This window comes from Rattus rattus, chromosome 1 (assembly GCF_011064425.1).
Source record: "Rattus rattus isolate New Zealand chromosome 1, Rrattus_CSIRO_v1, whole genome shotgun sequence".
Classification (NCBI taxonomy): domain Eukaryota; kingdom Metazoa; phylum Chordata; class Mammalia; order Rodentia; family Muridae; genus Rattus; species Rattus rattus.
In genome coordinates this window covers 219,090,588-219,151,535 of record NC_046154.1, presented here as the reverse complement: position 1 = coordinate 219,151,535, position 60,948 = coordinate 219,090,588, and the positions used below count along the sequence as shown (strand labels likewise).

At 38.5% G+C, this 60,948-nt stretch overlaps 2 protein-coding genes across 3 annotated transcripts in view; both read right to left on the bottom strand.

The window, feature by feature from the left end:
- Nucleotides 1-1,296: 1,296 nt before the first annotated feature.
- Ebag9 (estrogen receptor binding site associated antigen 9) lies at nt 1,297-19,583 on the bottom strand. Of its 2 annotated transcripts, none has more exons than XM_032915064.1 (7): nt 19,381-19,583; nt 14,585-14,682; nt 11,565-11,643; nt 10,716-10,874; nt 8,794-8,901; nt 5,411-5,502; nt 1,297-2,496 (listed from the first exon to the last, which is right to left on the bottom strand). In XM_032915064.1, the coding sequence occupies exons 2-7, from the start codon at nt 14,665-14,667 to the stop codon at nt 2,376-2,378; spliced, it is 642 nt and encodes a 213-aa protein (XP_032770955.1). In that variant the 5' UTR covers nt 14,668-14,682; nt 19,381-19,583; the 3' UTR covers nt 1,297-2,375. The 2 variants fall into 2 exon arrangements, with proteins under 2 accessions (XP_032770955.1, XP_032770947.1); XM_032915056.1 differs by lacking the exon at nt 19,381-19,583 and adding an exon at nt 18,811-19,163.
- Nucleotides 19,584-39,623: 20,040 nt separating this feature from the next.
- The window catches only part of Pkhd1l1 (PKHD1 like 1), a 149,335-nt gene continuing 128,010 nt past the window's right edge, over nt 39,624-60,948 (bottom strand). The window contains 11 exon segments of the mRNA XM_032888552.1: nt 39,624-39,826; nt 40,952-40,990; nt 40,993-41,208; nt 42,989-43,142; nt 43,434-43,580; nt 46,058-46,209; nt 48,362-48,703; nt 51,541-51,676; nt 53,108-53,265; nt 55,806-55,973; nt 56,165-56,397. Of these exon segments, the coding sequence (XP_032744443.1) occupies nt 39,624-39,826; nt 40,952-40,990; nt 40,993-41,208; nt 42,989-43,142; nt 43,434-43,580; nt 46,058-46,209; nt 48,362-48,703; nt 51,541-51,676; nt 53,108-53,265; nt 55,806-55,973; nt 56,165-56,397 (1,948 nt within the window).

Here is a 60,948-nt window from a genome sequence, read left to right as displayed (position 1 = left end):
CAAGAAAGGATACTTTAGCTAAAACTTAATAAGAAATGGTTAGAAATTAAACATTTCTATTAAACACATGAAATAAGTTTTACATTCTTTGATTATTTACCTCAAACATAAAATTCATAATATGAGTAAAACTTCACAAACTATTTAGATCTACCACGGTTCTTCTGTTCTAGTAATAAGCATCTAAAACACATTATGCCATGTCAGGGAGTGGTAGCATGTACCTTTAATCCCAGAATTCAGGAAGCAAAATCAGGCAAATCTCTGAGTCTGAGGCCAGCCTGGTCTACAAAGTATGTTTTAGAACAGCCAGGGCTACACAGAGAAACCCTGTCCTGAAAAAACAAAAGTACAATAAAACAAACCATTATTCCTTATTAAAAGAACTAAAAGAATTTCTCAAACTAGATTTAGAAACTAAAGATATCAGTTTGCCTCCATATGGATTTAACTCCAAGAATTTTGTGGGGATCACATATCACCAATTTAACATAGAAATTTAGGTAAAAGTATTGCAAAGTTGATAGAGGAAAAAAATCTGTTTCTTCCTAATCATATAAACTATAGTTTCTAACTGGTTTTATTTCTCAAAAGCTAAAGAGAGAAACATGAAAAAAAAAATACTTCTCCTCCTCGTAAAGCATGACTAAAGCAGACCTCAGTACTTTACACATACTAAAAGCAGTAAAACTGACCTCACTAAAGAAAATTACTGTTTATAAATCCTATATCCATAGATATCATTTAATATCCTCATAATGAGTAAAATAAATAATTGGAAGAGAATAATTAAAATTCTAAAGAATTCTACTTAATTGAGAGTACTGAAGATACAATAAACAGAGGAACTGGGGCTGGAGAGATGATTTGGAGGTTAAAAGCACTGGCTGCTCTTCTAGGGGTCCTGAGTTCAATTCCCAGCAACCGCATGATGGCTCCTAACTATTTATAATGAGATCTTGTGCCCGCTTCTAGCCTGCAGATATACATGCAGTAAGAACATTGTATACATAATAAAAAATAAACACAGTAACTGACAGTGTGGTCTGGTGTTCAAAAACTCCTTCTACCATAGTTAAATTCAACTTAGTCTGAACGCATAAGCTAAATTTTTAAAGGTAACAATGCAAAGCCATTGATTTTGCTATGACATATTGCCTTAATTCAAATGTATTATGTATAGCCTATTCATTGCCTGAGACATCTTAAAGCCTCACCAAATGTTAATCCTAAGCACTAATTCTGAAGAAAACAAAACAGCTTTAAAAATCCCAAAGCCACAGAAAATCAGGTCAGTTATATTTCAATGGTGGAAAAAATTTAATGTATTTTAAACTGTGAGATGTTGTTTTCCCCATAAAATACAATATGCAATTATTTCTTTAAACAAATCAACCAATATCACAAACAAAAATATGTATATCTTGGTTTGTAATCAATCAGTAATGTTATCTAGCTGAAAGAATGGGTACCCTGCATTATATTATGTAAGATTAAAAACAAAACAAAAACAAAACAGAGAAATTTTAAAGAATCACTTAAAAAATCCATTAAAACTGAAGGCTTTCTGCATTTGAAAATGGCTTTTAAGGATGAACACTGTTAACATCTTGACATCTGTAATGAAAGGGAAAAGCTACTAATCCTAGTTCTTGTCACACGAAGTTGTCATTGCAGCTGATTTTCAACATTTATACATGCAATATATAAATTACAGCTCTGTATAACATTATAATACTGTTCAAAGGAAAATAAGGATATACAAAGTATTTGATAAATAAAATTATTGCATTTAATGTTATTTTCTTAAAAACCCAAATCATAATATTCCTTAATGTTGTACCAAACAATGCCAGTTCAAATTATAGAAAATGTATGTCAACAGTACCTGAAAACAAAATTAAGAAGGGTATAAAGCCCTACCTACAGTTTATCTAATTTACATCAAGTGATCATGGAAACAAAGATTATTAAAATTATTTTATAATTATGCACAATGAACAAAAGCATAATAGATAGCAGAGTACTTTTCCACCATAAAATTATTTACACCCATTTATTCAGCTAGAAAAACTAGCTTGAGAGGTACTCGTCAGGTATATTCCTCGTGAAATAACTTCTCTACAGCAAACAATTGTCTTATATTTGGAACACTTTGAAGAAAATAATTGTCTCATTAATTTTATGTTTTGAGTCTTGATTACTAATAGTTCAAGGTATTATGGGAGAATCCTGGTGTCCTGGATAGCTCAATAAACACATTGAGATCAAGCAGAGTGTTTGTATTCTGAAAATACTGTCCCGTCCATAGGAATGCTCGTGTGTAGGCTGTGGCCCGACTTCTCCTGCTGGCCCGGGGCACGACGAGGCGTGTGTTAGGAAAGCTTCACACCGATTTTGTTTTGTTCCTTCTTCATCAGACGTTGTGCTTCCTTCTCCAGTTTCTTCCTTTGTTGTTCTGCTGCTCTCTTCTCTCTGTCTGCAATTTTCTGCTGCCTAAAAAGAAAGATATTCATATCTTAACTTTTATAAAATATACACAGATAATTACAGGAAGGGTGCCTTCTTAAAAATCAAGGAATAAATACTCAATGTCTTAATTTTCTCATTTCCTTGACAATTTCAAGGATTTCTCAAAAGGAGTATTTGTTTTCATCCTTAGAAGATATTTAACTTTATAAAGCAGAAATATTATCTTTACTGTACAAATGGGCAAAACGAGGTATGAAGCTAAGAGATTTGCCTAGCCATAGTATTAATATGTACAGGGAGTAGGAACCCACATTTTTTTCTTCATATTATTTCCACAAAACTGTCTACGCTTCAATTCAGCCTCAATTTCTGTTTATGTCAGGGGAAAATTATATAAAAAGTTTGATATTAGAATGAATTATGTTATTATAATAGATTTGTTTAATCAGCTAAAAGATATTAAGAACACACTACAAGAAAAAATGGAATTTCAGACATATCTTCTACTCGGAACCAAGAAATTTAAAGAGTAACATCTGAGCAGTTCCATAAAGCATACTAGTAGGTATTTATCAATTTCATACTATACCTGTCGCTGGTTTCTCCACAGACTAGAAATAAGAAAAACACTCTACCTTTACCAATTGGCTTGAATAGGGAGACTGGGCCTGGAATAATGACATAGGAGAAAGGGAAGAACCCCTATATTGGGGGCGAAAAAGTAACTCAAGAAGTAGGCAGGAAAGCATGAGTTAGCACTGAGCATGGAATGGCAACATCTAGTCTACACAGAACAATCCAGGCTGGACACCTAAATGAACATATGTTCAACTTAAAATTCATGAAAGTGATGTGTTAATGCATGATTATATATACAAATACACACACACACAGATATATATATATATATATATATATATATATATATATATATATATATATATACTGGTTTTCAATAACAATTATGAATGCAAGGAGGTAGAGTTACAGATGACTAAAATCCCACAAAGAAGAAAAGTTTCTTTGTGGCAATACTCCAACTTTCACTATTAATTAATCAAGCTTAAGGAATGAAAGAAAACTTATTTTATACTAGTTATGCTCGAATTATTAGAAAATCTGAAATCTTTTACTGAAGCTTGAAAGAAACATTTAAAATGTAGGAGGAAAAATAATTATAAAGCAATTATATTTTGCCCATTCAGATTCAAGTCTTCAGTACTAGAATCTTACTCCTTTGACTGATCACAGAACTAGAGTACAGAAAAACTTCTAAACTTAGAGAATTTGGAACACAAATGCACTTTCACGAGACTCAGTGTCTTCCTAGAGGCAGTAATGAAACAAGTCTCCATGACTATACTTGTGCAGCAAACAGCATGAAGCTTGTATATTATTAACTAATAATTTCATTTAAATATACTGTCATAAAACATTGCTTTTATTTTTCTCTTATTAAGGTAACAAGAAATAGGATGGAAAAGGGAAGGCTTTAGAGTAACATTAAAATACTCTGCTCACAGCTAAAAATTCCATAATACTATCATTAAGATTATTAGATTCTAATGAGCAACTCTTTCCTTTACTCTTGTGCTTCATAAAATTAATAATTACAGTCCTCTAAATTTTCTAAAACATTCTCATTTTTGGACCAATTATTTATTAAAAATCAGAATATAACTGTCATTTTTGGTGACCCTTGCAACAGTGTTATTTAGTTCACAATTTAAAAAAAATACTCTTTATTCCTGACTAAAGGGAGGCTAAATATGAAAAGTTCTTACAACTTCATTTTAAAAATGTGATTCCTCTCCTATTTAAAAAGAAAAAAAAAAAAAAAGATATGCCAAAAACAAAATTTAAAGGAAAAAAAAACAAAAGTTCTACATATTTAACTGCACCCTCTGCTGGTTATTCAAGGTTACTATAAATTTGCCATCAAAGATGAGAAAAAAATATAAAAGTCAGTTCCATTGTTAAGATAGCCAAAAAAAAGGTAATTCATAGGGAAAAACCAATAAACTTCTATCACCGTATTTTGCTAGTTTTTTACATTTTATGTGTATATCTGTGCACCTACATGTACATTATGTGTATCATGTCTGTACAAGTGCCCACTGGGTCCAGAAGGGGACATTGGATCCCCTGAAGCTGATACAGCTCCTGGGAACAGAACCTGGGTCTTCTAGAAAAGAAGTGCTCTTACCCACTAAGCCTCCTCCCAGCCCCTTGCTATGTGACCTAAATGTATAAAGAGGCTAGGTACATTCACGTGTGAGCTTGCATCAAAGATAAGTCCCAGTTCTGCTCTTCAATCATTCTTCCTTTCCTTTTTTGACCAAACAGAGAAGTGCAAGAACTAAGTTAACTACTCATATAAACATAGAACGAACATCCAACAAACATGACTTTAAAACTACAGAATAACATTTACTTTTCTGTACAATGGGTTGTTAAGATGATCTACCTGTTTTATGGGACTTTTGTGGACACTAAAATTAAGATACATGTAGAAATTAAGGGTGCTTTATTAGCTACTTTCACTCAAATGTGAGGTTCTGACACTATTTTAAATTGTGAAACAATAAAAACAAAACTATCCCTTCTCACCTAGAATAGGATAAAATAGTGGCTCACATTTCACAGTAGGGTATTATGACTACTGTGTGGGATGTGTATGCAAATAAGTTTTGCCATTAAGATTATTTCTTTGATTCAAACAATATTTTAAATTCATAGTATCATAAAACAAGATATAAATCTGAAATTCCAAGGGAGTTTAAAGAGAACCAAGTTCAATAAGGTTAGTACAGGTATATGGGGACAGACAGGATATTTGGCAGAGGAGACCTTCTTGACCGTAAATATAACAGGAAAGAATCCTGTTCTTTCTCACAAGATTTTTCACAAGGTGTGAAAGGATAAAATCATTCAATACCTCAGAACTTCTTCTGCTTGCCAGGCTGCATCTTCTTCCTCTTCCCATGCATTGCTATTTTCTTGCCATGTATCTAAGTCACCTAATTCTGACTACATTGAAAAATAAAGAAAAGTTAAGATAGTAAGAGCCATCATTTCTTTATATATATATATATATATATATATATATATATATATATATATATATATATATATATATAAAAAAGAGGAACTTTAAATATCGAACTCAGAAATACCTGTTCCTTTCCTCTGGTTCCCTAGCTTCCATACCAATCCCTACCCTCGGGCACAAAGGCTCTAGCCTCTTGTTTGCCTAGGACGGCAAGTTTCACAACAATGCTATGATGTGTGACTTTCCCCAAGGGCTACAAAGGTTCTGTGTGATGTGCCATAGTGGCATGGCTCATGTGCCAACCAACTGCTGACTAGATTTGAGGCTGAGTTCCCAACAGAGACTGCATGCTTGGTACAGCAAACCTGAACAAATGTTCACGGCTAGGAAGGCTATAGACACTAGAAGGGAACAGTTACTGCTGCTGTTCTAAATAGACCTGCTGTGCTCATTAAAATACCTTTTAAAGATTTATGGTTATGCCTATAATTTGGTGCTGCTGTCAGCTTTGGTCAGAGAAGCTTTTTTCAATTGGCTGTGGTTACCGTAGACTTTAAGTGGTCAAAATGACCAGAATCAGTGACTGCTGAATGCCTAACACTAAGAGGATATCTTTTTCAATATTTCCTGCTTCTACTGCCAAGGCTCAGAAAACACTACAGATGAAACAGAAGTAATATAAGAGACTGAGGAATGGTTAAAGTATTGTGGAATGCAGTCTTCCCAGAATGGCATAGCAACTGCCCTTAAGAACTCACAACAGCTATGATTAGCTGCACAAGACAGACTTGAACATGAATAATAGTTCCCAACATTGGAAGTCGCTTATGAGGCCTCTTCAACCCCTAGAGACCTACAGGCAATTAATGATAGCCAAATGGGAGTGGGGCAAGAAGACATTTTGTTCAGTGATGCAGGCACAGTGCAAATTACCCAGGCGCCTATAAAAATCCCAATTAAAACTCATTTACACACACAACACCACACACACACACACACACACACACACACACACACACACACACATGCACAAACAGACACACAGAAGGGGAAAAGAGTGGGGGGGGGAGGAAGAGAAAGAGACTGTGTACTGAGGAAGGACAGCTTTCTTCACATATCCTATGTTTTTGGTTTCCGATAACTTAGTTTGGACTAAACAAGAATAAATACTTTGTTTATTTCTGTCTCTTTTCAGTATGACAAATAGGAGCAAAAAGGAAAGAAAGACTAGGGATTGATCTCAGAATTAATGCTAATGTCTGACTGGAGTAGTCTGTTCTGCCCTAAGTTAAAAGTAGCACAGCACACTCCAGGTAAGCATATGAAATGTAAGGGTATTCTTAATGGCACTTTCTGTTTTCATTCTATACAGACATAATAAACCAGGCAAAACTCATGAAAATGGTACTGTATTTTTAACTAAACTTCTAAAAAAAGAGAAAAAAGTTCACAAGATATTATTAGGCTCTATGTTTCTTGTTGGGAGTCTTCCACTTAAATTACTTGCCCATGTTCCTACTAAAATTTGACATAAGACATTAGAGATTTAAGATTACATACATACACACACACACACACACACACACACACACACACACACACACACACACCACCATTAAATACAGTAATTTCTTTAGTAAAAACGGCTTTCCAAGGATAAGAACACAAACCGAAGACAAGATCGGTAGGTGCGCATACATAAACACTGACTACATCTGCACATGCGGAGGCAGTGTCAGTAGGTGAAGTGCTCGCTGTGCAAGCATGAGAACCTGAGTTTGAAACTTCAGCATCCAGGTACAACCCTGGGCACGGTGCACTTGCGTGTAATTCCAGTGCTACCGAGTAAGATAGGAAGATCTGAGGTGCGCTGTCCATCCAGTCTAACAGCGTTGAGTTCTAAGTTCAGAGATAGACTCATTCTCAAAAATAAAGTGGAAAGTCACAGCATTAATACTCAGCATTAATTTCACCTCTACATACATGCATTTATGTATATATGCACACACACACACACACACACACACACACACACACACATACACACACCCCTCAATACATCAAAAACATCCAAACCAAGCCAACAACAAATTGTAAAGGTATAAAAGATGTCACAAAAAAGTTGATATTTGTAGTATAAAGAATTTTCACAATACAAATAATGACCTTCAGGATAAAAGTAGAATATTCAATTTGAAAAACACTGAAAACCTATAGGCACTGGTTAATGGTAATTGGGGGAGAAACATTTTCTTCAGTAGTGCAGCCACTGGTAATATGTTAATGCTCCCATAAATTGCCACTATAAATAACCCTTAGTCAAGCCCTCCATAATAAAATGTACTAGGTCATTTAAAAAAAAAAAACCATGAACATGGAATTTCTATAATGTTATATTTTCACAGCACCATGTGTTACTAATGTTTCTAATTGTGCACAATAACTTAATGCTGTCTCAACACTATGGTCAATCCCTTCCTCTTCCCATACCTTGGAAAGTCAGTACTGCCATAAGAAAATCCACACACGAGTGCATGGTAAGGAACATGGAGTTCCTGCAAACCGTTCAAGGTGAACACACAAGTCCTACTGAACCTACAAGTCTGCACCTCACTCCGGCCTCAATGCCGGACTGTTTATAAACTCAACAGAAACCTGACAGAGAACAGCCCAGTTCAGTCACCCTTAGAGTCACCTTAGACACAGAAACTCTGAGATAATAAATGTTCCTTGCTATCTCAACCCATTTTATTTAGGGTTTATAACTGTTAGCGAGTGTAATCAATTACTCAAAGCACTCGGAGGCCTGAAAAGGCATCTGGGTGACTGTGGGAGCTTTGTTTTCCTTTTGGTTGACCAAGCTTCCTGGCCCCTTCTGATATACTCCCTTGGTGTTGGGAACCACAGCTTTCTGTTCTCTTCACCACTTTTGCCTTTATAGTTTCAGTTAAGTCTAATAAATCTTAAATTACATCACGCTTTAAATGTAAACTTACTCCATAATGAAAACAATTCATAAGTCAAAACTTAGCTTAATCATTTTGGAGGTAAATCCTCAAAATTCTAATTTCTAAATGTCGTCAACTTTCTGTCTCTATCTTGTCTGTGTACAATAGTGCCCTGACTGTAAGTGTCCAACAGTTTTTAATCTTTAAGGCATTAGGTTGGTAAAGCTATAGATCAACTACTCATGATCTTTTAAATCTGTTCCTTGATTTTTCTCTTCTTAAGAAAAAAAATCTTTCTCTAGATCTCATTAACACACTTACAGATTGATGAATAAAAGGCATATCTTGTGTAGCTGCCAATCTACTGGAAAAACCTGTGCTACCATCTGGGACACCAAAATTCAATGGTTCTCTCTTCTTAATGACAATCTGAAAGATAAATTACAACAGGATTAAAAGGATACTTACACAAAACTATATGAAAATATTTGATTGAGGTTATCTGGTAATGGCTTAAATTGTGATTTTTTCTTTAAAATGTACAATGTAGTTAAGAATTAAAATTCCTGGACTCTGACCTCAGGTAGCAATGAATATCCTAGTAAGAGCACCAGTGGAAGGGGGAAGCCCTGGGTCCTGCTAAGACTGAACCCCCAGTGAACTAGACTGTTGGGGGGGAGGGCGGCAATGGGGGAGGTGGGGAGGGAACACCCATAAGGAAGGGAGGGGAGGGGATGTTTGTTCGGAAACCGGAAAGGAATAACACTGAAATGTATATAAGAAATATTCAAGTTAATAAAAAAAAAATTCTTTTATGCATTTGTAAATAAATCCTCCAAATTCTAATTTCTAAATATCATCACCTTTCTGTCTCTGTGTTTTGTGTATAATGGTACATAAACTGTATCACATTTTAAAAATTCTTCTTTCTATTTTACAAAGGTTCCTAAAATATAATGAGGTGCCTTTAGTTACTAAATACTATAACATGGATAAAATGTCCTATCAGAAGCATATCTAGCATCTTTACCTTGTAGGATTTATCTATAAATGCTAAGTCTTTCTGGCTAATAGTATTAAAATACATTTACTTGATATATTATAAATTTCACAAAAACCACCATCAACCTAAATTAATGCAATAAGGCACCATGTAATATATTAAATTCCAGAAATATGTTATTATAACATAATATATACGTCAACTGAGAAACTTATGAGTTCCCTTCCTTTTCAGTACTTACATATTTGAACAACATAATTTTAAAAAGAATGAAAGTATAGATGTAGCTGAAACTAAGAAAAAAGTGCCAAGTAAATACATCAGGCATGTGAAAAAAATAATACCTCATGTTATATAAAATATGTGTATCTATATGGACATGTATATACAAATACACATAGAATGTTTTCTGTGTTTGAATAATTAATGTAATGCTCAGTATGATTTTATGAAGTAGGAGAGTTAAAACAGAATCACATTACAGTATTATGAGACAAGCAGAATTAACTCTTTGTTTATTATAGTATACTGTGAATGAGCAATATCTAAAAGTGGTATGAAGAAACAGCAATATGTAATATACAAACAAGCCGAAAAAGTCCAAGCAGAGTTACTGAGTGACTTTCTGGGAAGTAAAATTAGCTAGTGAGTGGTAAGACAAATTAGTCATATTTTATTATAAGTCCTTCAATATTCTATTTTAAACACACACATTATCTTCATAAAAAGACAGGAATGGAGTCATTGTGCTCTTTCCAATATCTCTAAGTGAGCTCACTGTCAACTGAACAGGGAGTGAAGTAAATAGCTAACACACTCACAATACTAAAGCTCATCACGACTTCACAGTATCTTACCACAGACTGGTTGCACTAGCTCTATTTGGTAATATAATGGAAATTATCCATTTATAGACATCACCGAACATGGAACTTGTTAAAACTTTCCCTTTATTGGCTTAAGCTTCCCATAGCAGAAACTAACTCTTACTATCTGAAATCCAACAGAATTTTTGCAAATGCTTAATTATGTTAAAAAACTTGGGAATACACCAAGGTATTAGGTTGAGGTTCTAGTCATGTTAATGCATAAAATTCTTGTTTACTATGACAGAAAGCAAATATAGTCATAGGCTTTTTTTAAAATAGGCTTTCTAGAAAATACAAATTATACTGTCTAGTTTTAACTACTAAAATCTAAAAAGTATTTTACTCTCCAAAAGCACAAATCTTCAACATACTTTCTGAGTTTTCCGTATAGTTGGTGTCATGTCTTTGAAATAGTCAGGTTCCAGTTGTTCCAAAGAGTTCTGCTGCGCTGCTACATTCCCATTCCCTCCTTCAATCTTCACACTTGTGGGTGCATCTTCATCCCAGGAAGTCCACTCCTCCACGTCTGTCTACATATGATGATCCAATTGTCAGTCACAAAATGGCAACCTAATGCTCATCGCAATGTTAGAAAAACAGGCTTTCGAACTTTCGAACTTTTCAAGTATAGGCTATATGCAATTCAAACTACATATCAAAACTTTGTTAAGCAAATGCTTTTAAAAACTAAACTAGCATAATATGTACAGCCCATACATGGTGGACTGGAACTTTCCACTTATGCCTAACCAAACTGATTACCTGACAAAAAAAAATCTGAAAAAAAAAGTATCAACATTCTCCACAAGACTAAAATAAAAGTCTCAAAATAATTGTCCAAGAAAAAAGCCAGAATTTTCAATGTGTAAGGAATCTATGAATATCAATTCACATGGAAACTTAATTACAAAATGCCAATCCCAAGATGATATAAATGTAGGCTACACCTAAAAGTTTAAAATATCAAATGTTCCATAAAAGTAATGTCACACACGAAACCAGTGGGGGAAAATTAGATATTAAAAAAGAAATAAAGCAGAATAATTACATTATATCATATCATATTATAATAAAGGAAAGAATATATGTGTGTGTGAATGATTGAGTAAAAGATATAGAACAAATAAGAAAAATCAATGAGAATCCTGACCACCAAATTATTTTGATGCAGTCTAGTTTGAAAAGCTATGTTCTGGAGCACATGCTCCTTTATAAACTACCTGCTTAGGGACAGACGAATAATCAACTGTAGTGGGCAAAGTTATTTGGTCTCCACTTAATTTCCTTCCTCTGCCAGATCTGAAAGAAACAGGAAATATTTCAAGAACCATCAAAACAAGCAAGAGTAAAAAGCATTTAGACAGTAATATACGCAGAAGATGGGACTTTCTACTTCTGTAATCATTGTTTTAGATAATAACTGCTCAGAAAGTATGATGATAAAGTATAACCAGCAACCTGGTCAAGGTTTCCAAAATCTCGTGCAATATACTGCTCTTTGGTTAGCATTCAGAATTATACACAAAATTGCAGGACTCACGATGAATCAAAAGCCAAACACAAAGCACGCTTGTCAGAGCCCTGTGTTCCACAAGTGCTTCTGGTTCTGTAGATGAAGCTCTACACTACTTTAACCAGGCAGGGGTGGTTTATGTTTTAAGGGTTTCTTGGTAAAATTAACTATTCGACTATTTAAAAGTTTGAAAGTCAACTGGCCAAACTAAAGCAACTGATTTCAAGGATATACAAGAAAATGATAGTCAGGATATAATATAACTCAGTTGTTAACATGAACTATGCAATCTATGTAACCCTGGTTTTCAAAGTTACTTTACCAAGTCTAATTAGAATTACCCAACTCCTTAGCTACAGTATTCTTATCTGTAAACTAGATAGCAGCACTTACATCTCTAAGGTTCTCTAAAGGATTTAAATAAGAGACATACTTAAAGCAACTAGAACAACATTGGCTACATAGCAAGACATTAAAACACTTAGCTATTAAAAGCCACCAATCTGAAACTCATTCCCTTAGAGCTACTTGCTAAAGCAGTTGTTTATGACAAACTCAGAAGTTGTATTTTACTCAAGTTAAAGATAAAGAAAAAAGCATTAGGATTTACTACAAAAGTATGGAATTTTAGAATACATAATCCAGGTTAGTTTTGACACCTAAGACAAGTTTATCCTAATAAACTTGTTTTCTTTACACGGATATACACAGTCCATCCTAAATCTACTGACACTGTCAACAGAACTCACAGTGACAACAAAGTCCTTCATATGAAATCAAATACCATCCTGTATTCTAAAACTAATCTACACTGACCAGAAGTTGAGAAACTACAAACGCATCAAGACACCATGCTCCATGACTATTGTTAAAGATGTTGTTCACCTCTCTTTGATACTACTACTCACCCCCATCCTACTTTCCCTAGTAAATGTCTGATTTCTTCTTCATTCGTTTTGTACCCCACAATTCAATCATCAAGGGAAATTTCAACAGTCAATGACATGTTCCATTTCTCTTGAGTTCTCCTTTAACAGTGATCACTTCTATTCCACTTCATTTCATACGTGCTAAGCTCTGAATAGGATTAGCCTAGCATTGGATGTAACTTTTAATGTTACCCACTGAAAGGATAGCTGATTACCATTTACACCCTCTTTTCCACCCTCACTTACACCTTATCTTAAATGTATCACCAATTTTCTCTGGGAATATTTAGGTCAAATGAAATACCTAACAGTCTGATAGTTCCACAGATTGATTTTTTTTTTTTTTGAGAGACAGTATCTCTTGATATAGTTCTAGATGGCTATGTCTAAGAAATTCATCTGCCTCTGCCTTCCAAATGTTTAAATTAAAGACATGCCCCACTACAGCTTGCTTCACTTCCAATGATTAAGCTGTTAGGCCCAAACGATTTAGTAGTGATACATATCCTACGTCCTTGGTAGTTAGTCGAAAAGCTGAAAACCCATGTATCTTTTTCCCTCTCTAATTTCCTTCAGAAAGCTGAAAAAGGAGAATTGCAACTTTCAGGGCAGACTACACTACACAGAAATACAGAGGCTAGCCTGAGAACCACAGCAAAATCCAGTTTCAAAACAGAAAAACCAAAACAGCAAAATCAGAAGGCAGAAAATAAAAATTACTTTTTTTATTTGGAGTAAAATACAGCTGAAATATGTACACCTTTTGGACACTGCACAGCTTTCAACTCTTGAAATCAGACTGAATTCCATCACTCTCATTTTCTGTTCAGCATTAATTTTGATGGAAGAACCTAGCTTTGTAAAGATATGTTACCAAAAAGAAAAATAAAATAAAATAAGATAAAGCTGTAGGCCCTACTGCAGCAAACATGACCTCCCTGAAATAGGATTCCATCAGTGCTCAAGAGCTGCTGGCCCCTGCAGCCCTGCTGGAAATGGTTAAAAGACCATACTTCTGAATTTCATGATAAGTCCTGAGGCACCTCAGCCGATGAGAAGCCACAGCTAGGGTATGGCCCTGTGGTAAGACAAAAGGAATTGGAATCTAAGGATAAAGAAATGAAGCCAAATTATTTATTCTGGTCAATGAGCACAAAAATTAATTTTACTTATAGTTTCTCTGTTGAAAGTTTGAAAATACATCTTTGTTTTCTGTGTCTGTATATTTCCCCATGTATGTCTGTGCACCATGTGCATACCTGCTACCCGCAGAGGCCATAAGAGGGAATTGGATCTCCTGGAACTGGAGTTTAAAGGGCTGTGAGCTGCCATGTGGATGGCTGGAACAGAGCCCAGAGTCTCTGCAATAGCAGCAAGTGCTTTTAAGCACTGCCATCACTCCAGCTCCCTCTGTTGAAAGTTTTAAAAATAACTATAAAGGTAGTATTCATATGAAAATATACATAGGAACATCTATGCTTTGCCTAACCACTTTTAAACATCCCAATAAAGAATACATAACATCTGTGGTGGTGGTAATATTTAATGTTAATCTGCTTCTTTCTGAAATCTTATAGGACTAATCATTTAATATATTTAAATGGAAGACGTAAAAATCTGAAAAATCAAAACCACTGACTTCCTTTCTAGTTCTGAGAAACTGTTTTTAAACAGCATAGAGAACAATGAATATTATGAACAGGACATCTAGTTTTTAAAAGTTTCCATGCCTTTTGAAGTTAAGAGTAATGCAAACCAATGAGACAAATAGGTCAGTTCAAATGCAGAAATCATTTACCTGCATATTAATCTCTTTAGGAACGACAACACTGTTGCTAGGCAGGTACAAACTTTAAATAACCGAAACTGAGTGATGGCCATGGTGAAAACCAGAACCTGTGGGGAAGGCACACGCACACAGAAACAATGTATTAGACACATTTCTGGAACATACTCTTCTTTTTAATCCTAGAAAAGTCCTTAAGGCACTAAGAGAAAGTTGGCATTCATACTGTTCTCTAAAACTATAACAGTAAATTATAATACAATGTAAATCACATGAACTTTTTAAGAAAGTAAGTTTTCAAAGTATTTTTAATAGTTGTGAGGAAGAATTTTCTTCAGAGTCTCTGAAAAATGTTTTGCCTCAATTAGTACAAATTTACTTACAATTAAAAAACTCAAAAAGCACATAGTAGTGTATATTAATCCTTTCTATACCTTTTACAATTTGATTAATTTCAATATAGCACAATTGAAAGCATTTTCTTTATATATATTTTATATATTTTCATTATGTCTACAAATGGAGAAACTGAACTAAGGAAAATCAACATGTTCAAAGCATAGGTACTAAGTTCAAAAAAATGATAAAACCCATCTAAATCACATTTGCAAATCTGGTGATCTGCTCAAAGAAACAGCAATGCTTGGGCCTACACTTAGTAAGTCCTTTAGCAGATCTCTGAGGAATAAGGCCAAATCACAGGCAACAATAACAATAACAATCCCAGTTTTTAAAAATAGTTCATAATACAGTATTTTCAACTAAATCAAGCAGGTTAAAAATTAAACAGTAAAAAGTAGTAATCATCTATAATGATGGGACGGGAAATATAAACACATTAGGAAACTGATCTATTCCTCATCCTAAGTGGTAACAATACTATTTACTTTGCTGTATACATTATTTATATATTATATAAAAGTTCAACTCACAACCAAACAGTAAAGAAAGAGAAGAAAACAAGAAAGTTAAAAACAAAACAAAACAAAAACCACACTAACTGTGACGGCCCTTGACCTTGATCACCCTGTAGTCACTAACTGGCAGTTTCTTCTGAGGAAAAACAGTTAGCGCTTTCTGTTTCTAGGATTAAGAGTGGGACAGACTATAAAGGTACAATGTCAAGTTCCACAAGACTCCCTTAGCAATACTCAGGTATTTTTGTGCATATCAAGACTTTCTTTTTTTATTAGTTTACTTATACACTTTACATCCTGCTCACTGCCCATTCCCAGTCAATATTCCTATAATCCTTCCTCTATCCCCCTCTTCTCCTCTACCCTGGCACATCAAGTCCTTCCAGACTACATTCACCCTCTCCCACTGAGGCCAGACGAGGCAGCCCAGCTAGAGGAACATGACTCGTGTACAGACAACAGCTTTTGGGATACAATCCCCTCACGTTTGTCAGGACCCACAGGAAGACCAAGCTGCAAGCACGGCAAAGGCAGAGGCTCAACCACCACCCAAAGGCTGGCTCTCTTAACGGAATGAGTTACTCCATGTCTAAGGCTGGAGGTGGCTCTGAGAGGGGACCAGAGACGAGGAATCAAAAGCACACTAACAATTTCCTCCTTCAAGTAATGTAAATGACAAATATATCGCCAAGGTGGTTTACTCGATTTTAAAAATGTAACAAAGCTGACTCTCTCACAGTATCATAGATACTTCTTGAAGGAATAGTTTCCTTTTTTTGAATTTTCTTTTTTTTTCTTAGGAATATTTTCTTAATTCCAGTGTTTTTCTACTGAGGTTAACATTTTCTATTTTATACTAATAAAATATACATAATATCTATATACTGTACCTTCCCTAAACAATACTTCTCTAGAAGATTTTTAACCTGGTATTACCATTTGCAAAGTAAAACTTGAAAGAAATGATTCATTCCTCCCTATAAGTAGAATGAACTGAACTAATAAAATGATGAATTGAGTCTTTAAAGCTGATTTGTCAAAAGTAACTGTCAACAAAACAAAAGGGATTTTCCAAAGGAGAAGTTTGAGTACTGCGTTCATGCCCTCCACAGGACCATTGTGTTGGACAAAATAAACTAGAGTCTGAAAGGTAAAGATAGCATTTTTTCCCTCATTTGTAAAAGCTAGATTTCCAAAACAATATGTGAAAATAGATAGGGTACTGTTGGACAAGAAGAAAAGGACCAGAAGGAGAACAAGAAACAAACAGTAATGGGAGAGAGGGGGAGAGCAAATTACATTATCTAGAGAAATGAAATATAATGGAACCCAGTATTTGTACAGTATACACAAATACATGCTAATGAAAATTCAAAGCAAACTTTCAAAAATATAATAAATTTTCAGAAACAAAATATAAAAGGTAGGTAGTAGACTCGTGGCATATAGCACTGGGAAAGAAAGCACAGCCAGAGATACTTCAGCAAGATTTTTTTGACAAAAAACAAACACATGCAATATTTTGGGAATGTGCAGAGGGTTTAATGTTAGGCTAAGAATGAAATTTCATTTAGAGCCTTGGCAGCTACAGTCATTTCCTTCTCAAATATCCTTAAGTATCATTCATTACTCAAGAAGTACCTTTCACCTTGAATGACTCCAACGAAAAGTAGAAAATTTCAAGATTAAGTGGAAAACCAGAAAGCCAGATTATTACTGGTAACAGAGGCCCCCATAGCAATTAATATCTGAATTTTGTGATAAATCTGGTTCTGTAATTAACGAAAACCAAAATTCACTGACCATCTACTATGAATCAAGCACTATCTAAACAGTAACTAACTGAATCCACAAAACTGTCATCGATTCATGTAACAGCAGCAGGGTAAGCACAAGTCCCCATGCTCCTACAACTGCTTGCATTCAAACCTACATCCATTTAATCTGAAAGCCAAGGAAACCTAGTCAGGAATATTCTAAGCAATCAGGAAGGTATAACGTCTAAGCAGTTCCACTAACATGGGGAAAATGTAACCAAACTATTAAAGCAATACTTTGCCGATTACAGTGATTTGTAGATAAATTTTACTCAGGGCTTGTACCTAATGCTGCAGTTCAGTAGAATGAACATATTAGCACCTACTATGTAACATATGCTGCACTGATGCTGGGAAACACTGCCCTGCACAGAGAAACCCTCTGCTACTCAATAACTCTCTTGAGTTTCTCAGTTTGCTTTTAGTGGAAGACAAAAGAGCCTAGAAGGACCCCACCAGTTGGCTTAGTTTGTTATCTCTAAATCTTAGCCAATGACAGCATTTAGATGCCCAAATATTTCTTGAATTAAAAATTAAAAACGTATTATTCCTTGGGCCTTTAAAATGTTCAGGATTTAGTTCAATAGTTTCACCATTCCCATTTAACAGATAAGACCCGTGAATGGTCTGAGTAATTTAAACAGGTTAAATCAGGAGTGGGTGGAGGAGGAGAATCCTAAGGCCAGGCTCTCTCTCTCGACAGATGTTTAAATGATTTTAATTTTATACATATCACTACAGTCTGACTTCTAAAATATCCTATAGATTCTCAATTAGGAAGACACCTATTTGGGGCTACTTTGCAATTTGGGTACTTTAAAATGCTTTCTAGAACTTGGCAATATTGAAATAACCTACTAAAATACTCGAATTAAAAAAAAAAGTCCTTAAAATGACTAACAAAATGCAGAAACTTTATGCCAGAGGAATAATTCTAATGAAATGACATCTCCAATTAAGCAATAGGAATAAGAGCTCTGCTGTGACAACTAAGATTTCCCTTTAAGTGGGAGGAGGGCAGAAAGAAAACGAATCCTGCATGATGTAGTCAATCTCTCCTTGTGCTCAGTTAATTTCTTCACATCCTAAAGTATACACCAATTAAACTAAAATCCTTTAAGGGGATACTCACTAAACCAGTCATCTAATGCTGTCCTAAACCTTTTCATTTCTAAGTCTTTCCATACAATTACTTGAAAGTCCTACGACCTACCATAGCACAGAATACACTCAAAATTAAGTCTGTAACTCACTAAAGTTAAATATCATAAAGCTCCCAAATAAAAATCAACCTGAACTCAAACACGAAAAAGAAAGGGTCAACACCAGAGACTAGTAAGCAGAAACAGAAGTGCAGTTTTGGAAAGCTGGTGGTAAAAAAAAACCTAACATTCTGTACCATCAGGCCTTCAAATCTGACGGTTACCGAGGAGGGTTAAGGTCTTCTGAATGACTCGACGGAGCGACTCATAACTAAAATAATTTTCACTTTGAGATTACCCACCTAGAACTTGGTGTCGAAAAAAAATCATACCCACTGCACAGATGAGCAAAACAACACACACGCGAGCTTTCTGGTTACGCAATCCCACGCCCCGTGGCAGGCGTCAAGTGAGGCGCTCTAAACTGCTTAAGGTGGGAGCCCGGTGGGCTGGGATTTGGATGTCGGGCAGATCGGCCCCTAGAAGTGCAAGGCCCGTAGAGGGAGGGCAGGAAAGTGGCACATTGCCCTTTGGGAAGACGGAACGTGGGGCTTTTCCGGGTCGGCAGCTCACAGGCGGGTCTCCCGTGCGTGAGCGCAGCATAGCGAGGGGACAGGGACAAGCCGGTTCCTAGCCACGCTGGGCTCTCCCCACAGGTCACCCTGACCCGGAAACAGTACCCCTGAGTGGTGGCCCTGCAAGTGGGAGGTCGAGGTAGAGGGCCGAAGAGGAAGGCGGGAGGGCAGGAAGTACGGGGCGACCCAGAGGGTGACGAGGAAGCGCGGCCACTAGCCGCAGGCCAGACCCAGGTCAGGAGGCGGGTGGGTAGAGAAAAAGCCCCTCGCGGGCGCGCGCAGGCCGCACACACTCACCTGCCCCTCCCCCTCCCCGCCCGCCCGGCGGAGGCTCCGAGCTGCCGCGGGCCACGCGCGCTCACGAGGCGCGTGCGCGCACAGCCGCTGTCTGCCTCGAGCTCGCTCTCAGCCAGCTCAGTCCCTGCTCCGCTCATTCAAAGCCGGGCGCGCGCTCCGTCGCAGCCGCCGTTGCCGCCGCGCAGCCGCCATGGCCGCCCCTTCTCCCAAAACCCGCCTGGACCCCGCCCTAGCTCCTCCCGACCCCGCCCATTTCCCCGCCCAAACCCTGTTTCCAGGCCCTTGCTTCCGCATCCCCGTATCTCGTACTTCTAGCCCAATAGAGGATAGATACGTCATTGACGTCCAAGCCGCAAGCCAATGACTGCACAGGGGCGTGGTTAGTCGCGACCGTGCTAGTGCTTTGGCCTTTTTTTAATAGTGTGGTTGTTGGTTGAGTTTTTTTGTCCTGGAGCGTTTGGGCTCCCGCCAAGTTGTTCTCCTTTCCTTCCTTGTAGATGAGTGTCTCACCTGTGACCAAGTCTCATTCTGTTTCATCTTTAAACCTGTCTGCTAGATGGAGCCAAGGCGAAGCTGCATGTGAATTGTGAAACTTTGGAGAAAGCCCCTCTGTCTCAGAATGATTTGGGTGTGACTAGGACAGACCCCAATTATTGCAGCACCTGAGATGTTTAGACCTCTCTTCCAGAATTTATCCTGATCTGCTTAAATCTTAGTTCAGTTTTTAATTGAAAGTAAGGGAGGGGTTGGGGATTTAGCTCAGTGGTAGATCGCTTGCCTAGCAAGCGCAAGGCCCTAGGTTCGGTTCTCAGCTCCGGGGGAAAAAAAAAGATATGTGTGAAAGTAAGGGGTGATGTTTCCTCTAAGACCCTCCTTATTTCCTGCATCGGGAGCTAGCCATTTTACCAAGCTCTTGTCTTTTTTGTGGTTCTCTCTTGGAATCAGATACTTTTCTGCTGTTTGATTGGCCTTTTGTTTTGACTTTTCATTGTACATGTTACTTTGTTCCATGAAAGTACTTATATTTAAGGATACAGTGTACCTTGAACAGATGCCCCTCCTACGCCCTTTTTTCCTCCCACTTCCCATAGGCCCTTGTTCTTGTAGACACGTTCTCTTCTGCATACACAAATATATTCATTTCGTGTTTGTTTTTTCTATCTTGGATCCTTGTAAAAATCTCGAGTTTACTACTCTGTTGGATTAAGAACACTTAAGAAGCCACTGTTAGGAAGTGGCTGGGAAGGGAATGTGTGTACATATATTTATGTTTATGATATATCCAAAAGCTTAAAGCAGTTTTTTTTCCAAATTCTTGCTCAGCTTGCCTTTCCTTCCTATACCTTCACCTTTTTAAGATTTCAACTGCTTTTGTTCTCTCACCATGATTCATCTGTGTATCCATGTAACCTGAAATAGTCTTCACCCACCCTCTTCACTGCAATCTGCTCCATGTTTTTATTACTATTTTATTGTCTTTTTATTTTCTTTGAGAAAGTTCTTGCAATTCTGAAACTGAAGCCCCTCCTGCCCGAGCTTCTACAATATTCTGAGATTACGGGTGTACTCCGCTAATCCAAGACAGCAATTGAGTATTCTTACCTGCAGTGAGGAAAAAAAATAAATTTAGGATTCCTTCTCTGGTTACCTGCAATGCTTTCAGTGTAGTCAGGCACATATCAAGCAATCATAGATAATAGCCATTCAACTATTACAAATATGCAGTATTTCTAGTAACTACACCTCCGCACACCAATAAATAAATGAATAAATAAATCTCCTGAAGTCCCCTACACAGATATTCTAACTGTAATCTCTTGTATTGTCCAAATTCCAATAATCTATAATTTCTGGCATTTTTGGATTTCCCAAAATCCTAGTATGAGCATGTTACTTTATTTTATGATTTAAATATTTTTTTAAAAAAATTATGTATACACCATGATAATTTTCCTTTTCATGATTTTTTTATAATTCACCATTTTCAAATTTAAAAAAACAAAAGAGGAATATACTTCCAAAGAAACCCTAGTGGTTAGGTACTTGTTTCACAACATAGACCAAAAGGAAAGCAACTGTAAGGTCTAGTTTTATATCAACGTGTTATGGGCTAGAGTCATCAGAGAAGGAGCCTCTGAAAATTTCATTGAGACCATGCCTCTGTAAGATAGGGCTGTAGGAAAGTTTGTGAGGCATTCTTTTAGTGACTGGTGTGGGAAGGCTCAACCAAACGTGGACGGGGTCACTTCTGGGCTGGTGATCTAGCTTCTATAAGAAATCAGGCTGAGAAAATCACATAGACTTTTCCAGTAAGCAGAATCCCTTCGTGGTCTCTGTGTTCGGTCCTACTTCGAGGTTCCTGCCCTGTCTCAGCTTCTCTCCTGATTCCTTCATCAATGCACTATTGCTGTAAAAGCATAAGTCAAATAAACTCTTTCCTCCAGAACATGCTTTGGTCATATTTCATCACAGCAATGAGAATCCTAACTAAGATGACAACAAAACTGCATATTGCAATCCAAATTCACGTATAAAATACATGTAAGAGCATATTTTAAATCTTGTTGGTGATCCTACATGCCAACACTTCAGGACCCCTCACTGGGGACTACTTCTTGAAATGTGCAACTTTAAGTCTTATCCATTGCCCAAATCTTGTGTGGAGGCAGAAGAGAATGACCAGATGTAAAGTAGGAAGAACAAAAGAGATTTTATAATTCACAGTCTATTAAAATTACCATCAGAAAACACTCAGCCCGGGCTAGAAGATGGCTTGGCAGTTAAGAGCACTGACTGCCCTTCCAGAGGTCCTGAGTTCAATTCCCAACAACCACAATCTGTAATGAGATCCCATGCATTCTTTGGTGTGTGTCTGAAGACAGCTACAGTGTATTCATATAAATAAATAATATTCAAAAAAAGAAAACACTCAGGCCATAATGGTTACTGCCAGTAAACGACTTATACTGGATTGCCTTTCTCAATGGGACCTAGCTCTTTCTGCCTGTTCTGTGCATAAAGTATTTGCATTTTAAACATAAAAACATTTTAAAGCTTCTGATCTGTCTCCTTTTGATTTTACTCAGGCTCCCTTTGGGAGAGTCTTCACGGTGTAAGACTGGAAATGAGGCTTAACTACCAGGAGACCTCCCCAAGTGAGACACCAGAACAGAGTTTGATACAAATGCAAGAGGTTTATTTTTTGGTGCATCGGGGACTACCCTCAATCAACCCCTCATGGCGAGTGACTAGAAGTCAACCCTAAAGGGCTATAACAAGCAGTTTTTATACTTTTTAGGGGTACAGGTTACATCAGCAAGGCTACAGTTTAAACCTATTGGCTAAGCATATCGACCTTTGAATTTATTGGCAAGCAAGCATATGACATGCATTCAAACTCTATCTGGGACCAGAGGGTCAGGTGACTATCAGTCAGGTGACTATCATTCTGTGGTTTTTCAAGAATGTTCTTGCTCCTCTGAGAACTGTGGGTAGAAAATGGAACTAGGCTTAGCCTTGACCAGAGGTGGGAAGTGGAACCTACCCTAGCCTTGCCCAAAGGCAGGTTGGTATAAGGCTGGTGGTGAAAGCCCTTAGGGTCCTTCAGTGGTTTAAGTTCTTCAGCTGTGGTTGAACCTGGTGCACTGACCCTGATCAAAGATTAGAAGAATCCAGCACTTCTATATTACGCCAACCCAATACCTGAATTTTTACCAAAAGGTGCTTTTTTTGGTCACACTGATAAACTTGGACATTAATAGATTTTTATTAATGAGCAGCTGGTCATGGTTAAATACAGATTATGAATTCCCATTTATTTCCTGATCAAGTGAGACAAAGGCTTACAGCTCACAGCATAGAGTGACAGTTTGAGCAGGCATATTTGAAAACACAGATTTTTTTTTTTTTGATAATTTTTAGTAGATTGTTTTACTGGTCTGACTAATGGAGAATTTGACTTGATTTTAAAATAATAAATGTCAATATTCTGGAAATTTAAACATTTTTTGATCACCAATGATAAGTTTAAAATGAGCCAATTTAAACCAGATTAATATATATATATTAAGGAAGGAGGCCAGGGAAGTCCCCATTGGAAGGGAGACAGAGAGGAGAGAAAAGACAAAGAGAGAAAATACATGCACAGACAGAAGGAAGGGGGTTGGAGAGAGAAAGGAAGAAACAAAATGTCTGTATTGCATAGCAAAAGGTCTCTGGAGGAAGGGCAGCCCAGCCAATGACCTGAAATGTTCAAAGTTGGGGGCAGGGTACATGGGATCGGACTGAGGGATGCTGGGAGAGCCTGGAGGCCAGGACTGCTTTGTTATGTAAAATATGCACCTTAGCGGATGGTTCTGGGGTCTGAAACCTAACAACCAATATTTAGGCTTAATGGTTTAATGAACTAACGGGACAGTTTAAGCATCTTTTTTAAAAAAAAGCTTTTCATGTATGTTCTTTGGTTGGTGGTTCAGAATCAGGCCTCCCCACTCATATGCAAGCAGATGCGGCTTGGCCTCTATGTGAATCTGAACAACTGGAACTAGAGCTATCCCAAAAGCTGTTACCTGTATGTGGGACATGTTCTACTGGCTGGGCTGCCTTGTCTAGCCTCATTGGGAAAGGAAATACCCGGCCTTGCAAAAATGTGAAGTGCCAGGATAGGGGGCATACCTGAAGGGGATGGGGAGTGGGAGGTGTGGGGAAGGTGATTGGGAAAGAGGCAGTGAGCAGGATGTAAAGTGAATAAGTAAAAAATTAAATTAAAAACCTTCAGTGTTATTAAGTGAAATTAACTTTCCATGGAGCATTTTAGTTTCTCCCATTATATTACAAGGAACAGTAACTTACTGCTTAATATAGGAAGACATGAGTTAAGAGCAATTGTTTGCGTTAGCCAAATTTCTTCAGGAGGTGCCTGGATAGAATTTTAGAAAAAAATAACATACTTTGTTCATTTTTGTTTTTTGCTTATTTTTTTTCTACTAGAACAAATTAAAGTGAAAAGAAGAGTAAGTTCTCACTCTGTGTCTAGGATTATGGTCAGGTGATATAGTATCACCTGGCCCATCCCACGTTTATCTGCTATTTTATGGTTCAATTAATTTCTATCTGACCATAATATGGAGATCTATGAACTTTTATCATCTCCAAGCACAAATGTGTTGATGGCCATATAACAAAATAGAAAACTAATACAATATTACTTGTATGCCGTTGCAAACTTGACAATAGTGTGAACTTCCAGTAAAAGACCTCAGCTATGTACAGCAAGCTGGGCATGACAGCTCTGACCTTCAACAGTTAGGCCTCAGTTTTTATATCTACAATATTAGATTAATAATTCTTTCCCCATGGATTTATTTGTAAACTAAGTGTGGTGATATGAGCAGAAATGTGTTAGAACCAGTAGAAAAATCAGTCAAAGTCTCCAGGCATACAAGCCTGTCATTGTCATATCTGGTAAAAACCTTGAACCCACTACTGGAAATGCCGATTACAAGGAAAACAGATGAAATTTTTTGCCATCATCATCAATGGCCATTTGCTGGTAGCCTATCATTTAAAAAAAGAAAAGAAGCAGGATTATTAAGTGTTAGAGCTGCAGTCTGAAATTAACTCTGGCCAGTATACTCTGCCCTTTGTTTTAAAGGCAGTGAAAGTGCAGAGTTCAGAACTAAAACACTGCAGCTCTCCCCCTGTCTCCTCAGACTTAATTACTCATAATGTTATCCACGCTAAAGGCAATCCATTCTTCCTGCTGCCCATCATTTCAGCACAAGTAAGCATCCTGGGATGTGGTTTTGAGTTTTGTCTGCACTCTGTAAGTCAGCTCCATACTTTGCTGTATGCTTATTATAAATATGTCTTGGGCGCAGCCTTCTTCATGACCTAAACTTTAAAAAAAAAAAAACATACACATCCACTTAGCACTGTCTGTCAGTTCAAATCTATTTGGGGAGTTTTATCTTAATAGTTGCTATTTAAAATCTGAGTGTATTTCTGATGTTGTTTTGAACCTCCTTTTGGACACCCACTTCTGGCCCTTGAAAATATCGTTATTAGCCATCTTGGCAAAGATGTGTGTCTAGGTGTTCTCTATATTTAATATGGTAGAGCTACTCATCTCACATAATGAATATTACAATCGAAATTAAGCCTCTTATCAGTGAAGTTTAAGTTCAAATTGCACTCATACAAGAAATACGAAAAATTTTAAGACATATATTTTCTCTTTTTAGGAAGAATTTACATATACAAAGGATCATCAACCTAAATATATAAATTTCTCTTAAAAAAAAAAACAGTGAAAATGCTCTTTGTCATGTGGCCAGATTTACTCATAAATATCTTGCTCAAAAGGAATTATTTTCTCTCTTCATAGTCACATATCCTGTTGCCATAGCAACTGTAACCAGTTGCTCTGAAAGTAAGTGTGAATTTTATACAGTGTTATTTGAAACATTGGGGCTGTAAATCAGGATCAAGTACAATTTCTGTAATATTTGGAAAGTATGTTTAATGTTAAAAAATATAGTTTAGGAAAGTTTTTGCTATTCTGCTTAATAGTTAATTTGCTTAAAAAGTTTCTTTTGCACTTAAGGATATACTGTGTACCAAATCATCCTATAATCCTCAACCTGGAGAAGTTCTCTAATAAAGTCATCATTCATGGGCAAAGAACATTCACGGGGGTACAACTTTTCCATAAGGATTGAATCATTGATTCCTTATTGTTTATATTCAAGAACTTCTTAACACATTAGGTTCTGTGAATGGGACAATAGGCATCCAGACATTTACTGTATGGATTCTGGTGGTCACTTCCTTTTGCTATTACATAATTTGTGCAATTACTGTCTGGAGAGAAATCAGAATAAATAAGTGCTAGTGTGTCTTTATCTGGGAAATGGGTATTTGTGGTATGTGGAAGCTATTAGTTAATTTACATGAATAAGTTGGAAATGCCCACTGACGAGTGTGGACTCTGTAATTAAGAGTCCCCTGACCAATTACAGACTGGGTCAAATCAAAGTATAGGTATTTCTGGTTTGGAGCATATGGATGATGTCTTACTTTGGGTTAATATTGCTATGATGAAGCAACATGACGAAGCAAATTGGTGGGGAAAATGATGCTTCTACATCCATAGTCATCACTGAAGGAAGTCAGGAGAGGAACTCCTGGAGGCAGGAGTTGATGCAGAGGCCATGAAGGGATCTGCTTACTGGCTTGCTCCCCATGGTTTGCTCAGTCTGTTTTCTAATAGAAACCAAGACCACCACCCTAGAGGTGGCCCTACTCACAGTAGTTGGGATCTCCCACATCAATCACTAATTAAAATTGCTCCCCTGACATGCCTTGAGCTGGAACCTCTGGTTTCTTTACTGAGGTCAGTGACAAGGAGGTCTTTATAGTTTTCTCAGGCTGTGGAGGTTAAAGTCAGGAGACATCCTGAGACCAGCAGACCTTGGGTCATGGGAGGGAAGACACACAGAGACCTCCTGCCCTTTGCCACACAGCAAGGTGGGATATAGACATACAGAGCACTGCCTGCCACCATGGTGAGCAGCTTAGGAGGAGGAAACCATAAGAGATTCACCCAATGCCATGCTGAGCTGATAGGGAAAGATGCCCAAATATCCAGATATTTGCCTGCTGCCACATGGCTGTAGACACACCGAGGCCTACAATATTGACAGAAGAGGTCACCCAGAGGCTCACCAGCCCCCATAGCTCACCTGCAACAGGAGCCACTTCAATGTGCAGGGCTGTAGTGGGCAGAGGGGAGAGGAAGTGAAGCAAAACTGTCTGAGCATTGTGAAGGGAGATGAAACTGAGAACTAGGGCGGGGAGACATAGCCTGTTTTGAGTAGCCAGTCCTTTTGTCTGTGGTCATGGTGAAGTCCCTGTGCTGTCAAGTAGTCTGGGCTGATGTGCATGGCTCCTATTCCCACTAGAGACCATGGGGAAGATCTCTGGTCTGAGCAATGCTCAAAGAACATAGATGTCAGGGACTCTGCAGGATTGGCTCTGCCCCCCATTGGTGCCTTGGTCTGGAGAGCTGGCCCTACCTCTCACTGGCTGCAGCACTCAGGAAAGCAGGCCCTGTTGGCAGAGAGTGCATGTAACAGGGCCCAAGGACATAAGCCTGGGAGAGCTGAACCTGCCACTCATCTGCCATGCAGTGACCCCTTACTGGTTGCAGCATTTGGCAGAGCAGGGCCTGTACCTTGCCTGGACAGTACAGTAGAGCTGGCTCTGATGGAGTGGGTGGAGGTGAGCCAGCTGGAGAGCATGAGAGCAGGAGAGCTGCCCCTGCTTCCTGCTGATGGCAGAGCAGTGCTGGAAAGCTTGCTTTGGTGGTGCGCATAAGTCCTCAATACAACAAAGCCTCTCTCTCTCTCTCTCTCTCTCTCTCTCTCTCTCTCTCTCTCTCTCTCTCTCTTCTCTCTGTCTGTCTGTCTGTCTGTCTGTCTCGGTTGCCCATCATAACAAAAGATATGATACTATATTTAAAAACACCATATACAGTGGTTGCTGAATATTCTGAAATCAATTTTGACTAGGAAACTTTCTTCTGTATCTAGGTCTCATAGTGCTAGAAGGTGCTGAACACAACACTGGAGAAATGGAATATCCATTTCTGGACTCTGCCGGCTGCGACACTGACCTGCCAGACAGGATATGTCCACTAATGCAATGATAGAATTCTGTTATAGTGTAAACAATCATATTCTGATTATATTTCAGGCCCTCTCCACAAGAGAAAATTCAGGACTGGTATTATAAACCTGCTCAAAATCTTACATCTGAACAGGTTATAGACCCTAGGAAGACACCTACGGTTGTTATATTTGATAAATGGCATATTCTTTTGCTGCTTTCTAAATATTTAAATTCATAACCCCAGATCTGTGCTGCTTTGTTCCCCAGTGGTCTGTGGTCAATGCACAGACTCATACCTGGTCAAAGTACTGAAAATTAGTAACTTAAAGTGCTCTGCCCTGAGGGAATCATTGATAACATCCCCCACACTCATTCCCAAAGTGCAGGAAACATCATAGAGGAGAAGACAACAACATCAAAAACTAAGAACCAAAGGATTGGGAAAAAAGCTCTGAAATGCTGTCTCCTAGAGATGACATATCTGTTGCCTTTAGGAATTCAGTGTCCGTGGTTACCTACCGTCTTAGTCAGGGCTTCTATTCCTGCACAAGCACCATCACCAAGAAGCAAGCTGGGGAGGAAAGGGTTTATTCAGCTTACACTTCCACATTGCTGTTCATCATCAAAGGAAGTCAGAACAGGAACTCAAACAGGTCGGGATGCGGGAGCTGATTCAGAGGCCATGGAGGGATGTTTCTTACTGGCTTGCTTCCCCCAGCTTGCGCAGCTTGCTTTCTTAGAGAACCCAAGACTACCAACTCAGGGAAGGCACCACCCACAAGGGACCCTCCTACCTTGATCACTAGTTGAGAAAATGCCTTATAGCTGGATGTTATAGAGGCATTTTCTCAAGGGAGGCTCCTTTCTCTATGATAACTCTGGCTTGTGTCAAGTTGATACACAAAACCAGTCAGTACACCTACACAAAACATGAATAAAAGAAGCCACTCAAAATCTCAGCATAAATGAAGGGGGGCTGTTGTGCCTGGAAGCATTCATGAACCTCAAAAGACCACCAAGGAGCTTTTTCCGATACAATTGCATTACGGTCTCTTAATTACAGGCTCGGGCTTGTGCTCTCCTTCAACTCAACCCTGACAAAGCAGGGTGGGAAGGTGGAGCTGTCTTGAACCCTTAGCAGGACAAGGTTTTGTAGGAATGGGAGCCAGAGAGGGGGGTTCCCAGCCTGGTAAGCATCTAATTGAATAACTATTATAAGCAGACAGGTGGGTATTCTGAAGCAAGACTGAACAATCACAAATGGTCTGAAAGTACATCTGAGACAATCAGACTAATCTTTGATTAAGTGTTTCTAGGAAAGTAGCTAGGGAGTAACTCTGGGATATGAGCCAAGAACAAGCCGTGGGGGCTTTCCTGGTACTTGGGTACAGCTTGAGTTCAGTTGCAGGTTAAGTTATCGGCCTTTTTTTCTTTTAAGATGGAGTTTGGTTCCAAGCTGGAGTAGGTTTGGCCTCTCAGGTTTCAGCTCAAGCTTAAGTGCTCTTTGTAGTTGATGGCTATTGAACGAGAGTTTTCTTTGTTTTTGCTGTTTGGGTTGTGGCCACTAGAAAGTTGACTGTGTTCCAGTGAATGACTACATAACTGTGTGCCTATGGCTAGCAGTAATTGGAACCAGTGGAGTATAGGCAAGGAAGAAGAAGGAGGAAGAGGAGGAAAAATAAGAAGACAAAGAAGATGAAGGAGGAGGAAGAGGAGGAGGAAGAGGAGGAGGAAGAGGAGGAGGAGGAGAAAAAGAAGAAGAAAAGAAGAAGGAGAAGAAGAAGAAGAAGAAGAAGAAGAAGAAGAAGAAGAAGAAGAAGAAGAAGAAGAAGAAGAAGAAGAAGAAGAAGAAGAAGAAGAAGAAGAAGAAGAAGAAGAAGAAGAAAGAAGAAGAAGAAGCAGCAGCAGCAGCAGCAGCAGCAGTTGGGATCTCCCTGCTCTCGTGGATCATTGCCCAATACAGTCCATGAGGGCAGTGCAAGCCGAGATGATGTGTGAGGGTTTCAAAGCCCTTTAAGTACTTATGGTGAATGACCACGCCAGGACCAGCTATCAGGAGGCAGATCAACTTTACTTAGGGTGATTCAAGACTTATAAATTTTGGGTGACTGAGAGTAGGTGATAGCATTTTGTTTAAACTATGCCCCACAGTTTCCTGGCATCAGCCAGGTATGCCTGACTCACTCTGAAAGGGGCTTTTTGCCCCTTCTGCTCTCTCTTTTTCTTGCCTTCTTACTCCCTCTCTGTCTTCGCACCCCTTCCCCCTTCTCTCCCCATTCCCCTCCTGACTCTCTATACATGTGTTTATGGCCAGTCTCTCTCTCTCTCTCTCTCTCTCTCTCTCTCTCTCTCTCTCTCTCTCTCTCTCTCTCTCTCTCTCCCTCTCTCCCTTTCTCTGCCTTATTACCCTCTCAACTTTGCTCCCCATGCACTGAATAAACTCTCTTCTATACTTCGTGCTTGGCTGGTCTCTCGGGAAGACATGCCTCAGCATGGGCCTGCAGAGGCACCCCTTCCCCCCATACCTTACCACACATCCACCAAAACATATTCCTCCTCTCTTTATCGTTTTATAAAACACAACAGTAGGAACATCCAGGATGGGATAAGGTCATTGACTGAGGACTAGGGCACCAAAATGCCTCATTAGCATGAGGAAGCATTTCAGGAATCTCCCATGCTGGTTGAACAGGTTTTATCAGGAGAAAGAAAATTGATCCTGTAATCTAACGGAGGTTATGTGACACTCCTCAGTGGAGGCATGTGTGAGGGCTTAGAATTCCTCAGACAAGGTCAGAGGAGAAGCCCTGCCATTATGTGTCAAGTCCCAGAAAGCTATCAAGTCCATGGTAGACTTCCAACTTAATTAGCTGAGTTTTCTCACAAAGAAGAAAAAGGAGGAGGAGGAGGAAGAGAAGGATGATGATGAGGAGGAGCAGGAAGGGCAGGAGGTGGAGGAGGGAGAAGGGGAGAAGAAAAAACAAACATGAAGTTGGAAAAGGGACATATTGAGGGAGTCTAGGAATTTTGAATTAAAGAATTGTGTATGACCAAAATACATTGTATCCACGTATAAAATTCTCAAAGAATAAATAAATAAAAACCATTTAAAAGAATGTATTATTCACAATATAAGGCAACCATATACTTTGATTTGGGTTTTCTGTGATAACTGACCCTTGTCCTACTTATTTAAAATGTAGCTGGCACCATTCATTAGCAAAAATAGAGCAGAATGAAGGGCAAAGAGATGCATAATAGTTATGTCTTAAGGGGAGTTCTTGGAATAAGTTACAAAATTATTTCTGTTTCTATAATTTATTACAAAGGACTTAGAAAGGCTTCACTATAAAAAAAGATGAGGACTAGTGCTAGCATTTCTTCTATCCTCTGCCTCATGTTACCTGGCAACAGCCAGGTATGTCTAACTATAAAAGGGGCTGCCCCCTCCTCGCTCTCTTATTCTCTTGCTCTCTTTCCCTCTTCTCCCTCAGTCCCATCTCTCCCAATTCCCCTTTCCCTCTCTCCACAAATTCATGGTTGGCCTCTATGCCTCTCTCTCTCTCTCTCTCTCTCTCTCTCTCTCTCTCTCTCTCTCTCTCTCTCTCTCTCCCCTTTTCTCTGTCTCTACTACCCCGCTCAACTCCCCTCCCTATGCCCTAAATAAACTCTTTTCTATACTATACTCATCTTGTGTCTGGTACCTCAGGAGGAAGGGATGCCTCAGCACCGATCTGAAGAGACACCTCCCCCACCCCCAGTCCTGCACCAAATCTTTCTCCCATCAAACATTTACCTGGCTTCTTTTTCTTTAAAAAAAAAAACACAACAACTAGTCTTTATTCTACTTTGGTGAGCGCCCTTCTAATAATTATTGCTCACATGGTGTCTCTTCTGTGTCAGGCATGTACCAGTGTAACATGAAGCCTAATGGTTTATTGAACCCAGGATTTGCCTGATATGAGCAACAATCGTAGAAAAGAAAGAAAAGGATGGGCTGTCATTTACTGAAAGCCCATAGTCTGGTGGTGTCTATTTATGAATTTATTCATCAGTCCTCAAATAATGCATGGATACTTTGTACTTTTTATAAGTAAAGAGACTTAGAATAAATAAAAGTTAAATCCTTTGGTAAAAATATAGAGATAATAAGCTAAAAATCCATCTTGATCAGTAATTTGATAGAAACACATTTTATTTAAAAACTTAGGGTTACTGATAACTTAGGGTTGTAAGAGTCACTCAGCATTGGGCATGGCATTTAATAAGCATATGGTCAGTCTTCATTTCATTGTTATAATTAGTTAAGTATTTCAGATGATATTATGGAGGATAAAAAGGAGATACTCAGCATGGTGGTATATTTCTATAATTCCAGGATGTTTTGGAAGTAGGGCAGTGGAATCTTGAGTTTGAGGCCAGTCATTGGGTTTCATATGACAATCCCAAAGCAAAACTAAAAATAATAACAAGGAGAGGCAAGGTAGTTATTGTTAATTTTCAATTTCTCCAACTCTAGAATGATCTAGGAGGCACTTCTTTTAGCAAACATGCGCATAGTTATCTAAGTTCCCTTAGCCTCAGTGCAAGCCTGTTGGGGAGATAATATTGATTATAATAATTAATGTGAGGAGACCCACCTTTAAAAAACAAAAATTTATTTATTTGGATTGCATGAGTGTGTGTGTGTGTGTGTGCTCTTGTATGCATGCATTTGTGTGTGTGTGTGTGCATGTATGTAGGTGTATGTAGGATACTTGAAACTATGGAAATCAGAGGACAAATTCGTAAGAGCAGATTCTCTTCTTTTACCACATAGGTCCTAAAGATTGAACCCTGGCATTACCTACTTTGCCATCTCACTAGGCCTGGGAAACTCATCTTAACTGTAGACAGGCCCATTCTCCATGCTTGAGATCCTGGACTTTATAGAAATAGAGAAAACAAACTGAGCACAACCCTTCGTCCATCCTTCTTGGTTCTTTTTTTTTTTTTAATTTTTTATTATAGATTTCTTTACTTACATTTCAAAGGTTATTACCCTTCCTGCTTTTCTGTCCATAAACCCCCATCCCCTCTCCTCCCCATCCCCCATTCCCCTGCACTGGGGAATATACATCCCCCTTATTGCCCTCCCCCATATTCCCCTGCACTGGGGGTCCAACCTTGGCAAGACCAAGGGCTTTCCCTTCCACTGGTGCCCCAACATGGCTATTCTCTGCTACATATGCAGTTGGAGCCCTGGGTCAGTCCATGTATAGTCTTTTGGTAGTGGTTTAGTCCCTGGAAGCTCTGGTTGGTTGGAATTGTTGTTTTTATGGGGTTGAAAGCTCCTTCAACTCTTCCAATAATTCCTCTAATTTCCTCTAAGAGGGTCATATTCTCAGTTCGGTGGGTTGCTGCTAGCATTGACCTCTGTATTGGACATGCTCTGGATGTGTCTCTGAGGAGAGATCTATATCCAGTCCGTTTCTGCATGCAATTTTTTTTTTAGCTTCACCAATATTATCTAGTTTTGGTGGATATATAAATATATATATGGAGACATGTGGGTCAGGCTCTGAATGGTCCAATTCTTGAGTCACTGCTCTAAACTTTGCTTCCATATCCCTTCCTATGAATATTTTCCCCTTTTGAAAAGTAATGGGAGCATCTGCATTTTGGACATCCTTCTTCTTGAGCTTCCCATGGTCTGTGGATTGCATCTTGGGTAATTTGAGCTTTTTGGCTAATAGTCACTTATCAATGAATGCATACCAAGTTTGTTTTTCTGTGATTGAGTAACCTCACTCAGGATGATATTTTCTAGTACATTCCATTTGCCTATGAATTTCATGAAGTCATTGTTTTTGATAGCTGAGTAGTACTTCATTGTGTAGATGTACCACATTTTTTAATTCATTCCTCTGTTGAAGGACATCTGGGTTCTTTCCAGCTTCTGGCTATTATAAATAAGGCTGCTAGGAACATAGTGGAGTATGTGTCTTTGTTGTATGTTGAGCATCTTTTGGGTATATGCCCGAGAGAGGTATAGCTGGGTCCTCAGGTAGTGTAATGTCCAATTTTCTGAGGAACCTCCAGACTGATTTCCAGAGTGGTTGTAGCAGTTTGTAATCCCACCAACAATAGAAGAGTGTTCCTCTTTCTCCACATCCTCGCCAGCAACTGCTGTCACCTGAGTTTTTTATTTTAGCCATTCTGACAGGTGTGAGGTGGAATCTCAGGGTTGTTTTGATTTGCATTTCCCTGATGACTAAGGATGTTGAACATTTCTTTAGGTGCTTTTTGGCCATTCTATGATCCTCAGCTGAGAATGTTTTGTTTAGCTCTGAACCCCATTTTTAATAGGCTGATTTGGCTCTCTGGAGTCTAACATCTTGAGTTCGTCGTATATTTTGGGTATTAGCCCTCTATCAGATGAAGGATTGGTAAAGATATTTTCCCTGTTGGTTGCCGTTTTGTCCTAATGACAGTGTCTTTTGCTTTACAAAAGCTTTGCAGTTTTATGAGGTCCCATTTGTTGATTCTTGATCTTAGAGCATGAGGCATTGGTGTTTTGTTCAGGAAAATTTCCCCAGTGCCCATGTGTTCGAGACTCTTCCCCAATTTTTCTTCTATTACTTTGAGTATGGTTTGATGTGGAGGTCCTTGATCCACTTGGACTTAAGCTTTGTACATGGTGATAAGAATGGATATATTTGCACTCTTCTACATGCTGATGTCCAGTTGAACCAGCACCATTTGTTGAAAATGCTATCTTTCTTCCATTGGATGGTTTTAGCTCCTTTGTCAAAGATTAAGTGGCTATAGGTGTGTGGGTTCATTTCTGGGTCTTCAGTTCTGTTCCACTGATCTACCTGCCTGTCTCTATACCAATACCATACAGTTTTTATGTCTATTGCTCTGTAACACTGCTTGAAATCAGGGATGGTGGTTCCTCCAGAAGTTCTTTTATTGTTGAGTATAGTTTTCGCTATTCTGGTTTTTTGTTATTCCAAATGAATTTGCAAATTGCTCTTTCTATCTCTGTAAAGAATTGAGTAGGAATTTTGATGGAGATTACATTGAATCTGTAGATTGCTTTTGGCAAAATGACCATCTGTACTATATTAATCCTGACAATCCATGAGCATGGACGATCTTTCCATCTTCTGAGATCTTCCTCAATTTCTTTCTTCAGAGATTTGAAGTTCTAGACATACAGATGTTTCACTTGCTTGGTTAAAGTCACACCAAAATATTTTATGTTATTTGGGACTATTGTGAAGGGTGTCATTTCCTTAATTTCTTTCTCAGCCTGTTTATCCTTTGAGTAGAGGAAGGCTACTGATTTGTTTGAGTTAATTTTATACCCAACACTTTGCTGAAGTTGTTTATCAGGTTAAGTAGTTCTCTGGTGGAACTTTTAGGGTCGCTTAAATACACTATCATATCATCTGCAAATAGTGATATTTTGATTTCTTCCCTTCCAATTTGTATCCCTTTGACCTCCTTTCTCTGTCTGATTGTTCTGACTAGGACTTCCTTCGAGTACTGTATTGAATAAGTAGGGAAAGAGTTGACAGCCTTGTCTAGTCCTTGATTTTAGTGGGATTGCTTCAAGTTTCTCTCCATTTAGTTTGACGTTAACTACTGGTTTGCTGTATATTGCTTTTACTATGTTTAGATATGGGCCTTGGATTCCTGATCTTTCCAGGACTTTTATCATTAAGGGGTGTTCAATTTTGTCAAATGCTTTCTCAACATCTAATGAAATGACATGTGGTTCTTATCTTTGAGTTGGTTTATATAGTGGATTACATTGATGGATTTTCATATATTAAACCATCCCTGCATCCCTGGGATGAAGTCTAATTGATCATGATGGGTGATCATTTTGATGTGTTCTTGGATTTGGTTTGCAAGAATTTTATTGAGTATTTATGCGTCAGTATTCATAAGGGATATTGATCTGAAATTCTCTTTCTTTGTTAGGTCTTTGTGTGGTTTAGGTATAAGAGTTATTGTGGCTTCATAGAAGGAATTTGGTAGTGCTCTGTCTGTTTCAATTTTGTGGAATAGTTTGGACAGTATTGGTATGAGGTCTTCTATGAATGTCTGATAGAATTCTGCACTGAACCCATCTGGACCTGGGCTCTTTTTGGTTGAGCAAGAGAGAATTCACAGTGAATCCCTGTGCATCTAGAAGATGCTGTACTGAGTAAGTACTGCCCTTCAGTACCAAAACCTGCTCTAGCCGTTTTTGGTCCACATCCTTTTCGATAGCATACACTGAACTTCAGAAACACATACTGTTTTCCATGAGCCAAATGCATGTCCTTTTCTCTTGGCTTGGAATTAGAAGCTGACCTCCTTAGTCCTTCTGTTTAGACATGAGGCTTCTAAGTGCAGCCATCTTAAAAGATCTGCTCTTGAAAAAAAATCTTCCTTTAATCCTTCTGCCTTCAGGCTACTTACGTTGAGATATGTCACATATTTGTGTGATCTCCCTTTGAACTAACTTTGTCATAGTTAAATTTTATGTTTCTATACCTGGTTAAAGGTGCATCACCACAACTAACAGAACAAAAAAATGTCCTCAGCTACACTGACAGAAGGATACCTCCTTCTCCAGCCTTGTCTCTTTTCTCTTTCACTTCCAAGGATGTCTAATAATGATGGGAGGATGAGTACATTGGGAGATGGGTCAGAGGAGATGGTATGCAGGGGATGGTACACAGGAGACAAATACTTGGGTCTTGTAGAATTCTATCCATTGACCCAAATAGGAACTTTCCAGAAAGTTAGCCAGAAATATGCCTACCATGCCATCATTGTACATTGTACCAAGTTAATGATTCCCTTTAAGATTTCTTGGGTAAAAGTTGCCTTTTAGCATTATGAGAACTTTTGGGTAACTTTATTAATTGGTGGCTTTCTGCCTCCTCAAATTGACCACCTTAGAAAATAAGGTTGTGTTGTGATTGTTCAGTTCATCTCCAGAGTCAGAGCACACTCTCAGTAGAGACCTTTTCAAACAGGAATGAGGCTAAGCTGAAACTAAATTTAGACATGTTCAAATAACTCATTGTAGCAACCCCAAGAAAACTCCTTTTCCTTCTGGAATTCCTAGAATACCTGCAGATCTGAAACCAGGAATTCAGTCTGATGAAGATCTAGAATAATCTTGGCCACCAAGACTTCTGTTAAGTTCAGTGGCCTACCCTGTTGGAAACCAGAACTTCCTGATGTACACAGAACAGCAGAAAAGGTTATTATTTTGATTGCTTTTTGTTTGTCCCTTTTGTTCATGAGACAGTCTCATTGGATAGCCCAGTGTATCTTGGAGTCAACTGTGATATCCTGCTTCTGACTCCTCAACACTAGGATTAAAGGCTTTAGCGTCAGTTAAGAAGCCTGGTTGTCCCAACTCCTTAAAGGAGTCTCTGCTTTGATGGGCCCTGGAGCTGGAGTCTCTGCTGCCAAATCTGAGACTCCTGTAATTTTTAATGAAAGTATAAGGAATCGACAAAAAAAAACGTTTTTTATTTTGTAGAAACCTGAACTTTTTGACTAAATGTAATGATTATATGTCAAATATTACAAAAATACTTTAGCAATATTTCTTTGAAAATTGTGTAGGCTTTTTCTTGTTGTGCAGCCAAGTAGCGGATGCATGAGCATCGATCCAGTTTTGTTTTCAGCCCGTTCTTCAGGAGGGCACTTCAGTTGCTTCCTGAAAAAAAAATGACAATCAGACTTTTTTTTTTTTTTAAAAAAGGAGTAATGACATATGGTGTATGTTAAAATACGTGTCATTAAATTTTAACCTTTAAAATATTTCATGTGTTGGCTAACAAGGTAAAAGTAACATACACAAAAGTAACATATTCAATCATTTCAAAATTTACAAATTTTTCATTAAAATCAATAATACATTCTTGCTGGAAATGCATATGGAGCTGTGATACATATACAGTTTCTTATGGTCTTTGTAGGTGTTGGCAATTTTATTTTAGGAGAATGTAGTGATTCTCTTAAAAGTAAATATTCAATCACAATCACAATAAAAAGTCATAAAAAACTAGTGTTTCAGTAAATTATGGGAACTGAATTTTTATGTGAATTATGTTTATTTAATAGCAAAGTAGAAGCCATTGATACAATTTTTTTTAAGTCAAGGAAAAACTCAATAACTATATAAACTAATGATTTGAAAAGAAAATATTTTTAATTGGCAAAATATCAAAAATTGTGAGGGACAGTCAGGATGACTTTGAAAGATAATTGAAAATCAAGCCACTTAATTACCAATCACAAAATGCACTTAAGCAATGCTCTTATAAATTGTATTTGTTTTACTATTAACATTTTTTGAAAAAAAATCTGTCCTTGTATTAAAATTCTATTGACACAACATCAGACATAAAGCTGACTTGGGCACCTTTCCTGTTGTTTATCTAGATACACCTATGGTCCCTCAGCTTCAAGCCCCATTTCTTCTCCCTTTCTTGGAATATGTACTCAGCTGTGAGAAGACAATAGTGCTCTCTGAATGGCAGGTAATCCAGTCAGTGACTCTCCCCAGGCCCCAGCAGGTGATTTCAGCCTTTCCTTGCCCTTGTTGCTCCTAGAAGCAGCTTCACAGTAACTGCTCACCTGGCTTCCTTTACACCCGGTTTAAAAATCCAGTCTCGAAAGTTTTATTTAGTTTATTCAGTAGTCTAAATTATGCCCACTTCAGTTTTTCTTCATTTATATTAGTGTTCCTTATGTGATGCTTCCTCTTCATTAATCTGCTCCCATCAGAAGTTTTTATCTTTTACATTAAACTGATTAATATCTGCCAATCCTTTAAGCTCCTGACTAATTAACATTACCATTCTAAGTCAGAGCTGAGGGCTTACTCTTCAAAGAAGAGTTAATATCAATTCAAATGCATTTTCCCATACTACATAAAGTATCCCCTCTTCTAGCTGCTTACAGTTTAATGAAAAATATATTTTGAATGTAAACTCAGTGCAAGCACATGACAACCTCTGGTAATTATATGAATGAAGAAATCAAGGAATTGGGAAAAAATGCTACACAGAATGGGGAAGGAGAAAGGAAGTTGACTGGAGGAAGCAGATTTTGAGCCAAAGCTAGAGAATGCTGAAAGAGGTAGGAAGGCTTGAAAGAGTATGTGTAATTGAATGAATCTGTTTCTGCATTTCTTATTTCAGGTACTGAGGTTGAACTCAAGGCCTTACACATGCTAAAAAGGCTGGCACTGAGCTATATAATCATCAGCCTTGGACTTTAGAATAATATGAAGCCAGTCTTTAAAAGTATATCTGAATCTTTGGTCTTGATTGCATTTTGTATGTAGTGAGGCTTGGCACTCATTATTTAACAGGTTTTCTCTACCAACAAAATAAGCCAGTTCAGGCTGAGTTGTGAGTGAAAAGGTAGATCTATTTCCTAGCAACTCTCAGGTGGATTCAATGACTTCACGGGACGTCATGTGAAGAGGCCAGGCAGACAAGGAGACAGAGTCGTGTAGGCACTGAGAGAGAAATCCAGAGAGAAAGAGAGAGATGAAAATGTCTGGATTATTTAGGAACGTGTCTCTGAGGGAGAGGAAGACCGGCCTTTGGGTTGGAAAGTTCAGAGTAGAAGGTTGGGTATGTGATCTGTGCACTGTCACAGGAAGGGAAGCTGGGAGAACCTGGGGACCAGGTCTGCCTTGAGATGTTAAATAGGCATCTCAGCTGCTTGTTCTGGGTCTGAAGCCCATGACCATTATCACTATATGCTAGAGGGTAAAAGTGAACAAGACCGTGAGAAAAGGTTTTAGAAAGAAATACAGTGAATGAAGAGAGGAGAATACAGCAAGGAAACTTGAAACACAAACAGATCTGATGAAGATGGCGAACAACTCATGATGAATGTAGGGTTCAAGGGAAAAAATGAAGTCTAAATATGAACCAGAGGGGTGAGGGAAGCATGCTATCATTAACTGAGAAGAGGTGGGCATGGGGAAGTGAGAAAGTAGGGAATACGAGGACTCAGTGCTGAATACATTTAGTTGAAAATAGACCTTTTCCTACACACACATCTCTCTTTGTCCTAATTTTCCTTCTAATTTTATCTACAATAAATTGTAGATATTTTATGCAGCACTCCCAGGCTTCACATGCTACTCATGAGTGACATTCAACACCATTTAGAATCACTCTAGATCAGAAAGACTTCCCTTTCTTTTAATCTCTTCCAAATCACAATCTGTCTACCTGTCACATCTGAATCTAGCATCATTTTCAGCAAGCCATACCTTGATGTTACTCAAGCCAAGCCAATTAGAGCCCCACGGCCACAGTTACTGATTCACAGATAAGTATGTGTCTCAGTCCAGCTCAGTGAGGGCTGCAGGCTCTGTTGAGGAGGGTGTCTGTGTATTGCATTGGCTGCTGGATTGTGCAGCATAAATACAGGGGTGTCAGGACCTTTGCCACAAAGATTAGGAAGAAGAACCAGTCACAGTGAAGTTACCACTAAGTAGAACAGAGCCAAAAGTGGGAGAAAGATCACCTGAGTCCTTGACACTGCTGTGGCAGAAACTAGACCACTTCTGGATTTCTTAGTTAACTAGTTAGTTGCATAAGCCATTTCAAGCTTCCTCGGCCCTGTGCAACATTTGAAGAGTTCTGAGATTACCTGCATCTTTCTACCCCACATTTTTGTATTCCAACACATAATGGCACTATCATTTTCATAGAATTATCTTGTCTGCCATTGAACTTGTACTTCCCTTAGCACCTCCAATGATGCTAGACCAACTGCTGTCCAAAGAGCTTTTGCTTAGGAAACACTTGCTCTTTGTTCCCTGTCAACCTGGGGACATAAAGTTACATATGAAATGAACTGCAACTGCACTTACCTATGGTTGGCTTCGAAATGAAAACTGTAGCAATAAATACTCTAAGAGCAATAGTCTTCCCACGAGACACCCTGTAACGATAGCCAGTGTCTGGACAGGTGTCCCCACAGAGGACGCTTTGCTGTGGCCACTGCTGCTGCTGCCACTGCTGGTGCTACTTCCACTGCCACCAGGGACAGTCTGTGCTGACAGGCTGAAGGGTCTAGATTCCACACGAACACTATTATCCAGGAGAAACTCAATTTTATAATTTTTTCCTGTGGGTGAAAAACATTGTAGTGGTTGACTTCTCTGTTCTCAATCAGTTGACACTTAGTTTTATTGGCTTCAAAATTGTGACTAATTTCTAATAAAGTAATTTTGTAAATGGAGTCAAGTGGTATATAGAGTAAGAAGTCCTCAGAAGTTAAGTCTGCCTCTAACCACAGGCCTGGGATGCCTATCCAGGATGTGCCAAAAACTACCAGAGCAAACAGAGCCAAGAATAAGTAAGAGAAGTTGTCCTCCATGACGTTTGTGCCAAATTCCTGAGCTTTTGCCTAGATTTTGTGATGCATTATTATCTGGTCATGTAAGAAAAAAAAAAAACCCAAAAAACCTTTCCTCCTCTATGTTGTCTTTGGTAGTGGTGTTTATTGTAGCAACAGGAAACAACAACTGGTTTATGGAACTCAAAGTAATATGTGTACATATTTTCTCCTTTTTCCTTATCTTGTAGAAAGTCTAGAGCCAACTTCCAGCTCAATTCTTAATTCTTGTATGGTTTATTAAAGTACCACAATTACACTTTTTCTTAAATGAAAATGGCACATATTAATTTTTGTTATTAAATATAACACATTTAGTGAGAAAATATGGAACAATAACAGACAAGAGAATATAAATCGTGATGTCTTTTTTATATATGATCTCAAATTATGTTTAAATTTCATAACATCTGCTTCCACAAGCAGCTGAATCAAGCCTCTCTGGTTAGATTTCAGTCTACAAGCATAGCAGAGTTTCTTTAAATCTTTTTTTTTTAAGATTTATTTATTTATTATATATAAATACACTGTAGCTGTCTTCAGATACTCCAGAAGAGGGCATCGGATCTCTTTACAGATGGTTGTGAGCCACCATGTGGTTGCTGGGAATTGAACTCAGGACCTCTGGAAGAGTAGTCGGGTGCTCTTAACCACTGAGCCATCTCTCCAGCTCCCAGCAGAGTTTCATTAATAGTGTCAAGGGCTGGCTATCTCCTATGGACATTGAGTTGGGCCAGTCATTGGTTCATTGGTTGGCCATTCCCTCAATCTCTGCTCCATCTTTATCCTTGCACATTTTGAACCATAGGGGTCAAGAACACCAAAAGAAGCCCTAACGGAACCAACTAACTTAGACCCATGAGGGCCCACAGTGATTGAAGCTTGGTCTTAATGTGAGTTTCCTAACAGTTGGAGGAGGAGCTGTCTCTGACTTGGACTCTGTTGCCTGCCTTTGGCTAGGGTCCCTTGTATGGTTTCAATGAAGAGGATTTGTTTAGTCCTGATTCAACTTAATGTGTCAAATCAGTTTGGTACCAGGATAGAGGGGATGGTATTCTCTGAGGAGAAGGAGAGGGGGGAATGGAGAAAGAAGCCTTGGAGGGTGGGACTGGAAGGAGAAGAGGGAGGAATGCTATGATTTGGACATAAAGTGAATAAATAAATGAATTAATGGGAAAAAAGAAGAAAGACCAATATTTAATGGACCCATATTTGCCAATTACTATTTATAAAAATGGAATTATAACAGTTTTAGTAACAAAATAAAATGTTATTTTTCTTTGGTAAAATAAACAAACAAACAAACAAATAAATTTCTCCTACCACTATTTTAATTTATTTTCATATATTAAATGTATTTTATAAGGGAGACTATATTCAGAAAAGGCAAACTGTAGCATTCTGAGTTTTACAATTCATTGACCAAAGAATTTAATTATTATGTCTACTCAAAGAAAATGCCTATCTCTTCACTGTAGAGACATATGAGGATCTAAAATGGTTCATTTACCTGTTCTGTGAGGAGTGAGGTCTGTATAGTTGGCCCAACAGGTGCTAAATGGAATTGTTGTATTTCCACTAAGGCCACCAACTTGGTTGTTATTGGAGTCTTTTAGGATAGCCTTCAAAGTAAGTGACGTAATTCCAACTGATACACAGTTGCCCTCAAGAAAAAATAACAGTGGAGAATTATAACAAAGATTCTGTCTTAGCTCTTCAAAAAAGATAAAACTATTTGTAAATGTCTATTACAAATTTAAAATCTACACAAGGCCCTAAGCTCAGAGAAAGAGGTCTTGAACATGAACAGGAAAGCACATCCATTTTAAAGAAACATCTGGGAAATGGTAAATAGAAGAGGCTATCCACAGGCATTGGTTCAACATTCTTATTCAAGCTGCCAGATTGAATTGCCAAAGCCCTTCCACTCAAGGAGAATGAGAGCTACAACTCACCTCAGGATCTACTGCCTTTACTGAGGGCTGCTGAGAGAATGGCTGTCCTGGTTGTGTTGCCACTGGCTGAGCAACCACTGAGAGTGAAGACACAAGGGCCAGGTAATGAACAGGAAATGCAGACCTTTCAACTGGCTGGGCAGTCACCTAGCACGGACAGAGGAAGGAAGGGGTCTTTCCAGGACCAACTGCACTTCACAGCAAACTCAGCAGGCTAAGTGCAGCATTCACGTTTTTTAAAACAGTATATTCAACATGTAACATTACCATTACTGCAGAATTTCCTTCAGATCAAAGCTGCCACACCGTTAAAAATAATTCAATGCAAAATCCACATGAAAACTAAATTTTAGAAGGCAAGAGATCAATGGCCACCCCCACTGTGTGTGTGTGTGTGTGTGTGTGTGTGTGTGTGTGTGCGCACGCGCGTGTGCATATGCACCTATAAAGGCTAGAGGAGGATGGAGGATGGAGGATGGAGGATGGAGGATGGAGGATGGAGGATGGAGGATGGAGGATGGAGGATGGATGACAGAGCGTGGAAGAATCATTCCTATCACTTTCTTTCTACCTTACCAGCTAGGGACCAGGTCTCTCCCTAAACCCAGAAATAGTTGTTTTGAAGCCTGGTCAGCAAGCCATAATATCCTTCCTGTCCTCTCGCCTACTCCAGATCTGGGTTACAGGCATGCATGACCACACCCAGCTTTAACTGTAGATGACAGGGAACCAAATTTAGGTCTTCATGTGTATTCATTAGTTTTATGTCAACTTGACACAAACTAGAGTCATTTGGGAAGAGGGATTTTCAGTTGAGAAAATGCCACCATACTGTGGGCCCATAAGAATGTCTGTTAGGAATCTTCTTGATTAGTAATTGACACGGGAGGACCCCGCCCACTGTGGAGAGTGGCCTTGAACTGTATAAGGAAGAATGCTGAGAATGCCTGGAGGAGCAAGCTAGTGAACACCATTCCTCTGTAGCCTCTGTTTCAGTTCCTGCCTCCAGGTTTCTACCTAGAGTTCCCGCCCTGACTCCCCTTCATGACAGCTTGCAACTGTATGCTGAAATAACGTATTCTCCTACCCTCAAGGTTTTTTTGGTCGTGGTGTTTTATCACAGCGATAAAACCCCTAACTAAGAAACATGTAAGCACTGTAAGAACTCTGTCTCATGAGCCATATCCAAGCTTTCAATTGTTTTATTTCTTAAACTACCTTATTACCATTTTAGTTATCCCATACAAATTTCTGTTGTGAAATACAAAGAGGATTTTAATTCTTAAAAGACCAAACAAACAAAAAACCCAAAACACCATTTAAAATGAGATAAAATAGCATAACAGGGGTGAGTTGCACATGTGTGGTTCCCTGACCTCCATTGTCTGGCTCTGGGCTCATCCTGCCATTTTTGAGGAGCCTTGTGAGACCCCCAAAAGTATCCTGCTTCCCCACGGAGGCCTGTGGAGGACCCAGGCACAACCAGTTTGTAACCCTCTCCCACCAATGCTTTGCCAGTTGGTTTGCACTGGGGTACAGCCAGCAAAGGTAAGTTATGTGCTACCAGCATTGTCTGATCCACTGCTCTCCCTGATTTCCCAAGGAATCCTGCTGGCATCAGGGTCAGCCAGCCAACACCAGGGGAACCTAGATGGCTAAAGGACATCATAAGAACACAGTCAACACGAGCCAGGGCAATATGGTGCCACTGGAGCCTCGCCATCCTGCTAGAGCAGGCCCAGGATATCCTAACACAGATTACCTTAAATCCAATCTTATAACGATGATAGAGGCTTTTAAAGGGGAAATGAAAAAGCCCCTTAAAGAAATACAGGAATATACAAACTGGTGAAAGAAGTAAATACGACTGTCCAAGAACTGAAAATGGAAAAAGAAGCAATTCTTAAAAAGAAAAAAAAAAAACACCCATAAACTGAGATAATCCTGGAGATGGAAAACCTAGGAAAAGAACAGGAACTACAGACACAAGCATCATCACCAGAATATAGGGGATGGAAGAGAACATCTCAGGTGTGGAAGATACGCTAGGAGAAATCAATACATCAAAGAAACTGGAAAATCTAAAAAGTTCACGACACAAAACATCCAGGAAATCTGGGACACTCTAAAAAGAGCAAATCTAAGAATAATAGGAGAAGGAGAAGAGTCCCAGCTCTAAGTCACAGAGATATTCTCAACAAAATTATAGAATAAAAGTTCCCCAATCTAAAGAAAGAGATGCCTAGAAACATAGAACAAAGAAGCTTATAGAAAAACAAATAGATTGGACCAGTAAAGAAAATCCTCCTACCACATAATAATCAAAGCACTAAATGTGCAGAGCAAAGAAGTAGTATTAAAAGCTTCAAGGGAAATATGCCAACTGGCATAAAGGCAGACCTATTGGAACTACACCTGAGTTCTCAACAGAGAATCTAAAAGCCAGAGGGGCTTGGGCAGATGTCTTGCAGACTTTAATAGACCACAGATGTCAACCCAGACTACAATACCCAGCAATACTTTCAATTACCATAGATGGAGAAAACAAGAGATTCCAGGATAAAACCAAATTTAAACAGTATCTTTCCATTAAAAGAGATAAAATATCTCTTGTGTGTTCTTACCTTAATCCAGCCAGAATCAGTTGGTTGGGGGATGGGACTTGTAATCGACATGGAAGAAATATTGAATCCAAGGATAGTACTGATTTTTCCTAAGATGACAGCTTGTCCAAGAGAGCCAGTGATTTCCTGGAGCTCAGACAATTGCATTTGACCTGTGGGGAAGAAGGCATTAGGTCATTTGGATTAAAAGAACATAGAATTATGAGAACATGGGAAAGTTTTAACTTCAATATTGTCTGTATTCTTCATCACATAGACAACTAAGACTTTAGTACCCCAAAATAATAAGATAGTAATATTAATAAAATGGGGAGAAATGAAGGACTTAAGAGAATGTTCTAAGAGAGAATTTAAGATAGGAACAAACAAAGGTAGGCACACACGCACACATGCGCGCGCGCGCACACACACACACACACACACACACACACACACACACACACTGACTGAAAGTACGTGATTCTCTATGTCTTTTGGCTTATACTTCCCTCTGTCACTCTTTTTGTGAAGAGAAGTATCATCAGCCTTTTCTGTCACTACATGTTACTTTTCCAGGATAGCATATTTTTAGAACTCCACCCCAGTATTAGCATTAATAACTTGCTAAGGTTGTCAGGTTCCTAACAACCCCATTACCTTCTTGGGACATCTGGCAATTTCGAAGGTTGCTTTTCAGACTGCGTGCACTTTCTATTCTCTCTTCCTTTCATGGTAGGCCTGGAGTTTCCTCTTAGACCCACTGCACCCCTGACAAGTATTGCTACTTTATGAACTGGTACCTCCATATTTCTTTTGACAGAGTCTGATGCTTTTTCTTGATTTATCCTCCACTTTTCTACAATATCATATTTAATCATACACTGGTTTTCAACTCTCCTGGTCCTTACTGTCAAGATCCTAACCAAAATTAGTGGTTATGAAAATAGACTCCAAACTGGCCTGCCTCTTTCTACATCATTCTACACATTGCAGTCAGTGTGGCTTTTTAGAAACCTCTGTAGCCACGATGTTTTTAACATACCGCAACTTAAAAAAAAAAAAGCCAACACCTTCCACATCCTCAACCATGCCTTCCAGAAGAAATCACTGAGTTTCTTCCATTAAGGATAAACTAGAAAGCTTAGCGTGTTCAGCAACGTTGGCCAATGAGCCTGCATAACACATTGGAACCCACACTCGGAATTCTCAGGTCAGTTTGAAAGCTTGCTTATTTGACTTAAACTCTGGGATAAAAGCTGGGTCTTACAGATTCCTCTCTGTCCCCTATCTCTTTCCAGACATCTTCTCCAAGAAGGTATCCTACTGGGAGTGCTACCATGGTCTATGGTAGACATACCAAGGTGCATCGTCCATGTCCTCTGTCCCTTTATGCTTACTGGTTCTCAGCACCATGGCAGGTGCAACCTCTGTTGGACTGCTAGTGGGTTTCTCCATTTCTGCTGTCTGCCATCTCAACACTGAAGGCCTTGACACAAAAGCGTCTTATTCCTGACTGGAATAAGACCTCTGCCCATGCTTATGCTATCTCTTTGCAATGTGCCTGACACCGGGTAAGTACTATATAACTATGTGTGCATCCTGGATACCCTGACATTATGTGAAAGCTGTAAGACTATGTGGGCATCTTTCTTTGTGCTTCTCTGAACCTTTCTGTGATCCATCCATTCCAGGACATGTTGAAGGGCTTTCATTGAGACGTATGACTCTACCTTAGTCTGTGCTTTGAAAAGACATGAGCCTGCTTTTCCTTATGTCCCTATGTTCCGTGATCTCAGACCTATATCTTCTATTTATCAGAGTTTCTCTGGTATTGCTACAAGAGGGTGAATAATCTACCTCTGTACAATGGGCCTACTGCAATTCCTAGATTAAATCCGCAGGTAAATGGAACTCAGTAAGTCATGCTGAGACCGTAGTACTGACTGCACTATGCTGAAAGGAATACAAGCTGAAGAAGGGAAGTCACCCATGACTCTAGGCAGATAACATTGTAGAAGTCACTGCAGCAGCATAAGCCTGTGTTAAGCAGCAGAGTTCCATTGATAGCTCTCTCTTCTAATTGACTATTTTAACCTATTTCCACCCTTTATCAATAAACTATGAGGTCACTTCCCTATTAAGTCAAGTCCTTCTACAAGTTATTATTACAGAAGTAGGGAAGTAAAATGGTTTCTAGGCCCTTAAGGGTCCAGATATAGGGCTAGTAGGCTTTCGCGAGTCCAAGATAACCAGACCATGGTCGATTTATTTGTGACTTTAGACTTAATAATGACATTTCTTTATCCCAAAGTCTGATACCCATACCTGTGGTAGAATTGCTTAAGAACCGAGTAGGAGCAGCCCCAATCTCAACTTCCATTGTGCGGCCTGTGGATCTCTTCCTTCGCAGACTCGCTTCTATTATTCTGCTGACACGGATTTTGTCACTCGGTATTTTTAGGAACAAGGCAAGATTTCTAACCAGATTGTTTGAGCTGAAAAACTCATCAGCTGTCATAGCTGGCAGTTGGAAAGATACATAGATGACAGTAGCAGTGTGGACCTCTACAGGTGTAGTTCCTCTCAACAAAAGGTACAGCATCTGGTAGGTTCTATCAAAGTAGTTTTCACCAGGGACAGTGGAACCCAAGTTAGGAAGAAATTGTTCTACAAAGGAAGAAGAGCCAAAATAACACATTTAAATATATTTCTATTAGTATGAAGGCCACACAGTGGTTAATATTTGTTCGAACTTCAGAAAGCTCAATTTTATAATTTTCATAACAAAGCATACATATTAAAAACAAAACACTTATAAAACTAACTTGCAAAGTTATAGTCTTTTAAATAATGCCACCAATAGCCTTTTATTTCTAAAAAATAGCTATAGTCACAATATAAATGAGAAAGCAAATTAATTGTAAGTCTAGGAACTTATTCTGTACTCATAGAATACTATTTATACATTCTAAGTTTTAAAGCCGTTAGTGAAGGAATATGATAATTTAAAAGTATACATTTAATAGCCTCTAATTTATGCAGTGCTAGATGCCAATTCTTTAAAGAGCATTTATAATTTAATATTTCTATTTTTGCTGAGGACAGAGGCATGTAATAAAAATGAAGGATCCATTAAAACATCTCAGAGGAATCTTAAGCCAATGAAATGGGATTACATGCTAGCTTGTAAAATCTATGATTTATCAGACAAATTCTACTTGGAAATTGGATTTTTGTGAAACTGAGAGCATTATATATTTCCGTGTGTGTGTGTGTGTGTGTGTGTGTGTGTGTGTGTGTGACAATATCAACATAATTAAGAAGTAACAAATCTCCAATTTAAAGCCCCAAAGGTTGACATGCATCATAGTGGTAGAATAAATCATACAGCACCTGAGTGTACTTCACTGTGTGAATCTAAAGAATGCATTTGTGTTGCAAAGTGGATGTTTTTTCATTCTCCTGTTAATGATGCCCGTGCCATCCGTCTTAGTTACCTTTTTCATATTATTACAACAGTGAAGGACATAGAGATTAAGATAACAGAGCATTTCAGGTAAGCTTCAAATGTAGAGAGGCTTGTGACTCAAGGACATTTTGCATTCAATGTGCTAAAGCTTTAAAGAATTCATGCTAAAACAATGGTTAACTTGCAATTGTTAATTTTGGCTGGAGAAGTGATTGTTTGTGAGGCCCTTTCTGATACCACATATTCACAGTCTTGTTAATCTTTGAAAAAGCATCTGTGCTATTGTTTTCTAGCCTTTGGTCTCCTATATTAAATTCTGCTGATTGTAATAGTTTTTATTTTCCTCACTTGGAATGATTCTGCTTCCTAACACATATGTTGCTTTAAAAGAGTTAACTCTGCACGAACACTGAGCAGTAAGTAGATGCCATCATTTGTATTTAGAAGGTTAAGTTATAAAGAGGCAATGCACGATAATTATCGAGGGCACTCGTTCAAGAACTAGGCAATAGTTTCAAGCCCTTGCTTGTCTGTTCTGGCTTTGAGACTGCTGTGAACTGAATTACGTCCTCCCGAGACTCCTGTGTTGAAGCCTTAATTCTCTGTTTGAAGGTATTTGCAAGTGGAGCTCTTTGGAGGAAATTACGCTTACGTAAGAGTGAGAGTGAAGACTTCATTATGGAATTAGAACCTTTAAGGGAAAGAGGCCAAAGAGCTGGCTCTCTCACAGAGTGAAAACACAGCAAGAAACCTCTGCAGTTTAGGAAAACATTCTCTAGTCAGAATCTGATTATTGACTAGAATTGTGAGAAAAAACGCCATCATAGTACCTCGTGTCTTTAATCCCAGTACTTGGGAGACAGAGCCTGGCAGATCTCTGAGTTCAACAACAATCTAATCTACAGAGCAAATTCCCGGACAGCCAGAGCTACACAGAGAAACCCTGTCTCAAAACAAAACAGGACAAAACAGCAACAACAAAACAAATGGAAGAAAGAAAAAGGAAAAAATAAATAAATAGTGCGGTTTAGTAAAAGAAAAATAATGTGTGCAGTTTAAGTTCATAGGATTCGTTACAGGGGCCTGAGGAGACTAAAGCAGAAGCCTGGGCAAGTGGCATCACCTCCCCACATTACCCAAACGCTTGTTACTTCTGATAAGTAACAGTGATTTCCATGTATAGCACCAGAGCCCAGTATCAGACATGTGAGAATGTCTGGAAATTCTGGCTATTTTATTAGTAGCTAAAAAAAGACATTTTTAGAAATGGCAAAGAATATTGACCATATACTCAATCCTTCCAGGTCTAGCTTCTATTTTGCCATTAAAGTTTGTGCAATGGCAGGCCAAGCTCACAGAGCACAGAGATAAATGATCTAAGTTCACTCATGGAGCACAGTATCGGCTGTCAACAATATTAGAATGTTGTTGAGTAAAATACCCTAATCCTAACCTAATCCTAATCCCTAACCCTATTCCTAACCCTAATCCAACTCATTTTGTTCATTAAATGGACAGGGATAATTCTTGACTTATAAATACCACTATGTAGATAAATGTAACCTTTTAATTTATTACATTTAAATCAAGTCCATTATGTCATATTTAATTAATAATGTTGATATTATTCTAGTTTTCTTATAATACTTCTGATATCTAGAATCAATTCAGACATTGACTTCTAGAGAGCAGAAATAAAGCAAGAGGAATGTAAAATTTCCAAGCAAATCTCTTTTGAGAACAAGAACAGTTAAGCTCCATACACATAGAAGCAAAACGTTGTCAGGTAGTAATAAACACGTTCATTACAGAATCTCTTATCCTCACAGACAGTGGGGTAAAGAGTTCCACGAGCAGTGACCTTTCAAAGCACTTCATAAATGACCACAGCTTAGTTTATGTTGAATGGGGATAAAAACATCCTTCCTTCTTTATTCACCAGTTTCTAAGGAAATACAGTCATAAAGAAGTATTGGAAAGAATGTTTACAAGTAACCAAGATATAAATACCCTGCACACTGTCCTGAAGAAATACCTGTGTTCAGATGCCTTTCAAGTTCACAGTGTTTCTTTTGGTCATTCCATACTGTATTTTTAGGACAGACCAAGGAATTGTTCACATAGACATCCAAACGTTGAAGTGTGGAAAAAAATATTCCTACTAGAACCACCTGTTAAAAACAAACATTTGTATGTTTTTATTAGAGCAGTATAACAGAATATTTAGAATTTAGTTACTAAAAATTGTGTTCCAGCTATGTACACCTTTTATAAGATATTGAAACCAGTATTTGTGAACTTATGGCAAATATTGGACCAAGATTAAAAATATGTTTGCATCTAACCATTCGTGTAGACAAAATAAATTAGCTACTAAGTGTTTAGTCCCTGTATAAGGATGTAAAATAAGAAAAATTATTAGAGGAATCACACACTAAACTGAAGAAAGGCCTCTTTTCAAATATAATAAATTACAAAAGAGAATTTTCAATCAAAATGAAATGTGCAGTGTTGAAAACTATCTCACAAAACATTGGTAGGAAGACCCATAAAAGTTAGTTGAAACATGAGAGATTCCATAGGGTCCTGTAGGTCATTGTGAAGGCTCTGATTCACACAGATGACTGTGGAGATAATGAAAGGCAGAGGAAGGACCTGATCTGGTCATTGCTAGAGGACACTCGTAACATTTCCTCTGACTGATGAGAGCAAACCAGTGGAGGGCAAGAGTAGACACAGGAAGAAGGGCTGATAGGCAATTGTTTTCACTTAGGGCAGTGATAACTTTGTTTCACTTAAGGTAGTAAGAGGCCCTCTGATGCTGGATGTTTGAAAATATCATCTGGATTTACAGTTACATCTGGACTGTATCAGGAATATGGCAGAGTGAGAGGGTAAAAAAATAATGCCCAAGTTAAAGAATGGAAGTGTTATCACCAGGGAAGGAAGGAAGGAAGGAAGGAAGGAAGGAAGGAAGGAAGGAAGGAAATCTCCTATTGTTCCTTTGATACCTCCTTGACCTGACCAGAGGTTGTCCTGTACCTAATATTCTAGGACTTTGAAGTCTTTAACATGTAGAAACAAAAGTCTGAATTATGGGACTTCTCTTAAGCACTATGCCTGTTTCCCCTGACACTCTGAATAAATTTAATGCTCCCAGCTGAGTTCCACTTAGAGCAAAATATTTGACATCAAGGATATTGAATATAATGCACTGAGAACACTGAAATCAACTCCATAGGCATATTTCTGGCATGTATGTGCATCATAGCAACATGTGAGAATAAGAAAAGCAAATCTATAACTTTAAGTCATCACATTTTAGTATAAAAATTCAGGCTGGGTAGCTAGTCTTGCTATCATAGATATCATTGTCAATCTTCATATATGGAGTACAGGAGTCAGTATGTATTGGGAGGAAGCGTTGGGTACATTCATGCTCTTTCATTCAGAGAAAATCTGTCCAGACTAATATACTAATGGATTTTTTTTAATGAGCTGGAAGGATGACAACATTAGAGAAGGCTGGAAAGTGAGATAACTGCTAGTGGTATGAAACTAATTATGAAAACCTTTAAGGCATTATTTCCATCTAGGTTCACCTTATTAAATTCAACATTAAGCAACATCAGCCGTAGATTCTGAGGACTGGTCCCGGTGAAGTAAACCTCATATGTTTTGTTCAGAGCCACTATGCCATGGAACAGAGACAGTCTTCTTTGGCACGTATACCCTGCACACCAGCCATGGTCCTGGGGGCCTAAAAACATGCAAAATTAAAGTTCATGTTCCTACTGAAAATGCTGTCTTCCCCCACAAAATATGAAGACTCATATAAAAAGTAAATTGCGAGGGTTCAGATACAAGCTGAGCATTTAAACTTAATATTTATCTGCCATCTACCCAGACATCTAAGCTGGTTCTCCAACTTTGGCTAAAAAGGAAGGCAGTGAATCAACGTGCTCCTGTTATCCTTACTTTCGAACTTATTGGGGTTAAAGGGAAAACAATATGTTAGCTAGGATTGGAATCATAGATTCACTTGTACAATATATTCGAGACTCACCAGTTTTCTGAGGTTGTTTCTAGGAAATCTGCTAGGACACATTTAGTATGATGGATCTTACTGACAAAGAACAGACATTTGTATTCCTGAAGAAGACCCATCAATTGTTTTTGGACATTGTTCATTTGTTTATCGGTCAACCTATAAATTCCACAACATTCCATAGCATTTGATTTGGAGCTGTGGAGATTGAACCTAAGGACTCTTGTGTGCTGGACACGAATCCTCCCTCTGAACTGTTTTCTTAACTCTTAACATAGGTTTTATTTTGAGGCAGAATTTCATTAAACTGTCCAGTTTAGTCTTGTACTCACTCTGTAACCAGATACTCAGAAGCCTTCAGCATAGGGGCCAGCTAACAGGTTTCTCTGAATCAAGTCTGTATTTTTTTTTCTTATAGTAATAGGACAGTAAATTTTTGTCAGACAATTGTTTAGGCACTACTGAAGAGCTAATATAACTAAAGAACTAAAAACATCTGAGCACACTCTACCATCAAACAGATGCTCTAAAAAACTAAGACATAGCAGATGGTTTTCTAGTCAAGTCTAAACATTTTCAAAATGAGTACAGCATAGCTTTCACAGCAAATTTCTCTATTTTATTTCAATAAAAAAACATAAGATATGACTGACAAAAATCTCCTGATGTATTTCTTTATTATGTTTGCTGAATTGTCTGGCTCACTTAGAAACCTTATTAATATTTATAACTGCATTTCAATCAAATCTTAAATCAATATCAACTTCTAAATATCCAGGAAAATATAACATCATCCCTTAGCACACAAAATATAAATCCTACTTTAAATAGATCTTCTTTGAAGGTTTTACAAACATGCAGAAATGTCTGTGTATAAAATAAAATATATTGTAAAATCAAAGAGCCATACATTAAAACAAAATAAAATTTACCATAAAGATTTTAAAGGAAATTTTAGTGATAATTCAATAATTTTATTGTGAGTAATTTTCCTAAAGCCTACATGATTTTCATAACACATTCATGATTTTTCACAAGTATCATCTACTCAACACTTTTAAAAATTAGTCAACACTGTTAAATTTAAACTCATTTATAAGAGAAATAACATGTCACTGTGGGAAGGAGAAAACTTATATTTCCTTTCAGAAGAGGTAAATGTAAAGATTAATATAATGAAATCTCTCCACTCCCAAATCAGAGCAATTTGAAAACTCCTCTTCTACTCCATCATTATTCACCAACTTCTCTGTAATTATTCCCATAACCTCTGCATTGCAAATGGAAAGGCCAAATTGGACATAGATTGCTAGCGCCAGAAACTAAGTGGGGAGAGCGAGAAAATCGTGGAACATTCAAATCTCTCTAATTTAGTGCCTTTGGGTTCTTTCACAGTTTTGTAAGAGAAAGGCCACTTTGTTGACTTCTGCACTATTTTTGACAACCATGTTACTTCACATACAAGGCAAGGAAATCTGTGTGGCCCAGGTTCTGTGCCTTTTCAGCACTAAGCTTGAGGAGAGACTAACATTTGAGGCTCAGCACTGTTCAGGGGTGTACAATGAATCCCTGTCCTGTACTTTTGATACCTTTTAGAAATTAATTTTATTAATTGAAAAATTCATGGTCTCCAAAGTCTATCTGCATCTCTATGCAAACCATTTCTTCGCATTTGCATTCCAGTTATCTAGGGCCAGCATGGGAGAAGCCTAGACACAGGATCTCCACAAATTATTCTCAAAAGTCAGTCATAAGCTATATGTTTATATAAATAATCGCTATTAGCAGCAAAGTATGTCCAAAGATCCATAGAATAATGCTGAGAGGCCCACACCACCCTTCTTACATATTCTGAATAACATTCCATCAAGCTTTCTTTTTCATTTATGTAAGGCAAAATATATTTTTGAAGATGTTTAGGACAATCTTTTATTTTTCAAAATAGTCATGTGTCCTTATCAACAAAAGTGTGACAATCATTACAGGAACAACGTTCTTCCTCCTTTTCCTTCGCTTGTCTCTTTCCTCTTTGTCTTGTTCTCTTCTTCCATCAAATACTTAATATGAGATAAATGTCTTGGCTTTCCTGGATGAAGAATTGCTAAACAGTCAAATCTCACCATTGCACATCGATAATTCTTAAATATGGAAGGCAGCATTTACTAGATTTGTAGGTAAATAATTCTTTGCATAGCTTTATTCATTGAATAAATGTTTTGACTAGCTCAGGCCTATTTACACTGTACACTTACCATTAATGAGATCAACATAACCATTGCTCATGATAGCCACGGGGGAAAGTCTTCGTGTCTCTGTGTCAGAGTCCAGGCTTTCTATTACCATCATTGCATATTCCATTCCCGAACACTGATAACTCTGCCACTCTGGGATGTACTTACAGGTTGCGTCTCTAAGAATCCCTAGAAGTACACATAGTAATACTTTAGAAATGCTGGGAAATCTCCGCAAAATTTCTTTCTATTGTTCTTATCTTGTATATAAGATCAGTTAATGAGACCTACAAGTTGTTAGTTCATTACTCAATTCTTGGGAAAAGATGCATTTTGCTTCATAAACTTGAGGTTTAAGAATGAAATGAGACCCAACATACCTTTATGAGGTGCTTTCTCAGTGACAGGAATTCTACTTCCATTCAAGAATGTGAGCATTGCTTTGGGAATTCTGTAGTCTCCGATTCCAAGTTGACTATTTCCATCCCACTCATACTCTGCTTGGGGGATCACTGACCCAGAATTCCCCAGAAAGGAACCATCTAGGTCTCTCAGAAAAGATTTTCTCTTGGCATCACAAACCATGTCCACACAATCAGATGGGTTCACTTTACTGGGAAGAAAAGGCACAATGACTGGCTGAGGTCACTGATTAAGTCTTATTTTTGAAAGAATTTCTAGTAGAACGAAGTGGCCTATGCAATTAGTATTGCAATGAAGAGTGAGTATTTCATGGTGTTTATTTTCTTCATTATTATGGATTTATTAACATTTCAAAATGACAAGTTCTACATGTGGGATATATACTTAGAACTCCATGCTGTTATTCCATATTTTGTATAATCATACATTTGATTTTAGTGTATTGTTCACAATACATTAACATTTCTCTACACAGCAGATGGATGTCTACTCCTGTTGTAACAGGATGGAAATCTCTAGGTTGGCCAGGTAGTCTGTCAATTTTCTTACAGATGTTAAACTACTACTTACTATAAAATAATATGAATATTTAAAATAGTTGCCTATTTCACCTTTCTACCTGTTATCTTAGACTCTAGGTTGCTAAATATTCTTATAGTTCTTATCTATGTACACACAGATAAACTTGGATTGTGATCCTTCTGCTATATACGGGTAACCATTCTTTAGGTAATTATATTGTAATGACTCAAACAGTTCAACCTAAAACGATATATTGGTTTCATTTCTAATTACTTGCAGTGTTAATTGATGGTGCTCAGATATAATAAAAAAGGCTGCTAAATATACAGTGTACCACACTTTCAGATCATACACATTGCTATGATATATACAATGAAGAAATGTATTTCATCCCTGAGTTCTAGCAAGAATGTAGTAGTGGAAAGCTTGGGTCTGCTATGTGAAACCTAGTATATCTCTAACTTTGTGTGTGTGTGTGTGTGTGTGTGTGTGTGTGTGTGTGTGTGTGTGTGTGTGTGGTGTGTGATGGGACAAATATCAACTGTCTCTTTAATACACATGGTTTGGTAGAATTTCAATAAATATTTGAGTACTTCATATGTTTTTTATATTCAAGTGTGTGAAGTACAGTTTGTAGAGCAAAGTGATCAGAGACCCTCAAACTGTGTGCTTTCTCTTCCCTCAGGTTCCCAACAGCCTGAAAAGGTAGATTTTGTGTGTGTGTGTGTGTGTGTGTGTGTGTGTGTGTGTGTGTGTGCGCGCGCGTGCGTGCCCACACGTAAGTTATGGAAGGATACCTTTCAATACATAGGGAGAGAAGGAACCTAGAGCATGCCCGATGCCTTCAGATGAGCTTCATCCTGATTTTATGAAAAGAAAACAACCACAAGGGGGTAGGGAATGGGGGAGGGGAAGAGGGGAACAAGATCTGATATTGAGTTGGGGGAAAAAGATTGAAGCCCTGAGGTACAGTGGAAAGAATGGAAGCAGGTGACCTCAGGAGGAAGGGGGTTGGGAGGACCCTCCAGAACGTACCAGAGACCTGGGAGGTGAGAGACTCTCAGAACTCATAGGGGGCGACCCTAGATGAAATGTCCTACATTGGGGAGAAGGAACTTATTGAACCCACCTTCAGCAGAAAGACAGGGCATCAAGTGAGGGATGGGGTTGTTATCCCACAGTCAAAACTCTGACCCATAATTGTTGCTGTCTGAAAGAAATGCAGCGATGGAAATGGAGAAGAGCCTGAGGAAAAGAAGGCCCATTACCAGGTCCAAAGGGGAATCCAGCTCAAGGGGAGGACCCAAAGCCTGACACCATTACTGAGGCTATGGATTGATCACAAAAAGGGGTCTATCGTGACTGCCCTCTGAAAGACCCAACGAGCAGCTGAAAGAGTCAGATGCAGATATCTGCACCCAACCAGTGGACAGAAGCTGCTGACTCCTCTGGTTAAATTAGGGAAAAGCTGGAGGAAACTGAGGAGGAGGGCGGAGACCCTGTAAGAGAACCAGCAATCTCAATTAATCTGGACCCCCAAGATCTCTCGGATACTGGACCACCAACCAGGCAGCATACACCAGCTGATATGAGGCTCCCAACACATATACAGCAGAGTTCAGTCAGAGAAGATGGACCTAACCCTTAAGAGACTGGAGGCCCCAGGGAGTTTAGAGGTCTGGTGGAGTGAGGAAGTGGGGACATCCAGGGGTGGGGTGGGGAGCAGGGAGGAGGTATGGGGTGTGGAACTGTCAGGTGGTAGACTGGGAGGGGAATAAAATCTGGAGTGTAAAAATTAATTAATAAATAAATTAATTTAAAAAAATCTTGGGAAGAGAATTGCATGGCAGAGATGTCACTATCTCAAGGTGATTCTCCAGAATCAGTCAATTATTTTCCCTTTATTGTAAGAGTGGTAATAACAATTGGTATTGCAGGGATTTCTATAATTACAATTGTGAAAGAGGAGGCCCATGTCTGTTATTAACCAATACTTAGAGCTTTTGAAGTCTGAGTGCACTGTTTGGCAAGGAAGAACTGGAGAAGATCAATGATATCCACTAGAAAAAAAGCTAAAAGAAATGGTAACTGAAATCACAATCCATTCTTCTTGACCAAGACATTGAAATTATACATGAAATTTTAAGACTTCAATCCCCACTAAATAAGCAGATGTAAATTGTTTAATGGGAAGTGACTCTGTTGAATAAAACTAGAAAATTACAATAATGTTAAATAAGTGAACGTTGGGCTGTTATCAACATTGAATGATATGAAGTTGAGCTACATATGGAACTCTATTTCTCTGGGAGGATGCCTATGCAGTTAGAGAGCATGGCTCTATTTCTCTGGGAGGATGCCTATGCAGTTAGAGAGCATTGCTCTTTTATAAGCTGGCCAAGTACTTCTGACAGAAAATTTATTTTCTTAAATGTTGTCTTACACTTCAATTCATATTCTATATGTCATAAAACTTTATCAGGAATTGACTAGATTATTCTATAACTTCAAATCTATGGAATCATTTTCTGGAAATGTCTTGATACTAACTGATCAAAAAAGGTCTCAGGTCCAAATTTCTTTGCTATTAGAATAACGAATGTACAGCTCCCAAGCACCTTTTTGGAGTGACCATGATAGGATATTTGGAAAATAACAAGTAACAAAACTTAACAAAAAGAAATGATACAGTAGCCCTTGGTCCTGCCAAGGTTGGACCCCAAGCGTAAGGGAATGTCTGGTGGTGGGGAGGTGGATGGGGAGGGAATCACCTTTATAGAAGAAGAGGAGGGGGAGGGGATAGGGGCTTATGGACAGGAAACCGGGAAAGGAAATAACATTTGAAATGTAAATAAAGAAATATCCAATAAAAACAAAAGAAAAAAAGAAATGATACAGCGTTATCTCTTATACCTTTATGATGACTGGTAGAGAAACACTCATATGGAAAGTAGAAACGTGCATCCCCGAACTTTGTCTTTAGTAAATACGTTACTGATGATGCATGGAAAAAATAATGTGAGAACGCATGCAGTAAAGCTCAGTTTTTTCTTTTTCTTTTCTTTTATTAGATATTTTCTTTATTTATATTTCAAATGTTATCCCTTTCCCGTTTTCTCCTCCCCATACCATCCCGTCACTCCCTGTGTCCATGAGGGTGTTTCCCACTCAACCATCTACTCCCTCCTGCTTCTCCACCTTGACGTTCCCTTACACTGGTGCATCAAGCCTTCACAGGAACAAGGGCCTCTCCTCCCATTGATGCCCTACAAGGCCCATCCTCTTTTATACAATTAGCTGGAGCTATGGGTCCCTCCATGTGTACTCTTTCCATGGTGGTTTAGTCCCTGGGAGCTCTGGGGGTCTGGTTAGCTGTTATTATTATTCTTCCTATGGGGTTGCAAACCCCCTCAGCTACCTCAGTCCTTTCTTTAACTCCTCCATTGGGATCCCTGTTCTCAGTTCAATGGTTGGCTGTGAGAGTATCTGCCTCTGTATTTGTCAGACTCTGGAAGAGCCTCTCAGGAGACAGCTATATTAGGCTCCTGTCAGCGTGCACTTCTTGGCATCCACAATATTGACTGGGTTTGGTGACTACATATGGGATGGATCCCAATGTGTGGCAGTCTTTGGATGGCCTTTCCTTCATTCTCTGCTCTACACTTTATCTCCATATTTCCTCCTGTGAATATTTTATTCCTCCCTTCTAAGAAGTACTGAAGCATCTAGATTTTTGTCTTTCTCTTCTTGAGCTTCATGTAGTCTGTAAATTGTATCTTGGGTAATCCAAACATTTGGGCTAATTTCCTCTTATCAGTGAGTGCATACCATGTGTGTTCTTTTGTATGGGTTACCTCACTCAGGATGATATTTTCTAGTTCTATCCATTTGCCTAAGAGTTTCATAAAGTCATTATTTTTCATAGCTGAGTAGTACTCCATTGTGTAAATGTACTACATTTTCTGTATCCATTCTGCTGTTGAGAGACATCTGGGTTCTTTCCAGCTTCTGGAAAAAGGCTGGTTATATAAAAAAGGCTGCTATGAACGTAGTGGAGCATGTAGCCTTGTTATATGTTGGAGCATCTTTTGGGTGTACGCCTAGCAATGGTATAGTTGGATCCTCGGGAAGTACTATATTCAATTTTCTAAGGATCCACCATACTGATTTCCAGAGTGGTTTCACCAGCTTGCAATCTCACCAACAATGGAGGAATGTT

Coding starts and splice junctions, on each gene's coding strand:
- Ebag9 (XM_032915064.1), bottom strand. CDS start 14,667: ATGGCCATCACTCAGTTTCGGTTATTTAAAGTTTGTACCTGCCTAGCA. Junction 10,875..11,564: donor ATTCGTCTGTCCCTAAGCAG/GTAGTTTATAAA, acceptor CATCATATGTAG/ACAGACGTGGAGGAGTGGAC. Junction 5,503..8,793: donor TGCCTTTTATTCATCAATCT/GTAAGTGTGTTA, acceptor TTTTCAATGTAG/TCAGAATTAGGTGACTTAGA.